At 45.9% G+C, this 70,673-nt stretch overlaps 4 protein-coding genes across 25 annotated transcripts; 3 read left to right on the top strand and 1 right to left on the bottom strand.

Moving 5' to 3' along the window:
• Positions 1-14,109: 14,109 nt before the first annotated feature.
• LOC125552506 (microtubule-destabilizing protein 60) lies at positions 14,110-17,806 on the top strand. The gene is made up of 8 exons (XM_048716090.2): positions 14,110-15,141; positions 15,221-15,266; positions 15,363-15,440; positions 15,583-15,702; positions 16,592-16,690; positions 16,808-16,962; positions 17,119-17,184; positions 17,374-17,806. Exons 1-8 carry the CDS (start codon positions 14,198-14,200, stop codon positions 17,396-17,398), a joined length of 1,533 nt encoding a protein of 510 aa, XP_048572047.2. The 5' UTR covers positions 14,110-14,197; the 3' UTR covers positions 17,399-17,806.
• Positions 17,807-18,397: 591 nt separating this feature from the next.
• On the top strand, positions 18,398-22,750 carry MPPBETA (Insulinase (Peptidase family M16) protein). The gene is made up of 9 exons (XM_048716091.2): positions 18,398-19,177; positions 20,116-20,280; positions 20,404-20,541; positions 20,608-20,759; positions 20,895-21,003; positions 21,202-21,300; positions 21,543-21,608; positions 21,688-21,795; positions 22,334-22,750. The coding sequence occupies exons 1-9, from the start codon at positions 18,518-18,520 to the stop codon at positions 22,418-22,420; spliced, it is 1,584 nt and encodes a 527-aa protein (XP_048572048.2). The 5' UTR covers positions 18,398-18,517; the 3' UTR covers positions 22,421-22,750.
• Positions 22,751-37,551: 14,801 nt separating this feature from the next.
• LOC125552508 (uncharacterized) lies at positions 37,552-45,148 on the top strand. Of its 22 annotated transcripts, XR_015601496.1 has the most exons (12): positions 37,569-38,047; positions 38,291-39,507; positions 39,576-39,702; positions 40,955-41,101; positions 41,293-41,336; positions 41,416-41,482; positions 41,580-41,627; positions 41,721-41,834; positions 41,979-42,581; positions 42,659-42,706; positions 44,288-44,332; positions 44,763-45,148. XR_015601496.1 is itself a non-coding variant. In XM_087518774.1 (11 exons), the coding sequence occupies exons 1-4, from the start codon at positions 37,976-37,978 to the stop codon at positions 41,303-41,305; spliced, it is 474 nt and encodes a 157-aa protein (XP_087374900.1). In that variant the 5' UTR covers positions 37,552-37,975; the 3' UTR covers positions 41,306-41,336; positions 41,416-41,482; positions 41,580-41,627; positions 41,721-41,834; positions 41,979-42,581; positions 42,659-42,706; positions 44,288-44,332; positions 44,763-45,148. The 22 variants fall into 22 exon arrangements, 4 of the variants coding, with proteins under 4 accessions (XP_087374900.1, XP_087374901.1, XP_087374898.1 ...); XM_087518774.1 differs by lacking the exons at positions 39,576-39,702; positions 40,955-41,101 and having other exon boundaries at positions 37,552-38,003; positions 38,291-38,424; positions 39,209-39,507; XR_015601498.1 differs by lacking the exon at positions 40,955-41,101 and having other exon boundaries at positions 37,568-38,047; positions 41,416-41,627; positions 41,726-41,834; positions 41,979-42,082; positions 42,490-42,581.
• Positions 45,149-45,928: 780 nt separating this feature from the next.
• LOC125552510 (beta-glucosidase 6) lies at positions 45,929-62,519 on the bottom strand. Its single transcript, XM_048716094.2, has 12 exons — positions 62,211-62,519; positions 61,393-61,459; positions 50,391-50,449; positions 50,219-50,294; positions 50,060-50,131; positions 49,763-49,850; positions 49,401-49,656; positions 48,974-49,313; positions 46,822-46,853; positions 46,621-46,723; positions 46,434-46,542; positions 45,929-46,296 (listed from the first exon to the last, which is right to left on the bottom strand). The coding sequence occupies exons 1-12, from the start codon at positions 62,388-62,390 to the stop codon at positions 46,122-46,124; spliced, it is 1,557 nt and encodes a 518-aa protein (XP_048572051.1). The 5' UTR covers positions 62,391-62,519; the 3' UTR covers positions 45,929-46,121.
• Between the last annotated feature and the right edge of the window lie 8,154 nt (positions 62,520-70,673).

Genomic DNA, 70,673 nt, shown 5'->3' with positions numbered 1-70,673 from the left:
ATGCAACAATATGAACATGCTACAGCACTCAAACATGGCAACAAAATACATGGCAGGAATCCATTCATGATGCTTAACAAAAGTCTAGCACTAAGCTACGGCCAATTCATCCATTAATAGGTTCAAACAAGCATGGCAAAAATGCATATGGTAAACAGATTTCAGACTTAGTGAAATTAACACTTGTCTGGAATTTCAGATCAGATAGCACTCTTCGGAGCAACAAAACTACATGCTACAGGACCTGAACATGGCAAAGTAAAGCATGGCATGGAGCTACTCAAAGAGCTTAACAAAAGTACCTTAGTGACCTTGAGCCAAAAGGGATCAGAAAATACAATTGCAAGCATGTGAACATGGCAAAAACATAATCAGTTCTTAGACTTAGTGAAAACTGGAGCATGCTGAAAACAGATATCAAGTAGGCATGTTTACGAGCTCGATGCACTCACTACAGAGCAAGGCATGACAATATAAGCATACATCCATCAATAATACACAAAATACAAGTTAGACATGGCAAGAACAATAACATAGCATGCAAGGATCAACTACAACATCATCGGCAAAATCGCTAACAAGTAGACAATTTGCCCAGATTCACGAAATGACAAAAGTAGAGCTCGATTGACTCGGGCTAGGGTGCTCCATAATTGCAAAAAAAGACATGGATGGATAGATCACTACAAGATTAACAAAACATCCTTACTGATCATCCTCAAAAGAGGCACGGATCACTAGGAAATAACATGAACATATGGCATAATGAGATAAACAGACCAAGGACTTAGTGGAAATGCTAAGTCCCTGAAATCAGCACTAACAAGTGCCTCACTTGGCAAGCTTGTGCTAGTCACCACACACATCATAAAAATACATGGGTTGCACATCTGGAAAGATGGCAAAACCCTTAACAAAACATATGTAGAGCTCCAGGGCATATCATGCACACAATAATCATGACAAAAATGGCAAATATCTAAATGGAGTAGCAGATCTGACAATTAACTCAAGTAGCACTCTTCTAACAGCATTTCGGGCATCAAGAAGAACTCAAATGAAAATGATGCAATGGAATGAAATGATGTACTCTCTGAGATGAACATTTTGATATGCTATATGCATGAATCGGAGCTACGGATGCAAAGTTACGGTACGATGAACATGGGCATATGAAACATGGAAATCTTCGGGAAAAGTCAATGGGCGGACGAGGAGATCCGGGACGGGGTGGTTCTGGATCGGGACGAAGCCGTTTGGATCGGGGGAGTGGTGGATCTCATCCCACTCCCCGATCGGATCTGACCGAAACGGAGGACAACGCCAGCGAGGTCGGCGCGCGGTGGCCGGATCCTTCCGCGGCGAGACGAGGTGGCGGCGCGGGTCGCCGGCCGGTGGGAGGTGCAGGACGGAGGCGGCGGCCGGAGAAGGCGCAGGCGGCGGCGCTCGGCGATGGCTGGTGGCGGCAGGGCGCGGCGAGCGAAGTCTGGCGCGGTCGGCGGCGATGGCCGATGGAGGAGGCGGCGGCGAGGCGCTGCGGCGCGGAGGCGGCGCCTCGGGCATGGCGGCGGGGACGACAGGTGCGGCGCAGCGGCAGTTGGGCCCCGCGAGCCCGCGATGGGCCTGGCGGGCCGCGGCGGCGGGGGTGCCGGCTGGGACAGGTGGCGGCGGCGGGTTGGAGGAGAGCGGCGGCGGGGCTGAGGTGGCGGCGCGCGATTGGTCCGGGTGAAGTGGCGGCTGGGTGGACGCGTCTGACGGCGGAGTGGACATGTCCGGTGGTGCTGAGGGAGGAGTTTTAGGGTTTCGGGCAAAGATCCGAAAACGAAAATGAAGGGGTCTATTTATAGAGGTAGAGGGAGCTAGGAGAGTCCAAATGAGGTGCGGTTTGCGGCCACATGATCGTGATCGAACGACCGACATGATGGAGAGGGTTTTGGTGGGTTTTGGGCCACTTTGGAGGGGTGTTGGGCTGCAACACACACGAGGCCTTCTTGGTCCCTCGGTTAACCGTTGGAGTATCAAACGAAGTTCAGATGGTACGAAACTTGACAGGCGGTCTACCAGTAGTAAACCAAGGCCGCTTGGCAAGTCTCGGTCCAATACGAAAACGTTTAACCCCCACACACGAGAAGAAGGTAGAAATGGCCACCGGAGGAGAACGGAGCGCCGGAATGCAAAACGGACAACGGGGAAAATGCTCGGATGCATGAGACGAACATGTATGCAAATGAAATGCACGTGATGACATGATATGCAATGCATGACACGCAAGCAACGACAAGGCAAACAGCAGCGAATAACTAGACGACACTTGGCACATCGGTCTCGGGGCGTTACAGCTGCCATGAATCTGACAGGGCCGATCTAGTATCCTGTCTAAGCTGGATGGACCGTCTCTGTTTGCCTTGAATGGCTTCTTCCATTGACCGGATTTGAGGCCACTGAATCTGGCGTTGACCGCCGTGTCTTGGGTTCTTGCGTTATTGTTTCGACGCTTGTTTTTATCGCGTTGTGGCTTTCCATTGTCGTCCCTGGCTTCGGAGGTGCCAGGATCACTCGTGCTATTGCTTCTACGAGCAAGCCAACTATCTTCTCCCACGCAAAAGCGGGTCATTAGTGAGGTAAGGGCTGCCATGGACTTAGGTTTTTCTTGGCCGAGGTGACGGGCAAGCCACTCATCTCGGACGCTATGTTTAAAGGCCACGGGGGCTTCGGCGTTCGGACAGTCAATGATTTGGTTCTTCTTAATTAAGAACCTAGTCCAGACTTTCCTGGCTGACTCTCCGGTCTGCTGGATGACTGGGGTCATCAGCATCCGGAGGCCGGACATATGTACCTTGGAAATTGTCACGAAAGGAGTCTTCCCAGTTGCCAATGGAGTTCTCTGGGAGGCTGTTTAGCCAGTGTCGGGCTGGTCCCTTTAATTTTAGTGGGAGGTATTTGATGGCATGGAGATCATCACCGCGGTCCATGTGGATATGGAGAAGGAAATCCTCAATCCATACTGCGGGGTCGGTTGTTCCATCATATGATTCGATAAACCCTTCTGGGAATTCGTGCTCCATTACTTCCTCGGTGAAGCATAGGGGGTGTGCGGCGCCTCTATAACGGGCGACGTTACGACGGAGTTTGGCGGACGTCCCTATGCGGTTTTCGCCCCGAGTGGGGTTGTTTTGATCACGTCGGGCCTGATAGTTGTCCTCTCATGTTGGGGCACATCCCCTTGACCCATATATTGATCTGGCTAGGCCTGCCCTAGTGTCCAGGTCCTGCTGTAGGTCATAGGTGTAATCCTGGGCCACTGTCTCCCTGCCTTTACAGCGGGGTAATGTGGGCTGGTGTTCGGCTTGGGTAGCCGCTCTGTCTTGACCATGCGGTGGCCGGTCTGGTTTATCGGCTGCGTTACGTGTTGATGTTAGGGGCTCCCGCGCCTCGACATTGAGTTGGGGTAACAACTTGCGCTTCGGGTAGCTTTTAGTTAGACGTGTGAGGCCGTATTCTTCGGCTGTCACGACATTACTCCATCTGTCATTTAGTGTATCCCGTTCGACTTGAAGCCGCCGCTGCTTCCTTTTGAGGCTCCTCGCGGTTGCGATGAGCTGTTGCTTAAAGCGTTCTTGCGCGAGAGGTTCCTCTGGCACGATGAAGTCTTTGTCGTTGAGGCTTATTTCATCTTCGGAGGGTGGCACATAATTGTTGTCCTCCGAGTCCTCGTCTCCGACTGGCTCGCCAAGGTTACCCTGCCCCTCCTTCCAATCATCATGTTCGGATGTTGTTTCGACGGGGGCTTCTGGGTCTTCGGCATTCTCCAGAATGTTATCGTCTCCATTTCTGGTATTACTGTCTTTTCCACGGCGTGATTTAGAGCGGTGCCGCTGACGTCAGTGCTTTGGTTGTATCTCAGGAGGTGTATCCTCAACTGGATTTTTCTCGTTATCGTCGTTACCCTCCTTGGGTGTATCCACCATGTACATGTCATACGAAGAGGTGGCCGTCCAGCGTCCGGTAAACGGCGGGTTTTGGGCCTGCTCTTCTCCGGCATCGTTGTCCATACCGTCGATGTCTTCGGAACCGTAAGCGAGCATGTCGGATAAATCTTCGACAGTGGCTATGAAGTGGGTGGTGGGTGGGACGTAAAATTCCCCGCTCTCAGCCCCTAGTCCGGGCTGGGCGTAGTTCGGACGTTGCCCCTCTGTAATGACAAGGGATCACATTAAGTCCAGAGCCTCGCTTAAAGGCGAGGTTCGGCCAGGGAGAAGGGAGTTCGTGGAGTACGGCGGGGAGGAAACTCCTTGGCCGAGCTCACACGATGCCGACTCCGAGGGTTCGGGGTCAGTGTTCGGAGAAGAGTTCGGCTTCATGATGATTGCCGGTGACACTGCTTCCTCCGGCTCTCTCGTACTAGGCTTAATAGCCACAGAGAGTCCGGCGGGCTCGGGAATCTCGTCTTCGGACCTGGAGACGCACTCCGAATTTAAGGCCAGAGCGGAGGTTGGGGTCGCGAACCCTTGGAAGATCAAGTCTCCTCGGATATCATCGACATAATCCAGATTTCCAAAACTAATCTAGTGACCTGGGGCGTAGCTATCGATCTGCTCTAGATGGCCAAGCGAGTTGGCCCGCAGTGCGAAGCCGCCGAACACAAAGATCTGGCCAGGGAGAAAGACCTCCCTCAGGGCGGCATTATTGTAGATGACTAATCGAGCCATCAAACCTTCTGGCGATGACACATCGAAACTCTCAATGAAAGCACCAATGTCGGTGTCAAAACCGGCAGATCTCGGGTAGGGGGTCCCGAACTGTGCGTCTAAGGATTGATGATAACAGGAGACAAGGGACACGATGTTTTACCCAGGTTCGGGCCCTCTTGATGGAGGTAATACCCTACATCCTGTTTGATTGACTTTGATGAGTATAGGGGTTACAAGAGTTGATCTACCACGAGATCATAATGGCTAAACCCTAATTGTCTAGCTTGTATGATTATGATTATGACCTCTGCTACGGGCTAAACCCTCCGGTTTATATAGACAGCGGAGGGACCTAGGGTTGTACATAGTCAGTTTACAGAGAAAGGAATCTTCACATCCGAACGCCAAGCTTGCCATCCACGCAAAGGAAAGTCCCATCCGGACACGGGAGGAAGTCTTCTGTCTTGTATCTTCATGGCCCATTAGTCCGGCCCACGTCACATAGCCCGGACGCCCGAGGACCCCTTAATCCAGGACCCCCTCACCAAGTTCTAGCAGAAAGGCATTCTGCAACTCGACTTCGACTTGAAGTCCTATCTCTAAGAAAGATTGCGGAGAACACCAATGAGAACCTCATTGCTAAACAGCTACACCTGGAAGCTATGACCGACATGCTAGGACGGTCTCACAGCCTTGCTCAGCAGCTTGCGTAGCAGTTCCCACACAAGGCTAACCTTTCTTGAACTGTCTTGGAAGTGGTCTCAGTTCAGTATTATTTTGTTACGCTGCAATGGTGCCCAGTTTTTGTAATATGCTTCTTCGTTGCGCTTTACGATCACTGGTGGCGAACTTTGATGCCCAGTGGATGTAATATACCATAAATCCTTTATTGTATAGTGTAGGTTTATTCTAAGTTACTATGCCATAATTTCTTTATTCTATAGAGTAGGTTTGTTCTTAATTCCTACTAGTTACTGCCATCATTCGCTATCTGGGAAAAAATCTGATGTAGTCGACCGGGCCGAAACATTCGCCTTTAATGGTCCTGGTTTTTAGCGGGCCACAATTGGGCTGGCCTGCATCTTTCTTGGGCCCGAATGGCCATTGGGGCCTTCACACTTTGCGCCAGGCCCAGAACTTACCCTGTCCTATATTCGGCCTAAATTTTAGTTGGGCCTTTTGTGGACCCAACGCTTAGTTTGGCCCATGTAGCGTTGGGGCCTGTTACGGCCCAGAAGAAACCATGGGCCTTTAGCAGACCGAAATTCATGTTGGGCCTAAATATTCACTAGTCGTCGACGGGCCTTCAGCAGGCTGAAAGGTAGACCGGGCCTTTTTAGGCCCAGTTATATGACGGGCCGTTACCAGGCCGAAACATATTTCGGGCCTGAGTTGGTCCACTAGTATCATGGGCCTTTAAGAGGCCGGGAGCTTAGTACATGCATCAACGGGCCGAATTATATGACAGTCCTTTAACAGGCCTAAAGTCACGTTGGTCTGAAGTGTTGCCACCTTTATCACGGGCCGTTAGTGGGTCGGATGTAGCGTCGGACCATATATGGCCCATGGGCAGCACGGGCCATTCCCAGGCCGAAAGACACACCGGGCTGAAATGGGCCCATGCCTACATCGGGCCTCTAACAGGCCGAAAGTCACTGGGCCGTAATTGGGTCCAAATATTCGGCGAACAATTAACGGGCCAGATCTGGCTTCGGGCCGTAAATGGGCCTTATTAAACAGGTCGTTATTGGGCTGGCCCACTAGTACTTGAGTAAGTATTACGGGCCTTTGACTGGGCCGGCCTTTTTAACCTATATGGGCCTTTGTTGGGCCGTGCCACGTGTCGACATATCATAGGCGCCTCCTATCCAATGAATGGATGACATCTGTCCCAACGGTGAGCCAACACGTGTTTCCTCCGGCCAATGACAATTTTACACGTGGAAAATCCTCATTGGTCTGGGCTGTTAACGGGTTATCGGATCCAAAACTGGACCTGATAGTGTAACGATGACCCATCACGGTGGATGCCACGTATCGGTCACCCTTGATGATAATTTTGGTAATGTCATGGAACACTTCTACGACAGCACAGGTATGACTATCTTGATTCTGTCATAAAATTGTCATGGATGTACATGCATGACAGAAAACATGACCTACTGTGACAAACACGTATCATCATGGAAGTGTCTTCTTTTTGTAGTGCATACACCCGCCAGCCACCTTTATGCAAAACTAGTTGCATGTCTGCCGATGGAACCAGTCTCATGAACGTGGTCATGCAAGGTTGGTCCGGGCCGCTTCATCCAACAATACCGCCGAATCGAAATAAGACATTGGTGGTAAGCAGTATGACGATAACCGCCCACAACTCTTTGTGTTCTACACGTGCATATCATCTACGCATAGACCTGGCTCGGATGCCACTGTTGGGGAACGTAGCATGCAATTTCAAAAAAATTCCTACGATTACGCAAGATCTATCTAGGAGATGCATAGCAACGAGAGGGGGAGAGTGTGTCCACGTACCCTCGTAGACCGAAAGCGGAAGCGTTTGGTTAACACGGTTGATGTAGTCGAACGTCTTCGCGATCCAACCGACCAAGTACCGAACGTACGGCACCTCCGAGTTCAGCACACATTCAGCTCGATGACGTCCCTCGAACTCTTGATCCAGTAAAGTGTCAAGGGAGAGTTTCTTCAGCACGACGGCGTGGTGACGGTGATGGTGATGTAATCCGCGCAGGGCTTCGCCTAAGCACTACAACAATATGACCCGAGGAGTAAACTGTGGAGGGGGGCACCGCACACGGCTAAGAAACAACTATTGTGTTTTGGGGTACCCCCTGCCCCTGTATATAAAGGGGGAGAGGGAGGAGGCCGGCCAAGGGGCACGCCATAGGGGGGAACCGACTAGGACTCTTAGTCCAAGTCGGCCCCCTTTCCTTTCTTTCGGAGGGGGAAATGGGAAAGAGAGGAGAGGGGGATGGAAATGGGGGCCGTGCCCCCTTCTCCTTGTCCAATTCGGACATCCCATGGGGGGCGCCTCCCCTTGTGGGCTTCCCTCTCTCTCCCCTATGACCCATGTTATCCCATTACTTCCCCCGGGGGGTCCGGTAACCTCCCGGTACTCCAAAAAATACCCGAACCACTCTGAAACCATTCCGGTGTCTGAATACCATCGTCCAATATATCAATCTTTACCTCTCGGCCATTTCGAGACTCCTCGTCATGTCCGTGATCTCATCCGGGACTCCGAAAAAACTTCGGTCACCGAAACACACAACTCATAATACAGATCATCATCGAACGTTAAGCGTGTGGACCCTGCGGGTTCGAGAACTATGTAGACATGACCGAGACACATCTCCGATCAATAACCAATAGTGGAACCTGGATGCTCATATTGGTTCCTACATATTCTACGAAGATCTTTATCGGTCAAACCGCAATGACAACATACGTTATTCCCTTTGTCATCGGTATGTTACTTGCCCGAGATTCGATCGTCGGTATCTCCATACCTAGTTCAATCTCATTACTGGCAAGTCTCTTTACTCGTTCTGTAATGCATCATCCCGTAACTAACTCATTAGTCACATTTCTTGCAAGGCTTATCATGATGTGCATTACCGAGAGGGCCCAGAGATACCTCTCCGATACTCGGAGTGACAGATCCTAATCTCGATCTATGCCAACCCAACAAACACCTTCGGAGACACCTGTAGATCATCTTTATAATCACCCAGTTATGTTGTGATGTTTGATAGCACACAAGGTGTTCGTCCAGTATTCGGGAGTTGCATAATCTCATAGTCAAAGGAATATGTATAAGTCATGAAGAAAGCAATAGCAATAAAACTTAACGATCATTATGCTAAGCTAACGGATGGGTCTTGTCCATCACATCATTCTCCTAATGATGTGATCCCGTTCATCAAATGACAACACATGTCTATGGTGAGGAAACTTAACCATATTTGATTAACGAGCTAGTCTAGTAGAGGCTTACTAGGGACACAATGTTTTGTCTATGTATCCACACATGTATCAAGTTTCCTATTAATACAATTATAACATGAATAATAATCATTTATCATGATATAAGAAAATATAAAATAATAATTTTATTATTGCCTCTAGGGCATATTTCCTTCAGATACATCACCAAAGTTAACGGTAACAGTTTCTTTATTGCAATCAATCTTTGCATTAACTATATTCAAGAAATGTCTACCAAATATAGTGGGACAAAATTCATCTTGTGAAGAGCAAAGGACTAGAAAATCAGTAAGGTATTTTATCTTTCCGCACAAGACTTCAACATCTCTAACAATCCCAAGTGGTGAAATAGTATCTCTATTTGCAAGCTTAATGGTAACATCAATGCCCTCTATCTCAGAAGGTGCAATATCATTCATGATCTCTAGCAGAATAGCACTCACACCAGCACCCAAATCACATAAACCATGGTAACAATGATCTCCTATTTTAACAAAAACAACACGCATGCCAACAACATGCTTATTCTTGTCTTTAGGATCAGGCTTAGTAATTGTAGTAGCTTCACTGCAGAAATAAATAACATGTCCATAAATATTATCGACCAAGAGATCTTTAACCATAGCTACATTAGGTTCAACTTTAATTTGTTCAGAGGGTCTAGGTGTTCTAACATAACTTTTATTAACCACAGTTGAGACTTTAGCATGTTCCTTTATCCTAACAGGAAAGGGAGGTTTCTCAATATAAGCAGCAGGAACAACCGGGTCAACATTGTAAATGATAGTTTCATCTTTAACTACAATTGGTTCCTCAATCTTTTCTTTAATAGGGGGGTGATATTTAAACCACTTCTCCTTAGGGAGATCAACATGAGTAGAAAATGATTCACAAAAAGAGGCTACTATTTTAGAGTCAAGTCCATATATAGTTCTAAAGTTATGAAAAGCATCGGTATCCATAAAAGATTTAACACAATCAAACTCAAGTTTTATACCTGACTCTTTACCTTTATCGAGTTCCCAATCTTCATAGTTGCGTTTTATTCTTTCCAGAAGATCCCATCTGAATTTAATAGTTTTCTTCATAAAGGCATAAAGGAGCCAGTAGAAGAATAATCGAGCATGGTTTGATCATTATGAGAAAGCCAAGCATAAATTTTTTGTAAGATAATTTCTCTTGAGCCCATGATTGGGGCATGTGTACATCATGTACTTAAGCCCCCCCCCCCAATCTTGAGCGATACTTTCTCCTTCATGAGGCCAAAAATTATATATATAATTCCGATCACGATGAATTAGATGCGTAGGATAAAACTTCTGATGAAATTCCAATTTGAATCGGTTACAAGCCCATCCAATATGATCACATAGCCTATACCATGTTAATGCCTTTCCCCCCAAAGATAAAGGGAAAACCTTCTTCTTAACTCCACCTTCGGATAAACCTGTGATGTCCTTGGAACTGCATCGGTAATTCCCCAAAGAGGAAGGGATGATGCAGTGCAACTATGGTAGGTATTTCAATCAGTTGTGAAACCAAGGTATCAATCCAGTAGGAGAACCAAGCAACACTATGTAAGCAGTACCTGCACACAAACAACAAATACTTGCAACCCGACGTGTAAGAGGGGTTGTCAATCCCTCCACGGTAAAAAGATAGATAAATTTGTGCTAGATTGGATAAATAGCTCTCGATAAAATGCGAAATAAAATAAGTAATAAAAAAGTGCAACAAGGTATTCTTGAGTTTTTGGAATAATAGATCTGAAAATAAAAGCGAATGAAAATAGATCTCAACACAAATATGATAAAGAATAGACCCGGGGGCCGTAGATTTCACTAGTGGCTTCTCTCGAGAAAATAGCACACGGTGGGAAAACAAATTAATGTTGGGCAATTGATAGAATATTGAATAATTATGATGATATCCAAGGCAATGATCAATATATAGGCATCACGTCCAAGATTAGTAGACCGACTCCTGCATGCATCTACTACTATAACTGCACACATCGACCGCTATCCAGCATGCATCTAGTGTATTAAGTTCATGGAGAAACAGAGTAATGCAATAAGAACGATGACATGATGTAGACGAGATCTATTCATGTAGGAATAGCCCCCATCTTGTTATCCTTAATAGCAGCGATACATGCGTGTCTTGCTGCCCCTTCTGTCACTGGGAAAGAACACTGCAAGATCAAACCCATCATAGAGCACCTCTTCCCAGGGCAAGAAAAAACGATCTAGTTAGCCTAACTAAACCAAAGATTCGAAGAATAAATAAGAGGCTATAAATAATCATGCATATAAGAGATCAAATAAGACTCAAATAATATTCATGGGTATAGATTTGATCATAAACTCAAAGTTCATCGGATCCCAACAAACACACCGCAAAAAGAGTTACATCAAATATATCTCCAAGAGACCATTGTATTGAGAATAAAAAAGAGAGAAAAGGCCATCTAGCAATTGCCTACGGACCCTTAGGTCTATGGTGAACTACTCACGCATCATCGGAGAGGCACTAATGAGGATGATGAACCCCTCCGTGATGGTGTCTAGATTGGATCTCATGGTCCTGGAACTTGTGGCGGCTGGAATTGTGTTTTGTCGACTCCCCTAGGGTTTCTGAAATATTTGGAATTTATAGGGCGAAGAGGCGGTGCAGGGGGGCTACGTGGGGGGCACAACCCCCTTGGGCGCGCCTGGGCTCCTCGACGCGCCTTGGTGGGTTGTGCTCCCCACGGGCCTCCCCTCTGGTACTTCTTTGGCCCACTGGGTGTCTTCTGGTCCAGAAAAAATCTCCAAAAAGTTTCGTTGCGTTTGGACTCCGTTCGGTACTGATATTCTGCAAAGTAAAAAATAAGCAAAAAAACTACAACTCGCACTGGGCACTATTGATACGTCCATTTTGCATCATGTTTTTCTACTGTTATTTATAATATTTTTATGCATAATAATGCTTTTTGGAGTAATTCTAATATCTTTTCGCTCATAATATGCATGGTTTACACAAAGAGGGGGAATGCTAGCAGCTGGAATTCTGGACCTGAAAAAGCTACGTCAGAGTTACCTATTCTGCACATCTCCAAATGAGTTGAAAACCTACGGAGAATTATTTTGGAATATATAAAAATACTAGAGCAAATAACTACCGGAGGGGGCCCACCTGATGAGCACAAGACACCAGGGCGCGCCTGGGCCCCCACACGCACCCTAGTGGGTTGTGCCCAACATGGCCCGCCCTCGTGGGTTGTGCCCAGCACGGCTCGCCTCCGGTGCCCATCTTCTGGTATATAGGTCATTTTGACCTAGAAAAAATAAAGGGGTGACTTTCGGGACGAAGCGCCGCCGTTTCGAGGCGGAACTTGGGCAGGAGCACTTTTTCCCTCTAGCGGAGCGATTCCATCGGGGGGACTTCCCTCTCTTCTTTGGGAGGACAATCTCCATCAACATCTTCAACAACACCATCTTCTCTCAAACCTTAGTTCTTCTCTTGTGTTCAATCTTTGTGCCGGAACCTCAGATTGGTACCTGTGGGTGACTAGTAGTGTTGATTACATCTTTGTAGTTGATTACTATATGGTTTATTTGGTTAAAGATTATATATTCAGAACCATTATGTTATTTAATACCCCTCTGATCTTGAGCATGATTATTATTTGTGAGTAGTTACTTTTGTTCTTGAGGTCACGTGAGAAGTCATGTTACAAGCAATCATGTGAACTTGATATGTGTTCGATATTTTGATAATATGTAGGTTGTGATTCCCTTAGTGGTGTCATGTGAACTTCGACTACATGGCACTTCATCATACTTTGGTCTAAGGGAATGGATTGTGGAGTAGTTATTAGATGATGGGTTGCTAGAGTGACACAAGCTTAAACCCTAATTTATGCGCTACTTTGTAAGAGACCGATTTGGATCCAAAAGTTTAATGCTATGGTTAGATTTTATCTTAATACTTTTCTTATAGTTGCAGATTCTTGCGAGGGGGTTAATCATAAGTAGAAGGTTTGTTCAAGTAAGAACAACACCTAAGCACCAGTCCACTCACATATTAAATTATCAAAGTAGCGAACACGAATCAAACCAACATGATAAAAGTGACATGATGAAATTCCAGTGTACTCTCAAGAACGCTTTGCTTATTATAAGAGACCGTTTTGGCTTGTACTTTGCCACAAAAGGATTGGGTTATCTTGCTGCACTTTATTTATTATTGCCGTTACTTGTCCGTTTATTTGGGGAAAGTCGGACAACAGATCTGAGGCACCATGCGTGCGTCATGAAATTGACGACAAGATTGGTGCCATAGTGAATCGGGGTGGCACCGGAGAAGTTGTTGATGTCTGAGTAGCATCAGGGAGGACCTGCGAGCGTGAGGAGGAAGCTCAGTTTTAAAGGTCATAGGTTGGCCAGAGAAGGAGAGGGATTGGGTAGAGACAGTTTGAGAGGTAAGAAAAACGAGAACATGCGAAGACAAAGACAATGCCTCGTCTCAGTTCATGTTTGGGTGTTAGAGAAGGCACAATTGAAGGAATATGTGATGGTTTAAAAAGTGATGTGAGAACATGTCAATGTTGGTTAGGTTGTGGTCTTAAACTGCAAGAGGTTTTGCACTTGTCATAGAGCTTATTGCATTTACAAATTATTTTGAATCGTGGCAGCGCACACACATCTAATTAGTAATTTTATATGTTGCATAAGAAACACACAAAATTGTTGCTGAAATGTCGTGCAATCAGAGTAATGGAGCATTCTACATTCGACAAGATGTATGTCGGGAGTTCATCAGTGCCACCGGTTTTGCTTTGCCTTTGTATATTTCGATTTGTTTTTCATATCTTATACTCACTCATTAGTATTGGGCGCTCCTCAAGCACATCATAGCAAGAGTCTCATCTACATAACACACATGCGCATGCACACACACAGTATATTCGGTGCATCGGTGCATTTATAGCCGGACTCACCAAACCCCCTCCCCCTACATGCCCAGCCGGACGGTCTGACTGGTAAAAAAAAGAAACAATCGACCTAGACGAATGCATCATACCGGCCGCAAATGTCTGGCACCGGCACGCATCATCTGCTGGAAGCAGCCTCCGTGCTGAACATTTTTTTTACGGGCCTACGTGTTGAACTAATCGTGACAGCCCCGTTGGAATTGATGCGGGCCACCCCCACGCCTCCACTCGAGCCCCTCCCCACCAACCTCCCGCTTACCGAATTTACATCTGCCCCCTCACTGACACCAGGCCCCACCACTCTGGCCCGTCACTGCCACGGGAGCAAGCCGGGCCGGGATCGAGTGCGAAATCGCGGAGCGTGTTTGGAAGGAAAACTAGCCGTTAGGCTCCTCGGCCCCCAACGCTCCCCTTTTCCTTCTCCGCCCCGTTCCCCGTTCCCTCCCACCCCCGATCTCCCATCCCCCCACCCAATCGAAACCACTCCCAAGCAAAACACCCTGCGCGATCCCAAACCCTAGCCATGGCGACCGGGGCGGCGGCGAAGACTCCGACCAAGCCATCGGCCCCCGCGGCGCCCAAGACCCCGGCCAAGCCCGCCCCCTCCACCACCGCGGCGGCGGCGGCGAAGACTCCGGCCAAGCCCGCCCCCTCCACCACCGCGGCGGCGGCGGCGAAGACTCCGGCCAAGCCCCCGCCCACGGCGGCGACAGCGAAGACCCCGGCCAGGTCCGTCTCCCGCGCGCGGTTCGCGCACGCCTCCGAGAACTCCGACCCCAACATCCTCGCCTCCCCTCCCCGGACCACGTCCAAGACCCCCGCCAAGCCCGCCGCCGCCCCCACCGTCTCCGCCTCCGTCAGGAGGAAGCGCGGCACGCCCGCCCCGCCGCCGCCGGTCCCGCAGCGCCGGTTCCTCGTGGCGAAGAAGGGCGCGCATCGGCGGAGGCAAGCCGGCGCGAGCGGGGGAGGCGGCGAGTTCGACTTCGACAAGTGCCGCGAGGCCGCACGCGAGGCGCTGCGCGCGTCGCACGAGGAGTTCTTCCTCAAGGAGCGCGCGGTGTCCGCGGCCAGCGAGGAGCAGGAGTCCCAGAAGGAGGGAGCGGCCGACGAGGAAGCAAGCAGTGCCGCCGTTATCGAGGATGGGGAGGAGGGGTCTGTGGCGGATTTGGAGGGGAGCGGCAAAGTCAGAGCGATTCGGAGCAGAGTCATGGCCAAGGCGATGAACAGCGTGCCAGATACTGGGGCCGGCCGTGTCAAGCACCTGGTGCATGCTTTCGAGAGCCTGCTCTCCATCTCCGGCGCCACCGCTGATGCCGAACGGGCCGGCGAGGAGGCCTGGGTGCTGCCTGGATTGCATCCGTGGAACGAGGGGAGTGAGGGCTCACCGGTGGCAGTGTTCTCCTCGTCCGATTTCATGAACATGGGGCCGACCAGGCTTTGCAGTTCACTTGATGGCAAGAGCAACAGGTTGGTTGATACCAGCAAACAAACGAGATAAGTAATTGCATCTAGGTTGTTGCTGATCAAAGTTTGTTCCTCTTCTCAGATCTAGCTGGGACAGCCAGACCGGAGGACGCAGGAGCCGGCGGAACGTGAGGATGCGATAACCTTTTTTTTCTGCTCTACTGTTAGCCATGCTTGTTCTGTACTCTCTAAATTCAATGTCTATTTGCTCTTTGATCTGACAGTCATCTGAATCACTAAGGAGCAGCTGGAATAAAAAGCTCAAGGTCACTAGCCAGCATCCCTTCAAGCTGAGAACAGAGGTGAATAACAAAATCTTTGGCTATAGTTCTGTTTGTTAGTGGGCAAGTCAGTAGTAGTAGATTGAGCATTAAGCATTCAGCAGTCAAAATAATCTACTGTATTGCTATATTGCCTGATGCGCGAATTGTTTTTCTCTAACAGCAAAGGGGAAGAGCCAAAGAACAACAGTTTATTCAGAAAGTCCAGGAAATGTTAATTGAGGATGAGAAGAAGCGCATACATATTGCTCAAGGACTTCCGTGGACAACAGATGAGCCTGAGGTTTGTCATTCTGTATAGCCTAACTTTCTATAACACAGCCTTGCACTTGCATTTTGTCTGGTATAACATACTAGTTCTTGGACTTGAATAGCAAAAATGACATAATGTCAAAACTGATATATGACACATTTGGAGAATGCTGATTTCCTTTGGAATATAACAATGAATGAAGGAATCAACAAGTGTTTCCACGACTCTACCGCCCGGCCAATCCTGTTCCACTGAATGCCCTCCCTTTTTTCATTAGCGACATATATTCGTTTGGTTCAGTATACCTTAGAAGGAAGATAAATGTGTGCTACTTCCAGATTGAAGCTTGTTGTTTGAGCATGCTGTGACTGTTCTTATGACAACATACTAATTCCTGGAGTTGAATAGCAAAATTGACATGATGTTAAAATTAATACTCCTGTGGTATAACATATTTGAAGAATGCTTATTTTCTTTGGAATATTATTGATTAGGAAGATAAATGAGAACATACTAGTTCTTGGAGATGAATAGCAAAAATGACTTAATGTCAAATTACATATAACATATTTGAAGAATCCTGATTTTCTTTGGAATATAATTGATGAGGAAGATAAATGTGTGTTACTTCCAGATCGAAGCTTGTTGTTTGTGAATGCTGTGACTGTGTTCTTATGGCATCTTACTAGTTCTTGGAGTTGAATATAAAAAATGACATAATGTCAAAATTATATAAAATATTTGAAGAATGCTGATTTTCTTTGGTGCATGCTGAAAACTATCAGGTTGTTCTCCTGATTGTTATTGAATTTATTTGCATAACTTTTGTACCTGGTTCTCTTAGGAATCACTATGATGGTTGATAAGTTTTCAGTTAACAAGTGATATTGTTTTAACTTTGAACCTCTATTTTCACTAGTGCTTGATCAAGCCACCAGTCAAGGAAAGGACTGAGCCAGTCGACCTTGTTCTCCATAGTGATGTGCGCGCAGTTGAACGTGCTGAATTTGATCAATATGTAAGCCTCCTTACATGTTCATTGTACATTGCACATGGTTTGAAGCCTTATTTCAGTGGTACTAGCGCGAGTCTTTTACACTCTATTAGGTATTAACTACAGCTGTTTGAGATTTAGGTATCAGAGAGGATCAAGTTTGGTGAGGAATTAAGATTGGAGCGGGAGCGTCAACAGAAGTTACAGGAGGAAGAAATGATAAGGCAGTTGAGGAAAGAGCTTGTTCCTAAAGCACAGCCAATGCCGTATTTTGATCGGCCATTCATCCCCAAAAAGTGAACACCTGCTCTGCAATGGCACTTGTATAGATGATATTTCAATTTCAATAACTCATTGCAATAATGATTCGACATTACCTGTTTAGTTTTCACTAGTTGAAAGTTGTCCATTTAAAAGTAACTAACATTTCTTTCTATTGTGCTTCTTTTAAGGTCATCAAAGACAATAACAATTCCGAAGGAGCCAAACTTTCATCTCCGGCCTGAAAGGTTATCATGGTGAGTTGCGGTTCGAGACTGACTGAACATACACTATAATCTGTGGCAATTAACTACCAATAAATTCATCTTTCACCATCGACAGCTGATTGGCATCAAATACATGTTGTGTTATATTGTTGTTCTCTATTCAAAGCATGCTCACCATGCTGGGTTATGTGAATGATGGCTGACAGTTACTATTGACAGCGATGCATGGTCACTGGAAAGCTGAAGACATGGCCCCGCAAGCAACGTGTATGTCGACTGCATGTATCAAGAGCCGCAGAGCATCATCAACACGCATGATTTAGATGCTCCCCATTCTTTCAAGTGCCTAGCTTCTTAACGTCTCCATGTGCAACGAGACTCGGTCTTTGTAGCTTGGGTGGTCTCCAGCTTTTCTTCTGTGTACATGCGTTTATGCATATCGATAGCTCTGTGCTTCAGATGCATCCTCCACCTCCAGGGTTAAACCAGCTTGTTGTACGAGACACCGCAGATGGGAAATTCAAGGATGAATTTCTGTGGTCTTGTATTCCTAAGTTGATTGTCGAAAAACCCGAAATACCAATGTGTTGATATATATGTGGATTTTGGAAAAAAATCTCTATATTTTAGCTGTCGCTGAATTTTACTGTCAGTAGCGACCGAACTGAAAATAGTTTTGTGGCAAACTGAAGTGCGTATGGAATGAATATGGATCAAGCTTATCTGTATGCTAAAGGACACACCGGATCACTGAGAAACTGAGATGAGATAACAGTTATCACGCCGAAGTTAAAAATTAGTCAGAAAACTCTTCGATTACATCAACTATGTATGTGTATCATGTTGCAAAATGGTCATTTTACGAAGTTCTGAAACCAGGGAAATATGACTTCTGTCTCCGCGGGATTGAGATGAGATATGTACAACGAGATTTTTCCTTTTTTCTGTAAGGCAGAGAAAGTCGCTTTAAACACGACGAAAAATACATTTTTTTTGAGACGACGAAAAATACATTTATTTTTTCTGGGTCAGATTCGGCCCAAACCAAGTCTCTGGGCTAGAATGCAAAATGCTTGTGCTGTGAACATTTCGGTGGCAACCCACGAAGACCCAGTAATCCCACGCCCAACCACTTTCTTTGAAACTACTGTAGCACATTCCCTCACCGACGTGTGGGTCCTCCGCAAGCTAAGCTACGGGCACCCAGCGCTTCTCCCCCACTTGGCAGGCTCCCTCCACGCCACTTCTCTATTTCTCCCCCCATCTCTTCCTCCTCCCCGATCCACCCGACCGCAACAAACCCTAGCACCGCCAGATCTCCACCTCCGCCGCCGCCGGAGAGGCCACCCAACAGATCTCCCCGATGGCGTTCCGCCGACTCCTCTCGGCCGCAGTGCGCCGCCGCTCCGCCGCGGCGGCCGGGAACGCGCGCGAGGCCTCCACGGCCGTCGCCGCGGGCCCCGGCGCCATCGCCCCCGACGCGCCCGCCGTCCGCGCCCCGGTGATGGCGTACGACCGGATCGCCGACGCCGTCAACGCGCGCGTCCGCCGCCTCGAGCACCCAGACCCCCGCTTCCTCCGCTACGCCAGCCCCGTGCCCGCGCACGTCGACCACACCGCCATCCTCGAGGCGCCGGAGACCAGGGTCACCACGCTCGACAACGGCCTGCGCGTCGCCACCGAGTCCTCGCTCTCCTCGCGCACGGCCACCGTCGGCGTCTGGATCGACGCCGGGAGCAGGTACGAGACGGAGGAGGCGGCCGGGGTCGCCCATTTCGTGGAGCACATGCTGTTCAAGGGCACGGGGACGCGCAGCGCCGGGCAGCTCGAGCAGGAGATCGAGGACATGGGCGGCCACCTCAACGCCTACACCTCGCGGGAGCAGACCACCTACTACGCCAAGGTGCTCGACAAGGACGTGCCACGTGCGATGAGTGTTCTCGCCGACATTTTGCAGGACTCTAAGCTTGAAGACAACCGCATTGAACGCGAGCGCGGTGTGATTCTCCGAGAGATGGAGGAGGTTAGTTTCCTGATGCGTATATGTTTGCTTGAGTTTATCACTCCTTTCCACTGCAATAAGGATCTGTTTAGGTGATTTTACCTACAATTTCTTATGCTGCCTTAGATTGATTGCATCATGCCTTCTCTAGTGTTTCATTAATATGTATTTCTTGTTTATTCTGTTGTTTTTAACCAATCCATATAGAGCTCTGAGATAGAAAGAACTAATTTACGGAGACTTGATTTCTTAGTATTAGGAATTGTTATGAACTGCTATATGTAAGAAGACAGATGTAAAATGGGATTTGCTATCAAACTGTTTGGAACCAATACAGATATCAATTTAAGAAAAAAGAACATGTATCGGGTGCTTGTGTTTTCTCGAACTTACATTCGCCAAATAGGTCCTTGCAGAAAGTAAGAACTGATCAAAGGCCTAATTTCTTAGTACGAGGCGTTCTAGTTGTATCAAGCTGCCGCAGACTTAGATCATAGATGGGAAGGCAACATTGGCATTTGATATCAAACTGTCCCAAATCAAACTGGTTAACAGTTCGGAGCAAAAATGAATATTGTATGCCCGTGAAAAAAATCTTTTGAATTTGCTGAGAATATTATTCAAGTAGAGTAGAATGTTGCACGGCCATAATGAGTTTAAATGGACCAACCTGCAAGGTTCATCATGCATCCAACAGCTAAACGCTCTTATATTTCTTTACAGAGGGAGTACCTAATATGGATGCAAATAACTTAACTCAATCCTTGGGTTTTATGAGCATACAAGTTTCATGTTCTGCTCTATTATTTACAGACTTCATTTTTGGTTCAGTAAGTTGTTGTTAGTCGCGTCAGACTGCAACCCATACGTGCAACATTTCTGAGATGCTACTAATATTTATGTCTTGCTGTGCTTTCTTGAAGCCCACAATTTTTTTCTGACTCTCCTATGTTATGTAGGTTCAGGGACAGTCGGAGGAAGTTATATTCGATCATCTCCATGCAACTGCATTCCAGTATACTTCTCTTGGCAGGCCAATCTTGGGTTCTGCTGATAACGTCAAGTCTATCACCAAAAAGAATCTCATAGACTACATTCAAAAGCATTACACGGCTTCTAGAATGGTACTTGAGATTAAAAATATGTGTCTAATACATTTGGATACTATCATTTTGTCGTATTGCTATTACCTCAACAGGGTGGAGTATCTCCTAGTCGTAAATAACATGTGTTTTGTGTGTTTTCAGGTCATTACTGCTGCTGGTGCTGTTAAGCATGATGATATTGTACAGCAGGCAAAAGAGCTGTTCAAATCGCTGCCAACTGACCCTACAACAACTAACATGTTGGTTGCTGAACAGCCAGCCATTTTTACTGGTTCTGAGGTATGTATTTTACTGTAAGTTTACCTGTGCTGTTCAAATCATTGATTATTTTATGCTACTCAATAGGTACGAATCATTGATGATGACATGCCCCTGGCCCAATTTGCTGTTGCCTTCAATGGAGCATCCTGGACAGATCCTGATTCTATTGCATTAATGGTTATGCAAACTATGCTTGGTTCGTGGAACAAGAGTGCTGGAGGAGGGAAGCACATGGGGTGGGTTCCTTCCCTATTATACACCCTTTCATCTTGTTGTCATTTCCTTGTGTATAACCAAGTCCCTTCGTCGAAGTGACTTGAAAACAATCCACTGATCATATTTCACTTTGTTATCCTGATTTTTTGATATAGTTCGGAGCTTGTACAGAGAGTAGCAATCAATGAAATAGCTGAGAGTATAATGGCATTCAATACAAACTACAAGGACACTGGCCTGTTTGGTGTCTATGCTGTCGCTAAGGTCAGTCGTATTTTTTTTCTTTTGTATCAAAGGTTGAAGAAAGTACTTCTTTCTGTATGTTATGTAGGCTGATTGCTTGGATGTAGGCTGATTGCTTGGATGTGTATCAGCCATTATATGTGAACATGTTCTGGTGGTATAAAATGATGTGTTGTTCATGTATTTTGCCTGATGATGTTCCTTGGCCTTGTTTTGTAGGCTGATTGCTTGGATGATTTGGCTTTTGCAATTATGCAAGAGATGAGCAAATTATCATACAGGGTTACCGAAGAGGATGTTATTCGTGCACGCAATCAGGTATTTCTTTCAATGAGGGTGGTATTTCTTTCAATGCCAGTTCAATGTGTAGTAGTGTTTCCTATGGATTATTGACGCTGAATAGTATGAAGCATATTTTTTCTTGTGTACTTGTTAGGAATCATGGTTCTGATATTCTGTTGCTCGATAATTGTTGGCTTTTGCACTGGAACATATGTATCTGCCATTGAACTTCTGTCTATCTTTCTGACATTGTCATTGCTTTGACTTGATACTTTCAGCTGAAATCCTCCATCCAACTCCACCTTGATGGCTCCACTGCTGTTGTTGAGGATATTGGACGCCAGGTATATGGACGCTATTATGTAATGTCACATGATATTCCAATACGCATCCTCTGGAACTTATCTTCTTCTGTGTTGTCAGCAACTCATCTATGGCCGTAGAATTCCTATTCCTGAGCTTTTTGCAAGAATAGATGCAGTTGATCCGAGCACTATCAGGCGTGTTGCAAACCGCTTCATCTTTGACCAGGTAATTATTGTTTTGCCAACTTGCCTTGTTTTATGTAGAATTTTGGATATCCCATGGCGTCGGGTAATGCCAGAAAGTGTGGTCGAAAACTAAAAGTTGCTAAAGTTTTGGTCACTTGCTCATAGATTACATCCTGCTTATGAGGTGCCTGCCAATTGCTATTGATAGACCTCTAATGATAAGAGTATTGTTTCCTTTTATTGGAATATGAATAAGAAGGTCCATTGATATCTGGGTGATATGCTTTTGTTTTGTTGTGAATAATGTAGCTTGCTGTATTAACTTATGAAGTTTTAGTGTGCATTTACCTTTTAGTTGTGGCATTGGTATCTCGTGGAAAATTTAGTTGGAACAGTAGCCTAACTTGATATTATGATAAGACTGCATTCTGTATATATTTTTTGTTGCCTGAATAGATGAGCCATATGGGAAATATTACTGTTATACTGTATGATACATAATTATTAAGCTTGCATGAAGTTCAAAAGTCTTGGAGATACATATATATTTACTGTCTGAATGCCGTTTTTTCTTTCAGGATATTGCCATCGCTGCCATGGGACCAATTAAGTCTCTTCCAGACTACAACTGGTTCAGACGCAGGACCTACATGCTCCGTTACTAGATGATTCGACCAGCGGTGTACCATGTTTACAGTCTGCAAAGGCAAGATGATTGCTTGTTTTGGCATCAGTATATTAAGGCCACATCCACGCACATATTATGTGCCGAAGTGGAGGAATTTTTTGAGTCTTCGTTTTCCTTGCCCTTCTCTTCCTTTTGCAAACCCACAAAGCTGTCAATAATGGTAGGCAAATTCGACTGACGTGGCTTACTTGGGTGGCCGTCCGTTGTTTTACGATGATGATGAATCGTCATGATACTTTTCCATCTTGTGTTCGGATATTGTTGTCTTTCGGCCAATAATTTTAATGAAGCTGCTTATGTAAAGTAAGATGGTGGCTGTTAGCTTCGATATGATCTTTTGGGAACTTTGCATCGTTGTAATTGTTGTGATGAGTTGTCTCTGTTTGCGTTGCACATTTCGTCATCACGTGTTAACTGGGGACAAATGGCCGATCATACGAGGGAACCACCTCGTGTTGTGCGTTGTTTGTATTGCTCGATCCTGACCGAGTAGGCTATTTTGCAGTCCGCCTTGATGTTGTCAGCTGTTGCTTCGTGGCGTGCGGGACCGTAACATGCTTTGTCTGTCGCTTAGAGGCGTGTGGTTGGCTGTATCATCCTATTGGGTGCAAGAAACTCGTTTCGTATCGTATGCGGAGGCCTGACTTGTGTGCGCATGAACCTTAATGCGGAGGCCTGGCGTAGTTGAGCGTAAAAGTGGGCACGACGCAGAAAGGAGTGAGCGTGAAGATGGCTGGACACTGAACTCTAGCATCACCCCCTCCCTCATTTATTCGCCCACCACTATGCTACGACAAACTCAACACCACTTCTCAGCATCAGGGGCGGCGACTTAGATCTGCAGAAGCAGCGGCACCGATAACTTCCTCTATGGGCACGATGTAAGCGGCGGTGCAGAAAGGAATGAGCGCGGAGCGGGACACTCAACTCCGGCATCACCCCCTTCCTCATTTACTCGCCCACCTCTATGCTCTTCCCTATATGAAGCCATTTGCCCTAAAAAAAATAAAAAGAAAACTTTCAGGACCTTTTGCCACCGTCTCGAGGCGGAAACACCGGCGGAGCACTTTTGCTCTCCGGCAGAGCAATTCTGTCGCAGAAACTTTCCTCTGGGAGGAGAAAATCGAAGCCATCATCATCACCAATGCTCCTCTCATCGTGGGAGGCATCATCTTCATCAATATCTTCACTAGCACCAACTCATCTATAAACCCTAGTTCATCTCTTGTGTTCAACCTTTGTATCAAACCTCAGATTGGTACCTCGGGCTGCTAGCAGTGTTGATTACATCTTGTAGTTGACGCTAGTTGGTTTACTTGGTAGAAGATCATTATGTTCAGATTGTTGATTGCATATTTATACCCACCGAACATGTTCAATATGATGAGTTGTGAGTAGTTCTATTTGTTCTTGAGGACATGAGGGAAGTCTTGTTATTAGTAATCATGTGAAGTTGATCAGGGTCCAAAAAAACTATGTGAAGTTGATCATCGTTCAACGTTTGATATTATATTGTGTTGTTCTTCCTCTAGTGGTGTTATGTGAATGTCGATTACATGACACTTCAACATCTTTGTGCCTAGGGGAAGGCATTATGGAATTTGTTTGTAGATGATAGGTTGCGGGAGTGATAGAAGCCTAAATCCGAGTTTACAAATTGTTCCATGAGGGGTTGTTTTGGATCTACATGTTTAATGCTATGGTTAGATTTATCTTAATTACTTCTCTTGTATTTGTGATGCTTGCATGAAAGATGTAATCATAAGTAGGTGTTTGTTCAAGTAAGAACATTACCTTAGCTTTGGTCCACCCACGTAACACTTATCAAGGCAATGAACGCGAAGTCGATGAATCCTGGTAAAAGTAACTCGACGATATTCCCGTGTGTCCTCAAGAGCGTTTTAATCACTATAAGAAGTATCACCAGCTTGTCCTTAGAATAATTAAGGATTGGGGCACTTGATGCAACTTTCTACTTTTGTTACTTGTTACTTGTTATCAATTATCCCGCTAGCGAACTATCTATCAAAACTATCTTACAACACTTGCAGAGAAAACCTTACTGAAAACCGCCTATCAATTCCTTCTGCTCCTCGTTGGGTTCGACACTCTTACTTATGGAAAGTACTACGGTTGATCCCCTATACTTGTGGGCCATCCTCCCGCTAAGGGCGTAGGCTTCAGGGGCGCAATATATGCCATTGTTGATGCTTCCAAGACGGTGCCATTCTCAAGTCCAGCCGAGTCCTTCCGTCATCTTTGCTCCGAACATCGGGGGAAACCCTAGGTCCCACTGCCATGCTAGAGAGTGGCGATGCCGTGTCATCATCTTCTCGTTGGATGTGTTGCCTAGGTTGCTTGTGGAGTCCCATAGGTGTGAGTTAGAAATGGTGTTGGCTGCCTACTAAGGTTTAACGCCCAGGATGCGGCTATATCTCCCACGTGTCGGGGCATATGACTTAGAGGCATAACCGCATTTTGGTATTGTCGCAAGAAGAGTCATCTTCACACAATCCCATGTACAAGAACAAGGAAAATAAATAGTTGGCTTACAATCGCCACGTCACACAATGATCAAATTATTCATACATCATTCAGAGTACACACAAAGTCCGACTACAGACGAATCCAAATGAAAAGAAGACAACCCCAAATGCTAAATCCCGATCGTCCGAACTGGGCACCATTACTGATCATCCGGAAAGGAAACATAGTAACGACCAAGGTCTTCGTTGAACTCCCACTTGAGTTCGGTGGCATCACCTGCACTGGTATCATCGGCACCTGCAACTGTTTTGGTAGTATCTGTGAGTCACGAGGACTCAGCAATCTCAAAACCCGCGAGATCAAGACTATTTAAGCTTATAGGTAGGATGTGGTTATGAGGTGGAGTTGCAGCAAGCGCTAAGCAAATATGGTGGCTAACATACAAGTACAACATTGATGTCTACTACACAACCTTCTTCTTGTAGACGTTGTTGGGCCTCCAAGTGCAGAGGTTTGTAGGACAGTAGCAAATTTCCCTCAAGTGGATGACCTAAGGTTTATCAATCCGTAGGAGGCGTAGGATGAAGATGGTCTCTCTCAAGCAACCCTGCAACCAAATAGCAAAGAGTCTCTTGTGTCCCCAACACACCCAATACAATGGTAAATTATATAGGTGCACTAGTTCGGCGAAGAGATGGTGATACAAGTGGTATATGGATAGTAGATAAAGGTATTTGTAATCTGAAATATAAAAACAGCAAGGTAACAAGTGATAAAAGTGAGCATAAACGGTATCGCAATGATAGGAAATAAGGCCTAGGGTTCATACTTTCACTAGTGCAAGTCCTCTCAACAATAATATCATAATTGCATCACATAACTATCCCTCAACATGCAACAAAGAGTCACTCCAAAGTCACTAATAGCGGAGAACAAACGAAGAGATTATGGTAGGGTACGAAACCACCTCAAAGTTATTCTTTCCAATCAATCTGTTGGGCTATTCCTATAAGTGTCACAAACAGCCCTAGAGTTCGTACTAGAATAACACCTTAAGACACAAATCAACCAAAACCCTAATGTCACCTAGATACTCCAATGTCACCTCAAGTATCCGTGGGTATGATTATACGATATGCATCACACAATCTCAGATCCATCTATTCAACCAACACATAGAACCTCAAAGAGTGCCCCAAAGTTTCTACCGGAGAATTATGACGAAAACGTGTGCCAACCCCTATGCATAGGTTCATGGGCGGAACCCGCAAGTTGATCACCAAAACATACATCAAGTGAATCACGTGGTATCCCATTGTCACCACAGATACGCACGACAAGACATGCATCAAGTGTTCTCAAATCTTTAAAGACTCAATCCGATAAGATTACTTCAAAGGGGAAACTCAATTCATTACAAGAGAGAAGAGGGGGAGGAGAAACATAAGATCCAACTATAATAGCAAAGCTCGCGATACATCAAGATCGTATCACCTCAAGAACACGAGAGAGAGAGAGATCAAACACATAGCTACTGGTACATACCCTCAGCCCCGAGGGAAAACTACTCCCTCCTCGTCATGGAGAGCGCCGGGATGATGAAGATGGCCACCGGAGAAGGATTGCCCCCTCTGGCAGGGTGCCGGAACGGGTCTAGATTGGTTTTCGGTGGCTACGGAGGCTTCTGGCGGCGGAACTCCCGATCTATTCTCTGTTCTGGAAGTTTTAGGATACGTAGGTATATATGGGTGAAAGAAGTACGTCGGTGGACCGAAGGGGGGGCCACGAGGCAGGGGGGCGCGCCCTAGGGGGGTGGGCGCGCCCCCCACCCTCGTGGGCACCTCCCTTCTTTCCTGACGTGCACTCCAAGCTTTTCCGATAGCTTTCCTTCCAAAAATAACTTCTCCAGTTGATTTCGTTCCGTTTTGACTCCATTTGATATTCCTTTTCTTCGAAACACTGAAATAGGCAAAAAAATAGCAATTCTAGGCTGGGCCTCCGGTTAATAGGTTAGTCCCAAAAATAATATAAAATTGGATAATAGAGCCCAATATTGTTCAAAACAGTAGATAACATAGCATGGAGCAATCAAAAATTATAGATACGTTGGAGACGTATCAAAGAGTAAGATGAGAAACTACGCAACGGACGCAAAACTAGAAGTGATCCTGAACTAGCTACGTTCAAACATAACCCAACTATGTTCACTTCCCGAACCTCGTCGAAAAGAGACCATCACGGTTACACAGGCGGTTGGTGTATTTCAATTAAGTCAAGTGTGAAGTTCTCTACAATCAGATATTAATAAATTCCCATCTGCCACATAACTGCAGGCACGGCTCTCGAAAGTTTATACCCTGCAGGGGTGTCCCAACTTAGCCCATCACAAGCTCTCACGATCAACGAAGGATATTCCTTCTCCCGGAATAACCCGATCAGTCTCGGAATCCCAGTTACAAGACATTTCGACAATGGTAAAACAAGACCAGCAAGACCGCCCTAATGTGCCGACAAATCCCGATAGGAGCTGCACATATCTCGTTCTCAGGGCACACCAGATGGGACAAGCTACGAGTAAAACCAACCCTCGAGTTTCCCCGAGGTGGCCTCGCAGGCTGCCCGGTTCAGACCAACACTCAGAGGAGCACTGACCCTATGGGCGGGGGGTTGATTAAGAATTCCTCGGGTTAATTACTCCCTAGGCAAATTTTAGTTGTTATTAGGTAAATGGTAAAACCAAGGTTGGGCCTTGCTGGAGGAGTTTTATTCAAAGCGAACTGTCAAGGGGGTCTGAAAGAACATGCGGTGCCCCCATGTTTGGTTTTGGTAATTGATGACAATCTCTATGGACTAATGGTTGCCTTGAGTTATATTTGAAGGTTTTGTCCATGGGCTTTTCTTGGAGTACATGTGTTGGTTTCAAGGAGAGTTTGTGTCGACCAAGGTGCTATTCAAGGAATTACCTAAAGATTGGTCTTGTAAGAGGTTGATCAAGACTAAGTTAAAGAGTGAATCAAGTTGATCAACCCACAAAGCATAGAAGATGTACCGAGAGGGATCAAGTGATCCCATGGTATGGTAAGCATTGTCAATTACGCTTTGTGTACTAACCCATGGTCTTCGTGAGGGTTCTTTGTGGGGTTAGGTTGCGGTGTGCAAGTTCAAGTGAAGCACCACGAAGAGATCAAATGCTTGAAACTTGCTATCCTTTGTGGTGACAATGGACCTGTGAAGATGTGCGGAAGAGTAGCTCACCCATAGTAGAGTATGGGGGAGCAATCAACTAGTCTTCATCGAGTCAACACAATCAAGAAAGGTTGCGGTGTGCAAGTTCAAGTGGAGCATCACGAAGAGATCAAATGCTTGAAGCGTGCCATCCTTTGTGGTGACAATGGACTTGTGAAGATATGCGGAAGAAAGGCTCACCCATAGTGGAGTATGGGGGAGCAATCAACTAGTCTTCATTGAGCCAACACAATCAAGAAAGGTGGTCCAACTTGAGGGAGTCAAGATCGTCATCATCTAGCTCAAGTGGACCATGTGCCAGGCAAAGGTTTGCCCTTGATAGGTTTTCTATTTTACCGGTCTCATGTTGGTAGTTGGGAGACCGGGTTATAGGATCGATTGCCATACTATCAAGGGGGGGGTCTCGATGAGTAGCTTGATCGTATTGTTCGTTGAGAGCTCAAACCATTGCATCCTTGCATCATCTTTCTTGGTTATTGTTTGGTTCTCTTTGTGAGTCTTAGAGCTTACGGTCATCTTGTTGACAAGCTTGAGTTCATCGAAAACGGAGTTCGCTTGCATCTTCTATGATGTTTTCGATGTTGGAGGTTTTGCCGGTTCTTCTCGGTTGGAGGTTTCGCTCCTCTTTTTGTTAGGCATAACTCCCCTGCCTCTTCTTAATATAACCAGTCGCTGTTTTGATGCTACTCGTCGTCTTGTTTCCAACAATCTTGAGTTTGCTCAATTCGGAGCTCATATGCAGAAGTTATGGCAGTTCTTGTTTTCTTGAGTGTGGTTTTTGTCAGGGTCCCAGCGGTAGTACCGTGGTACCCAGCGGTAGTACCGCTGAGGGGTCTCAAGCGGCAGTACCGCTTCGCTGCGGTAGTACCGGCGGTGACTCCGCAGCAGTACTACCGCTGGCTTACCAGGTCCCTACCGCGTCGATTCGAGGGGTCTTTTTCTGTGTCGGATTGTGCGGTACCTCGCTGCGGCAGTACCGCTCCTTAGCGGCAGTACCGCCCTTCCTCCGTGGTAGTACCGCCCGGTTCCCTCTTTTCCTTTCCCTTTCGTTCTGCGCGGCAGTACCGCCGAAGGGAGCGGTAGTACCGCTTAACCCAGCGGTAGTACCGTTGTCTCCTGCGGTACTACCGCCCTAAGGTTCATGTTTGTTGCTCCTTTTCCCTGTTTCCTCTGCCTGAGCGGTAGTACCGCTCGTGTGCGGGCTGAGCACATAACAGTTGGATTTTCCCCTCCTATAAAAGGGGGTCTTCTTCCCCAATGAACCTTATCCTTTGAGCTCGTGTTCTTCCCCCATTGTTGACCTTCTTTGAGCTTGCTAACTCTCAATCCCTCCATGGATTCTTGCTAGTTTTTGAGGGAAAAGAGAGAGGAGATCTAGATCCACATTTCCACCAATCACTTTCTCCTCTATGTGAGGGGAACCCCTGGATCTAGATCTTGGAGTTCTTGGTGTTCTCCTTCTTGTTCTTCCTCTCAATTTCCTCCCTAGCATTAGTTGCTTCGCTGGGATTTGAGAGAGAAGGACTTGGGCACTCCGTGTGCCCTTGCCATTGCATTTGGTGCATCGGTTTGAGTTCTCCACGGTGATACGTGGAAGTGAAGTTTGAGAAGCTTATTACTCTTGGGTGTTTGGGCACTCTAGAGCTTGTTACTCTTGGGTGCCTTGGCGCCCTAGACGGTTGGTGTTGTTCGGAGCTCAATCATTGTGGTGTAAAGCTCCGGGCAAGCGTCGGGGTCTCCAATTAGGTTGTGGAGATCGCCCCGAGCAATTTGACGGGTACCGGTGACCGCCCCCAAGGGTTGCCAAAGTGTACGGGTTCGGTGACCGCCCCCAAGGGTTGCCATTTGTACGGGTTCGATGACCGCCCTCAAGGGTCCCTTAGTGGAATCACGGCATCTTGCATTGTGCGAGGGCGTGAGGAGATTACGGTGGCCCTAGTGGCTTCTTGGGGAGCATTGTGCCTCCACACCGCTCCAAACGGAGATTAGCATCCGCAAGGGTGTGAACTTCGGGATACATCGTCGTCTCCGCGTGCCTCGGTTATCTCTTATCCGAGCTCTTTGCTTATGCACTTTACTTTGTGATAGCCATATTGTTTCTTGTCATATTTCCTGCTATCACATAGTTGCTTATCTTTCTTAGCATAAGTTGTTGGTGCACATAGGTGAGCCTAGTTGTTTTAGGTTTTGTGCTTGACAAATTAACCGCTAGGTTTATTCCGCATTTGTTCAAGCCTAAACCGTAATTATTTTAAAACGCCTATTCACCCCCCTCTAGGCGACATCCACGATCTTTCAGGGTCCTATAACCCCAACCGCATAAGGAACACAAAATCAAGGAACATAACACCGGTATGACGGAAACTAGGGCGGCAAGAGTGGAACAAAACACCGAGCAAAAGGCCAAGTCTTCCACCCTTTGCCAAGTATATAGATGCATTAATTAAATAAGAGATATTATGATATCCCAACATATCCATGTTCCAATAAACATGGAACAACCTGCAAGGCACGTGCAACTAGCAACACTATAAGAGGAGCTGAGCAAAAGCGGTAACATAGCCAAACAACGGTTTGCTAGGAAGGTGGGTTAGAGGCTTGACATGGAAATATGGGAGGTACGATAAAAAAGTGGTAGGTAGTACGACATAGCGATAGAACGGACAACTAGCAAGCAAAGATAGAAGTGATATCGGGGGTAATGATCATCTTGCATGCAAAGTTCTCAGGGTTGTCGAAAGCTTGTTCCTCGTAAACGTGCTCGATAGGATGCTCATTCACGAACTTGTCTCCCGGCTCTACCCAAAGCAAGGGAACAACAATCAAACACGGTGCAATGCAAGCAACATGATGCAAGACATGGCATGGGATGCAAGATATGATGTGCAATGCATATGGGTACTCCGAAAGGGGAAATATGATCATGGCATCAACTTGGCAAACCAAGCATGCCACTGGATAGGTTGGGAGATTTCGAATGAAATCGATATGAAGATCACCGAAAACGGATGCACGGTTTGCAAATGACAAGCAAAACAAGATATGATGCAATCTGCTTAAAACAACAACATGGCCACTTAGATGCAAGGTTTAAATATACTACAACACTCCAACATAAAAACAAAACACATGGCAGCGCAATACAGGTGAAGCTCTACAAATTATGAACACTGAGCTACTGCTAGAACTCACTAGAACAAGTCTAAAACAACATGGCAAAAATGCAAATGACAACAGTTTAACAGACTTAGCAGAAATTCATTGATCATGACAGAACATCATCAGGTTGCAATGTTTATGCCTATTAAACTAGATGCTACAGGAACATATTACATTACACAAGATCATGGCATGATAGTACTAAATGCACTTAACAAAACTCCCTTACTGAACTTGTTCCAAAGACCCACAGAAAAGATGGTAGCATCAATGCAAACATGACAAATGATGTGAAACAGGTTTCAGACTTAGAGGAAATCATGGCATGGCATAAACAGATTCATGATAGCAACTTTGCAAGCTTGTGGCACTCATCACAGTGCACTAAATGGCATGGAATAAAATCTAGCATGAAGTAGACATAAAAAGAAAGCTACACATGTGCCAAAATAGCACATAGCATGTTTGAATTTAATCACACAAAAATGACAAAACAGTAACATGATGTAAAATGACATGGTCATGAACTTGCTCAAATGCAAAAACTAATGCCACCACTGGATTGGTGGGATTTTTCTAGCCCCAAAACATATATAATATGTTGGGGTCACCATAGAAAAATCACCACAAATGTTAGAAACGCAAAACTGCCTGAAATGGAATATGACAGAATAGGCATTTTCCTAAAGGGAAATGTCCAGAAATGGACTAGCCAGGAAAGGACAGATGCTACATGCCAGAAATGGAAATTCGCTGGGATAAGGGAAAAAATAAAAGGAGGAGGGCGCTGAGAGGCTGACTGGTGGGACCCTGCTGGGATGTGAGTATGACAGCTGGGTCCGGCCTGTCAGTGACCCATCTAAATGAGAAAAAGGGGGGGGGTTACCAGCGCCCACAAGTCAGCCTGTGCATTCGGGTTTTTTCGGTTTGATTCGGTTCAGTTGGTTTTTATACTTCGGTTTATACGGTTTTATACATAGATATGGTTCGGTTTCGGTAATAACCGTTTGCTTTCGGTTTGGTTTCGGTAATAACCAAAGTTAACGTGAATTTTTAATCAACACATGGTTCGGCGCGTGGGAGGGCGGAGGTCAACGACGCGAAGGGGTAGAGGGCGGAGGTCGGAGGTCAGCGACGGAGGGCGGAAGCCTGCGGGGAGCGACGGAGCAGATGGATGCGCGCGGAAGTCTGACCTAGAGCGCCGCCGCCATCCTCTGTTCTCCGCCTCCCTCCGTCCACTCTGCTCTGCGTGTGCGTGCGCGAGGGTGGGTTAGGCCGTGAGGCCGTGAGGGAACAAGGGTGAGGCCGTGGTGGACTAAGGTTGAGGAATAAAGGGAAGGGCCCGCGCGTGAGGTTGGGCTGGGCCTTTGAAATATCTATGCTGCTGGGCTTCGGTTTTGTTCGGTTTAACCAAATTATTTCGGTTTAAAACCGAAAAGACCGAATTTGATATGGTTTGCTTTTTTGCAAACTGAAACCATAACCAGAACCTGAAAAAACTGGAATTTTGGTTCAGTTTGGTTTTTTCGGTTCGGTTTTTGGTTTTCGGTTCGGTTTTGCACAAGGTGACCCGCAGGGGATCAAACCCGAGTCGCCTGGGTGGTACGGCAAGGCTCGAGCCACTGGGCTACGCGGGGGTGCTCATTAGAGAGGGGGAGGTGTTGGTTTTTGAACCAACCCAGCCGAGCTCTGCCGGCGACGAGCGTGACGCGGCGGAGGAGGTCACTGGAGAAGGCTACAGTGGGTTTAGCGGGGTGGCTGTTTGGAAGCGCGAGTTTATACCGCGCTTGCGCTTGGTACGCACGACGCCCAGCGGCGACGGGAACGCTGCCGGCGACAAGGTCCAGAGATGGCGGCGGCGAGCTCGAACACGACGAGCCGCGGGGTTAAACAAGCGGCAGTGGGCACGGATCTAGCCTACGCGTCGAGGCGAACAAGATGGACAAGCGCAAGCGATCTACGGGGGACGGAGCACTCGTCTGTGACGAGGTCCGACGGCGACGCGCGCGGGTGCTCGAGGTAAACGACGACAGAACGATCTAGCGAAGTGGAAAAAGGGATGGGGGGACGCGTGTGCTCACGAGGAGCTCGGAGGAGAGCTCCGTTGGTCGGGAGGCGGACGGAGATGGCGACGGAAGCGGTCGAACACGATGGCGGCCGAAGACGATGAGGAAGAAGAAGACGTCGCAGCGACTCGTTCCGGCTCCACGTAGACGACGTAGTGGACGTAGTCGACTTCGTGGAAGGCGGCAGACACGATCTGAGGGGCTGAGGATGACGGGTCTCACGCCGATGATGACGACGCGCTCCTGGATGCGTTCGGGGCGGTGGATCTGGTGGCAAAGGTGGCCTGGCGGCCGCTAGAGGTAGAGGGAAACCCTAGGGAGGTGTGGACAAGGAGATGGGTCTTGAAGGGGCTAGGGCGAGCGGGGCGAGCTCGCGGTGGCGTGGCCGTGGCCATGTGCGTGCGCGGGAGAGGGGGACCGAGGTAGGGGAAAGGTGGGTGCGGGCGCAACGACAGTCGCTGTCGGCTGGGGCCGGCTAGGCCACATGGGCGCGAGGTAGAGGGGGTGTGCGGGCGAGCGTGTGAGAAAAAGGAGCGAGGGAGAGGCGCAGGCAGGCTGAGCGGGCTAGGGTTGGAACTGCTGCTGGGCCGGCCTGGAGGCCGAGGGCCAGGTAAGCTGCTGCTGGCTTGCGCTCTTCTCTTTTTCTTTTTTTCAGACAGGAAAATAAAGAGAAATGCACAGGGGGAAAGGAGAGGTGTATGAGAGATATGAGAATATCCTCATGACCCTGGAATTATGCCCTATTTGATAAAATTAAGTTGGGCATTTTTAGAGGTAGAAAAATAAAACAAGTCTGAATAAAATTCAAACTTGAGACATTTTTGAACCTAACCAAATCAACTCCAAAATAGGTGAAACTTGGCAAGGAGGTTTTGGACATGGTGCAAGATTCATAGGGAGAAAATGAACATTAATGGAGTAGTGCAATATGGGACTTGCAAAAAGAAGATAGGGGTAGGAGGAGAAGTGATGGTGCATGGATCACCCATGGAGCATGCAACAATACAACATGCATGAAAACAAACACACAATGCACATGATGCTCATGGCAACAACATGAATGACCAAACACAAAGCTATACTTGATATGACCATGATGCAACATATGATGGCATAGAGAAATATAACAAGACAGTGCAAAAGTAAAACAACAACTAAAAACAAAAGATGAAACCCAAAAGGAATTGGAATAAGATCAAGTGAATATATTACTCAAAAAGGAAAGTTTTACATCTGGGATGTTAAATAAGGGCATGGGCTTCAACAATGCAATTTATGCCAGTTGCCGATGCTTCCAAGATGGTGTCGTTCTCAGGTCCAGCCGGGTCCTACCGTCGGCTTGTCGACTCCTCTAAGCACACGGGTGGCGGTGACCCGGTTTGTTCTGAAGTCATGCTTGCTGGCCAGAGGTGTCCAATATCGGTTTAGTAGCACTCTTGATGCCCCGTATCCTGCCTCCAAGCCATTCTAGACTTCAGATTAGATAAGACATATCATTTATCCTTGTAGTTGTAGCGGGAGTGTTTGCTAGTCCATGAGATTAACGTTGTGTGCAGAAATATGTTGCTTTGACTTCCCTTCTACTCTCTCCGTTCGAAAATACTTGTTCTAGAAATGATTGTATCAAGTCTAGATACAACCATTTTTAGGACAAGTATTTCTGAACGGAAGGAGTATGAAATATGATGCACACCTCTATTGTGTATTCTAGAAATGAAAAAGGAATTATAGCATGGTAGGATTGTCTGTGTGTGCATACATAAATGTATATGCTGGTATAAGTCTGGCTTTTGTGTATATATATGAAGGAAACGTTCAAGGAACAAGTAGAAGCTATTCATCCAATCCAGAAAGACAACAACTTCTGTCTCTAAAACCCTAGACATCTATCTATATCTATATCTATACCTACTAATAAAGTAAGGTGCGTTTTTCTAAATTTTTCATCCGTTCATTATCAAATTTTTTAATTCGAGACAGAACTAATTTTTTTCTTCTATCCGTTCCTCTATTAAAAAAGAAAAAATGCTAGAATTTCGTACATGGCCACCCGCAGTGTGGCCCAACAAAGCCAACCCTGTTATTATCGTGCCCATGCAGCTGGGAAAACCCTATTTATCACACAGAGCATCAAATAGTAGAAAATTCGCACCGCGCGCCTAACTTGGCCTGAACCGTTTTTTTGTGTTATGTTTCTAATTTCCTTTTTCCGTTTCTTTCTCCTTTTCTTTCCTGTTTATTTTGTATTTTCTCCTTTCAAGTTTATTTTTCTTTCTCCCTTTTTTCATAAATTCAAAATTTTCAATAAAGTTAATATATCATAAAAATCGAACTTTAGAAAAATGTTTAGAATTTTAAAATATATTCCATTTTTAAAAAAAATTCAGAACATTGAATCTTTGTTCTCATTTCAAAATAGTTGTAAATTCGCGCAGGGCACCCAAGCTGGGTTGAACCGTTTTTATTTGTTCCGTGTTATGTTTTCATTTCCCTTTTTCCATTTCTTTCTATTGTTCTTTCCTGTTTCTTTTGTCTTTTTTGAGCTGGCCATTGGTTGGTAATACTCGTTTCTTCGAGTAGCTACCAACACTTAGTCGGGTCTTTGAGGGCATGATTATGACCATTCAACTCATTATTCTTTGGATTTTTTCGCATTACAAACACATGTTGTCTTGGAGCCTACCACTGTGCTGGTCATACATGAACTGATGTGTGTCCCACGTGCTATTTTACACAACTAGCATCATATAGTAGCCCCCACGCAATTGGCCCAAGAAAAAAAATGCTCCGTCGCACATGCAGTATTGGACCTCAGCCGCACTCCCCTACTGGTTACTCCGAGGGAGCATTTTTTCTTGGGCCAATCAAAGAGAATATGTTGTTTTACCTCGAACAAAAAAATTATGGACACGTGAGCGCTACAATAATCAAAGAGAATAAATCCTAATAAAGAAGGAACATTGATGTCTGGTTGTGGAATATGCTAATAAAGTGAGACTTATGCGCTACAATTGGTAATCCATTCGGTTACGTCATCTTAAGTGAGACTGGTCGAAGCAATCATGCCCCGAAGGTCGCCGCATGGCTACCAAATGAGGAGGCGGACACAACCCCGAGAAAGAGACGGACCCGGAGGAAAAAAAAAGCACGAGTTGGATGGTTGCCACCACACTGACTAACCCCACTACTATCAAGATCTCGCAGGACAAACAGGACCGCTTTGGAGATCGTTTTTGATGGACAGATCAATTACCTCTCCGATTGCTTTTTGCAAAGAAATATCTTTCCCGTTGCAACGCACGGGCATATGGACTAGTATCTTCTAATTCACTAAGCTCCCTGGGGTAAAAATGAAAAATAATTATATGAGACCAGGTCTCATGGGTTAGCATGTGAGACCCATCCTGATGGATGACACGTGACATTTACAAATCACAAAGCATATACCCCACCCCCACTTGAAATCAGGAGAGGAGAGAGATTAGATGCTTTATGATTTGTGAATGGCACGTGTCATCCATCAAGATGGATCTCACCTGCTAGCCCGTGAGACCTGGTCTCATATAATTTTTTTCGATAAAAACGCCCAGGAGCGATCCACGCTAGCGATTGCGTTGGTTGCCTCGATTTTGACTTGGTCAAGCGCTGGGTGGGTTTTGCTCCCTACTCCTCATCCATGATGTGCCCTAATAATAAGTGGGAGTCAAGGTGGCAACGCAGACGGGGATGACTCCACCATCCCCGCCTCGATCCCCGCCAATCCCCATACCCGCGATCCCCGTGAAGCTTCGCGGGGACAAAACACCCCTCATCCCTGTTAATATCGGGTATCCGGTACCCGTCGGGTATCCAGGGGGATTTCAAAGCTGACTGGGATAGGTAAGATTGGAGAAGAAATGGTTGTTGGGAGAGGTGAAGAAAAATAATTGTGTAAAATATCGAGGTATTAATATATATATTCTGCATTTGTAGTACAAATGGCATAGTTTTCATGTATCCATGAAGTCCTCACGGAGAATTTCATACACATCCCCGTTCTGCGAGACTAACGGGTACCGTCAAACAATACCTATGAAGTTAATTTGTTCCCCATTCCCGCTCCATAACGATAAATTCCCCATGGGTACCCATCCACACGAGGAATATTGCCATCCTGAAGTGGGAGGAGTCGGCCTAATAGACCAGACAGGGCCTGGACTGGTCGAGTCCCACGCTCCCTTTCCTGCGAGCTCTTCTTCCTCGTGGTCTTCCATCCTGCCGCCAGCCGCCGCCTACTGCTTCTCCCGCTGGCCGCTGCCGGATCTCCTCTCGCCCCACTACTACCTTCTTTTCCCCCATCATCGGCCGTCTCCAGGTCTCCTTCACCACCGGCACCTCCTTCTCCCCATGGCCCACTGCCCCGCCAACTCCTCCGCCGCCGGTCCACCTTCTACGCGTGCTGCGCCGCAGGCTTCACCGATTCTCCACTCCCTCGTGAGATTGATGCCTCTGCCCTCTGCCTTCTCACCCCTCCTCCACCCTAAAGCTATGCCTACTGCAGCAAGGCAGAGAGGTCCATCCCCCAAACCAGCAAAATGTGGGGGCTGATGAGATTTGCTACTGGTACGTAGATCGGGACGGCTGATCAATGGTCGAGATTCATAATTGTAAGAAGGCAAATGCGTAATTTCTATTCTCTTTAATAATTCATTTATGCTCTTAGCAAATCACGATGCTGATGTAACACATGCTATCTATGTGATTTCTAGAAAAATATAGAACTAGCTGGCCTTGAACCAGCTTCAATAGTAGGGAATGTTTCTTTGTAAAACTTTAGTTGGCTCCCATATCTTCCATACTGCATTTGGGTGCATGCTTTATGCAATTAACATTAGTTTTTTTGTATTCAGGGTGCCATGCCAACAGAGATATTTGCAGCATGAGGATGGATATTGATCAGTCCTACCATACCCCTGCAAATGAGGCTTTGCATGCTGGGGGTTCTTGTTGGACATCCACCAAGAGAACCGACAATTTGGAAAAAGTAAGGAGCTCTGTTCGGTCTCAGGATGGTTTGCGTGCATGAGGTCTTGGAACAGTGGCATCAGACAATGATTAATAGCAGTGAGATTTTTGAACCATTGCCGAAGCTGAGGGTGTTGTCTTATTGTGTAATGGATAACCCTCATTTAGATCTGGAGTGAGGTGATAGGAATAGTAAGCAACAGTAGGAAACCAACGCAATCTCTTACTATATAGTTGTGTGAAGATGCTCATCTATCCTTCAGCAACTGCAAATTTCTTAATCCGATGCAAGAACCAGGTCATAAGCATTAGTGACACCATTTAATTAAGCAAATGATCATGTTTGTACCTTTCAGCTGAGCCAAAGATTCTAATATATTTCTGTTTAGAATAGGAAATGATTTTTATGCGAGAAACTGCTTTTTGTAGAAAAAAACTTCTGTTAGCAACTAAATCGATTTTTTTTGCTCGAACATAATAAATCGTATTAAGATTGCATTGTAGACCATATGCTCCATTGCCTATTGTTAGTGCTTTCAGAAGTACCCACAGTCTCATGCTTTTATGTAGTACATTGGCTCCACAATCTACACTGGCTCACTAGCGAGCTGGAAATGTTTTGTGTAAATATAATGTAGCCTTTGGCTATTTCTCAAGCATCAGAAGTGCCATAGGATAGATGGATTGATAGCCGAAGTTTACTGACGATGTAGTCCTGGATCATGGTGAACTTGTGCTGCCATTTTGGCTGGATGTTATGTGTGCGCACCTGCATATCCAAAACATTAACGTGTGCATCAAAGGCGCTCGCTCGCGCGTGCCATGTCATCAGGTCGATCGGGTGTGAGGGTTGGCGAGGAGAAAAAACAGATCGAAAAAAAGAAGATGGTCGATTGGGCAGCGGCCAGATAACGCCTCCACTGCTTTCTCTTCCCCACAAAGCAAACCCTCACCTCCCAGGTTCACACGCAACCTCCGCTCGTCTCCTCCGCCTCTTCCTCCGGGTGTACTTGCGGCTGCAGCGGGATGGGAGTAAAGGGGGCGAGCAGGATGGGTGGCCAGCTGATTTCTTCGAAGGATCTGGAGCCCAGGGGCGACGCCGGTGAGTAATCAACCAGTTTCTCAATCCTTCTTCCCATCCACTTCTGATTTGTCATTATGCCCATCTAGCGGAGGACCGGGAGTGGGGGCGATGGCCAGGCCTGGTGGTGACGGGACGATTTAGTGCAACGACGCCGTGCTCGTCGCCGCCGTCGACTCCAGCGCCAGTGTGCCCCTTGGCACCTCCCGCGCCAAGGTCTATTTCCTTCCTTCCCCTTGCTCCCCTCGCTCCCACCCTCCCTCCCTCCATTGTTCTGTGTTGGATTCATTCATCATGGTTGCTGCTCGCTCCTGTTCATATTGATTGGATCGGGTCGATGGCTGCCGCAAATCATTGGCGTTAGCGTTGACATCAATTGGATCGGTTCTTGCATGCAATGCAGGATCAGATTTTGCCTTCCGGCTTGTGAAGCATCTATCTCTAGGATCTGTGCCATGTTACAAAACCTGAACTTGAGTTGTTTTTCAGTTAACTGAAACACACCAGAGAGGTTTCAGACTTTCAGTTGACTCAAGTAAAGTTAAATTGATTGACTATTTGTACAGGTACTCGTTGTGATTAGGGTAAATCGTAACAACAGTTTAGCTTTCCAATTTTCATCCTTATAGCTGCATGAATTAGCGAAGTAACTGATTGTTCCTATTAACCTGAACTGAAGGTTCTTTATGTGGCACACGCCTGAACTCACTCAAGTTGATTCGCTGAAAGAAACCTAACTTGTCGGAACAGATACTGATTTAGGAATTCTAGCATTAGTTTACCTCTATCCCCTTACCACCGTGGTCGAGTTACATTGCGGATTTGAGCTTCAACTGTTCCGAGCTTATTGAACTCTCATGCGATTGATGCTTGTACGTTCACTGCATTTCCCCCTTCCTCTCCATCCGCTCTTGCCTGCCCGTCGTCTCCTTCATGTCCCAGCCTCTACATTTTCCCCTTCCTCTCCATCTGCTCTTGCCTGCCTGTTGTCTCCTTCATCTCCCAGCCTCTACATTTTCCCCCTCCTCTCCATCCGCTCTTGCCTGCCTGTCATCTCCTTCATGTCCCAGCCTCTACATTTTCCCCTTCCTCTCCATCTGCTCTTGCTTGCCTGTCGTCTCCTTCATGTCCCAGCCTCTACCATGTCATCCTTGCCGACGAGCTCGGCCTCTGTGGCAGCAGCCCCATGGCCGCCGGTATGTGGAATGAGAATGTCCAGTTGTTCTTCAACACTAACAGAGGTCCCCTTTCCTATAGATGAATGTTTCATTCATTGATAATTTGCAGTGCATGTCTATCATAATTCTGTAATTTATTTGTTCTTTGGACTAATGCATTGGTATAAAAATTAACTATTGAAGTCACATCTTGGAGACTACTCTGTTCTAGAATGCATGATGGAAGGTACATGAGATCGTTAGTTTATTATCTGGTCTTTCACACCCATTGACAGTGATCTCATTTGAAGGTTGGAGGGCCGGGTCTCCTCAGAATCATTTGAGATCGTCACACCAGTTTCTTCTAAAGCTGTATTTGAAGCTAAAAGGATGGTGCTTCTGTTCTTTGATTGATATTTTATCCCAGCATCATCGGAAACTAACTACTTGATATTTTGGTCTGCTATCTTACCTGTACTTGTCCCTTCAGATATATGGCACTCATTTTATTTTAAAAACAAAGTTGATTTATTGAGGAGCTGCAGACTATCTCAGTTTGCATATGCTTTTAGTGTTGAAAATAATTTAGCCATGTTTGAAACTGTAGTTAATAGCTTCATCTAAATATTGATCTGTTGTGTTATTGCAGGGAAGAGATGTGAAATGCTCAACTTAGGAGGGAGCATAGACAAGGTATTCCACACTTCCCATCCTCCTCCTATAGCAAAGGAACATCCAACATGTCATGTGTCGCTCACTAACTAATAAACAGGAATCTGAAGTTGGAAAGAAACAACTGGATATCAAAGCAAAAGGATCACGTCTCCTCTTAGAAATCAGCTAACTATTCTAATTCTGGAGACTCTTATGGCCCTAGATCTGCCAGGCAGTTGCAATTGTTGTTTTAGTCAAACTAAAAAATTGTTAACTTTGCAGTGTAAGCGGACCCTTTAGCAGGAGAGCAACACAACTGCTAGCTTCCCTGTAAGTTCAGTGTGTTTCTTAACTGTAAAGATCATTTCCTTATCAAGTCATTCTCAATGTGTGTTATTTCATTCTGGTGCCTGCATGCGGCAGTACAGGAGATGGATACGAAGTCCGTGGAGGGTCAGAATACAAAGCTCTACTAGGTGATGGAGCTGGAGAAGTTGAGTACTTCCAGTCTCTTGACGAACGAATCATTAAATGAAGGTGTTTTGCTGATACTCTTCAGTTTGGTTGCTCCATGATTAAAGCTAATTGACTTCCTTTTTTAATTCTCATGGAGAAATACATATACGTTACTTTCAGTGATTCCATGTAGAGTATTAAGAAGCTGAACATCTTTCTTTGCAGGGAGTTTCTGATCCTATTAAATGTCATTGCGGACTGGAGTACAATGTAGAACTAGGCAGGGATGCCATGGGTGCAAGATGAACTCATTATATAGATGACCACAGGTCCAGTGTGTTTAAAGTATGCATATGTGCGGCTGCCGTATGTACAGCTTGACAACTCCATATAGAGAAACTGGATAAAGTGCCAGTGCCGCAGGAGCAAAACAGCGCCCCAGATGAAACCAACACGGATGACGATTAACTTCTCTGACCTTAATCACATTAATGAGTGAACTTTCTTGTAATCCTTTTTCCTGACACTATAAGGCAATGGCTTAGCCTGATATTTTGGTAGTTGTGTAAGTTGAAACATGATGCTAAGCTGAACAATTTATTGTCCTTTTTTCGCATGATATCACATTTTGGTAGTTGTGAAGCCTAAACCATGATGCTTTTGCTACTGCTGTAGTCCCTAATGAAATTGTGAGATAATGTAGTTAAGCTAAGTTTCTTTTGTTTCAATAAAACAGATGCTGGTAGTTGCATAAGTTGAACCATGATGCTGGTTAAGCTAATCTCATTGATTGCACTCCCAAAAATCACAGGAGCCATTCAGAAAAAGGTATGGTAGTATTAGAAATTGATCGTGTAATGTACTGATTCAGACAGCTGACTAAAATTTTAATTGGGACACTACAGATTAGTAGAGTTCTTTACTGTTGAAATTTCTGAGGGGATTTATGGAAGGTTTGTTTATCTCTCCTCCCATTCCAAATTTCAGTTTAACATTTCTAGCACTTTCATTTTTCCTCAAAGTATTTTTGTCTGCTTTCGTGGTAAGCATACTATAGGTAGTATTCCATTATCACTGATATTTTATAGTTATAGTTGTACTTCTAATACAGTTTGTACAGAAATATGGTTGTTGAGTAGCATATTTTCTTAGGGTGTGTCTAGGGCACATCTAGATGTGCTCTAGTTATTGCACATCTAAGTGAGTGAATCAAGCATAAAGAGAAAAAGAAAAAAGAGAAAGAAAATATTCATACGAATCTTAATGTAAGATCAATGACATATGACTTAGATGTGCAATACTTATGGCACATCTAGATGTGCTTTAGCAAAACTGATTTTGTTACTAGAAGGTACTTGTGTTCCCATTGAATGAACTCAATGCTTATTTTTTGTTCACAAGCTCCAATATGGAAACAAAGTATGTTGTGGGGAGTGGGATGTACTACAAACTGATCTAAAATAAAGAAAGAGCAATCTTTGGGTGACAATTAGATTCATGATGCAGACTCAATGCAGATTGTCTTTCCTTTCCATTTGTTTCTTATTCTTGTCATCTGACGTTATATGCTTTTGTCTTGAATTACATGGAAGGTCAAGATGACCTCACACATACATGTTTCTTTTGTTATGTTTATTAATGTATGGATGCCTACTGACCCTAAATATAATTGGTTAAAATGTTTCCCAATGAAGTTTCTATGCTATATAAGAAAGTTGGTCTGAAATATTTGAAGTCATATTCTATTTTACAGGTTACTCGTATAGTTTCATAGCTGATTCAGTTGCATTAGTTCAGAACAAGTGTTTGTATCTAAAGCAAAGATAGCATATTTGTCTATATTTAGATAACTGTATATAAGTGTCATTAAGGATTATAAGCAAGATAAGTGCGCCCGGGATCGCCTCAAGAGACGCGCCCTGGGCGCGTCCCAACCACTAGTATTTACTATATGTGCCTGAGTCGGGAAACATTTGCTGGCCACTGGTCAGATATTTTTCTACCACATGTAACAATGGACACGATGATTGAACCCTCTTAGACGCACCTTGCAGTAGGATATATGGTTGATGAGAACCGTCGGGATGTCATTTTCAAACTCCCAGAGTTTTTTTGGTGACATGGGTACAGGCCCTCTGTATGTCTTCAGGGATCTGTCCCGCAAGGTAGTGATCAAGATAGTTGTGGAGATCCTAGGATGCTTTGGCTGGTTATGTACACGATAGCGTTGATTCCTTTTGTGAAATACGCATCTATAGGGCAGAAAGCTAATGATAATGGTGAAGGTAAAATTTGCAAAGCTGCATCCGTAAGAGATAGACACATAGCCAAAACTGCTTCCGTAAATAATGGTTTTAGTTCCAAAGTATGCAAATGATTTTGCTACATTGGAACTGCAACACACTGCTGATATGCTATGTTTCTATCTCTTGGGAGAGGCAGTGAAATATATTAGTTGACTACTCTGTTAATTTACAAGTATGTTGCTTGAGGTAACCATGGCACTATTCAGACTGAAATTCATTTTATTTCAGATCACAGGACGATATTTCGGGAGTCTAATGATCACGGTGCATTTGGTACAGCAGAGGACCATATTTTTGACTGATTTCATATGTTCTACAAAATTATATATTGGTTATTCCTTATTATTGCGAATTTATCTTATACTATGTTAGAGACGATGCTTATAACTTTATCAACAAATAAACCCTTGCGCAGACTGTTCTTCAGGTTCAGTGTTCAAATTGTTGAAAAGTAAGGTCTAGATCTGCAGAGTTTGGGTGTTTCTCCTCATGTGTACATTCCATAAAATGCATTCGCATAAAGCATAACTCATATAATTCATCCTGTACAGGAAAGGGAAAGTTGGATGATTTAGAGTTGTGTGAAAATTATTTCTCTGTTTCACCATTTTGTTTCTTTCTTAACTCTCACTTGCTCTATTTTCCAATCGTATACTTTTCTTTTGTATTATTGTACTAAACGCAGGTTGTTTGTCTATCACAGATATTGATGGCTTGGGAAATCATATGGCGATAGGGTCTGATGATGTCTGATGAAGGAATAGTCACAAGCAGAGATGGCCTAAAGGCATCTTGGATACAACTGTTCTTTTAGTATGCCATTGACGGACATAAGTCGATGTTTTCAGTCAGGATGAGCTTTGATTCTAAATGATATTAGATATGCACTCATGTACTTTCCACATGATTTTTCTTTGGTTTATTCAGTCTCTTGGGGTGCTCATAGAAGTAGGGTTGCGTATGTTCATACGCTTGTTGTGAGGGTCTTCGTCTGTATAAGTGTTTCTAAATAGACTTAAGTTTATTAAATTCCATATAGGTAATCCTTATTATTGAATAATAGTATTATTTGAAAGGGTTCATTTTCTACTCTTTCTGGAAGGATATACCAACGACAAGGACTAAGTGGCGCGGCAAAGCGTGCGTGCCCTTCTAGTCTATGTTACTAAGCTCCCTAGGATTGAAGGTCTCTTATTCAGTTAAGGACTTTGATTTTGATTAGATGTCCAATTTTGACTTGGTCTTAGGCATGGCCTTCTCTCGATGGATGGGTCCCCATGGTGTAAATCGATGATGGTGCGGGCCTTTTGTGTGTGTGTGTGTGCGCGCGCCTATATTTTTACTGCATCTTCGACATTTACAGCTGGTAGGGAATCAAAATATGTCAAGCTTCGATTTATTCGTTTTGACCGCACTGCCTCCATCGACCTCTTCATAAGGATCATGTTCCCGTGCTCCTCGACGCAAGTACGAACTATAGCACACGTGCACTGACGCAACATGCTATTGCTCTACTTTTATTGATTGGAGTCTTCAGGTCGATCGCTCCACTTAAAAACAATCAGAACACCATTAGCTAAACAAATGAAAAACGAGCAACTACCAGAGACTCTAGGAGGCAAATGGCGCGACAAAGTGCACATAATCTTCTAGTTATCCTACTATTTATAAAGAAAATTATTTATATCTACGATGCCAACCATATACAATATGAAAGTACGTTATCTGATGATATGTACTCTTTCCGTCCGGAAATACTTGTCCCTGAAATGGTTGTATCTAGACTTATTTTAATTATAGATACATCCATTTACAACCATTTTGAAGACAAGTATTTCCGGACGGAGGGAGTATTTGGTATTCTACATGTAGATGTTTTTCTCTATAAATTGATCAAAATTTATAAGTTTAACTTTAAAAAAAATCAGTAGACATTGTATTATGGAATCGGAGATTGTATTATACTGGCATGAACAGACACGATGACAATACATGCAGTCAGAACATGCACATGAACACAAGTCACAAACCAATGACCTAGCAAAGCGCTCGTAGCTCGATCTCAACTGGAGTGGAGGAGGCTCTTGAACCACTGCACCGAGCTCTTGGGGTATCTCTTGAGCTTATCGTTGTAGTCCACGAAGTAGAGCCCGAACCTGGACGTGTACCCGGCCGCCCACTCCCAGTTGTCCAGCAGCGACCACGCGAAGTACCCACGCACGTCGCACCCGTCCTCCCTGCGTTAAATCACCACATCATTTAGGGGCTCATACGGAAGCAGTACGTACACACTTTGCTGCAAAATGCAGCCATGGCAATGCGAAAACTAGAGTAGCACAGATTCAGAGATGATAGTGGTAGCACGGCGCAATACTTGATGGAAGCGGCCAGATTGGCGAGGTAGTCGTTGTGGTACTTGATCCTCTTGGTGTCCTGGAGGGCGTCCTTGCGTAAAATGAAGGGGCTGTTGCTGTCATCCATTCCTGCATCAGCATCAGGGATCACACACTGTCAAGCTCTGAAAGAGCTCTATTTAGGAGGATAATTCTCCAGGCCCGTACCGTTTTCGGTGATGTACACCGGCGGGCGGTTGTACCTGTCCTTGACATACTTCATCACGCTCCTCATCCCTCTGGGCACGATGTACAGCCATATCGAATTCGCCTGCGTAACAGCATTACACTTCAGTTCAATCACATGCAGTTTTACGTTTTACTAGCAGCACTGTCATCTTGGAAAGAATGTGTGGGCCCCAAACTCACCCTATCCCCAATCGGTTTGCCGTTCTTGAAGGCTGCAAATTGCAAAAGCATACTGTATCAACTATACATGCAGCAAGTACTAAGATAAGAAGCTAACTCGTGAAACTGTATTACAGATCAGATATATGACCGGTATGTTTAGTGTACTGCTAGGAGTAGCATAGCACGTCTGAGGAAGAGTGAAGCATGAAGGACCGTCATTGACTCGAATGTCGAGAGAAAATAAATAATCCCACCTGGGGTCCCGCTAGTATTACATGATTAGTTAACAAAAGTCCAAGCCAGGTCTAAGGTGGTCGACCAAAGTCTAAGCTAGTCAACAAGGTTCAAGGCAGTCAACAGAAGTCTACAAATTTGTCGTGATTAACAAGTCAAAGGAGAAGGCAAATAAATGACAAAAGTCAATAATGAAGGCAAGAAGAAAAGGGCAAAGTCTAAATGAGAACCAATTAGCCAAAGGTCCATTCATGCATGCTGAAGGGGAGTGGTGCACTGTGAACTATAGACAGTGTCGATGTTTCGTAACTGATGATGACGTATTTGTTCGGCGGGGCATGCGAGTGGTGGATTGAGATAGTAAGGCATGAGACATGGAGTTTACCTAGTTTCGGGCCTTTCGTGAGGAGGTAAGACCCTACTTGTGCCTTTGGTGATTATATTGCTCGAGTGTTCGCCGACGATAGGGAGAACCACCGAAGAGATCTGTTTCTTGGGTTACAAGATCTCGGCTCGTCGGTGAAGAGTAGGAAGATGGTGGTCAGTGAGAATCCTAGCTCTAGGATGATCTAGAATGTGTTGGATCCTCCCGAGATGGTCCCTAGCTCGCCTTATATACCAGATGAGCTAGGGTTACATGGCTTAGGCCGGTGTGTCGGTGGGCTCGCGCCTCATGGTCCTGCCGGACCTTGTTGCTGCTGGACGTCCTCTGGCTGCTGTGCCCTCCAAGTAGATGCTCCAGGGGTTGACTCTTGGGCCCGAGTGGCTGATTCGGTGCCACGTATCCGCGTGAGGCAAGTGCCTCATCTATCACTTCATCGACGTTCCATATCCTCCACAATAGCTCTCACTTTAATTGGTCCTCACTTCTCATGGATTTGTGGATCTAAACTTACCATACAACCCCTCCTACCTACCACCATCATGGATAGTCTATGGCATTTGTCGAGGCACCCTCCTCTGTATAAGGTCTCCAATGCACATGCTACTCATTCACTCTTACTTGAATAAACTCAAGAGGAGAGCACTATTTCTCTCGGGCCTTAGTATCAAGTTGCATTAGAGCCGAGTTTGAGGAATTGCGTCAGGACTCAGATCAACCTCAGCTAGGACTTCAAGAGAGACTTCAAAGGAGTTGTGTATGTCTCGGAGGCTGCGATCATCCAGCCCCACCCGAGGCCTTTTTAACAGAGGACTAGGCCGGGCTTAGAGGCGACTAAACCTATTCAAATAACATTGTTGTCACCGTACATCTATAAGGTTGTTGCACGCACCCTCGCTAACTTATCTGCGATCACTCTACTAAGGTTATGGCTCTTGTTCACAGGCGTGAGATATCTGCTTTAAGCTCTCTTTGGTCTTTGATGCCGCCAGGTTCTGTTACCTTTCTCTCTGATGCTGCAATTTTCTTCGAGCTGGGCAAGTGCGATGCTAGTGTGTGGGATTGAATCATGTTTGCCGGTTCGTGGTGGCCTGCAGCGAGTCCATTGCTGGCATTCTTGCACCTAAGCTAGCAGAAGCTCTTGTTCTCCGCTGCGATGTTTACTTGGCACGCAAGGGGAATATTAACTCGTCCGTCTTCGCCTCGGACTACCTTTCCTTGGTGTAACACCTATCGATGGTTGGTGGGATCTGTGGTGGCTGAAATCAAGTTTGTAGCGTCTGGCTTCACTTTTGTGGTCGGCAGAATAGTGTACCTTCTCATGTTTTAGCTAAATCATTTTTGAGCCCTAGTGGTCTTTCTATTTTTTTTATTCTACTCCAGATTGCATCTCGGAGACGCTTTGTAATATTGTTGCTTAATCAATAAAGTCTCGGCCTTCTCTTTAAAAAAAGATACTCCTAGTCGAAAGTTGTTTCAGTAACAATGATAAAAAAAATATCTTTTCTAACACAAATTAGAAAAAAACTGCTGAGATTCAGATAGCTGACTCACGTAGGCTGATGGTCCCGGTGTCTGCCAAGGTGTTGTTGAGAAGCAGGGCGATGATGTTCGTGTCGTTCTGCTTGGTGTAGTAGGTGGTGTAGTGGTTGATACCCACGAAGTCGAGGGTCCCCTTAACGAGCGCGGACTCCTCCGTCGTGAACCTCGGCAGCCTCTCCCCTACTCGCTTCCTCATGGTGGTCGGGTAGTCGCCGAAGAAGAAGGGGTCCGCGAACCACCCCAACTGGAACTCCTGCGCCCTCTTGGCCGCCTCCACATCAACAGCGGCATCTGACATCGGCTCATACCACACCACGTCGAACGCCATCCCGAGCTGCCCATTCTGCGCCGCCTGCATCAAGCTCGACATAGACATGGATATAATTGTCAGGATATGGCATGGATATAGCTAAAGTGAGGTGTGTGGGTGTGCGATCACCTTGTACTTCCTCCTGTACAATTGGGAGACGGCGGCGTGGGCCAGGATGAAGTTGTGGGCGACGATGTAGGGCTCGGTGCCGGAGTTGCCGGATTTGCAGTAGAGGTGGAGCAGCAGGGAGCAGCGACCAGGAGCCTGGATCCCGACATCGTAGCCATTGACGGCCACATTGTGCGGCTCGTTCACCGTGATCCAATGCTTCACCCTGTCGCCGAACGCCGCGAAGCATGTCTCGGCGTAAGCCACGAAGTCGTTGCTGCATTTTGAGATATTTTTTTTATCATTTAGACCATGCACTATAAGCCATGAATGAATCTGCATTAAGTTGCAAAAATTGCAGGTTAAGGGTGGTGTGTGCTCACACTATCTGCCTGTCCAGCCACCCGTTGTACTTGTCCTCTAGGGCCTGGGGGAGGTCCCAGTGGAACAGGGTCACATATGGTTGAATTCCTGTAAGATTAAGAATTTCACATGTCAGTGTTGATTCGAGGACCTTATCAACCCAGATTTTAGCTTTTCTTTATATATGGTTCCTCCCAAATTCATTTAATGAAGACCAACTCTACAAGGGGTTTTCACTTTTCACCAAAACGCAGTCACCACCTAGGCAAACAAAAGGAAACCAGCACCTCACAAATTCATGTTGTGATTCCATTCACCTTTAGCAAGAAGGGCATTGATCAGTTTGTTGTAATGGTCGATGCTAGCCTGATTAACCTGACCAACACCATCTACAAAAAAGCCAAAACATTTGCATATATCAGAATAGAAAGCAACCCAACTGACATCATGGACAAATCTGCTAGTGACCTACGTACTTGGGAGGATTCTTGCCCACGCGATGGAGAACCGATATGCGTCCATTCCCATGTCCGCCATGAGCTGTATGTCCTCCTGAAAAAGAACAACCATCCCATAGTGTCACAAAGAATTGTGCAAGACCTGCTACGTATATTAAGTACCCGTAGTTCAGTAGAGCATACTGCTTACCTCGAAACGATGGTATTGATCTACTGTGATGTCGGCATTGCTGAAGTCGCTGATCTTTCCTGCACATAGAGAAAGAGGAGATTTTCAAATATAAAAAAACATAGGAGGAAACAGGCAACACCTCTGTGTTATGGTTGTGTCTTGTGGAACCGGTCAGAGTTTCTAAGGGCTAAGGGCATCTCCAAAGCGGACCCTCAAACCATCTGCATCCGTTCGGACTGACCTGTCCGGACATAATTTGTCATCCAATGCGGTATTGTGTCGGTTTGGACGTTCGTTTTCCCGTAAACCAGAAGCAAACTAGAAAAGCTTTGCAGAAGTCCGAACATCCACATGACGAGCCAAAAGCCACCACGTGTCCTTCTTCCCTCTCCATATACATGGGATTTGGCTAAATGTGAATGATTAGCGGCATGTATTCGTCGGAAGGCGATTATTACCATGCTTCCTTTGACGGAAGGCGAGCTGCATGCTTGTTTTTTCCCTAATGTTCATTAGTTGCATAATCTAGCAATAATACTAATGGATGCATGTTTTGATGGAAGGTGCGTGTATGTTTTGGTGGAAGCTACTGATCCTCATTAGCATACTATTATGGCTACTTAGAGCATCTCCAACAGCCTTTGTATATTTGGCTAGGATTGCTAAAAAGTGGAAATATAGCAACTTGGCCCAAAAATGTTGCTCCAACAATCTTTGTATAAGTGGTCCCCTCACAAATTGTTTTGAAAAGCTTGCTATATTTGCACCCACACTTGGTATATATTTGCAAACTGGAGAGGCACTTGCTATAATTTTTAGCAGCCCAGTTTTTGTGGTCCCCTACATCCCTTTGTTCCATTGACAAGTGGACCCCACCGCCCCTAGATTCCCGCTGCCCTGGGCATGGCACATGTCCCCACGTGTCATTGAGAGGCTTGCTAAATTTTATAGCAATGTTTTTGGAGCAAAAAACTATTGGGGTTGCTAAATCTTCTCTTTCCTCTTGCTATACCTAGTTTTTAGCAAGTCGGAATAGCAATGCCGTTAGAGATGCTCTTAGTGTTTGGTGGAAGCAAACTAGTCTAGCTACTGTGTGTTGGAATTTGGTCTATATTGGACCAGCCCAATAATCATTTTCAGAATTCCTAATAAAACATAGAGTCCACTCAACCAATTCATGTAAGGCAAGAGGTGGGACCAAAGTTTAGTCCCATACTGCTCACCTAGTAGGAGTTGGACCTCCTTATAAGGGAGATTGTTTCCCCACATGTATGAGTTTGAGGACAAGAGAGACATTCACGTGTGCTCCTCCTCCGCCGCCCGCCTCGCCGCGTCGTGGGTTGTTGGAATGAGTTGAGTCGTTGTCTAAAATTTTAGAACGCATGCTTTTTCCTGTGCCTATAAAAGAGAGGTCACTCCTCTCCAGAGAGACACATCAGGAGCGCTCTGCGTGCCTGCTGACCTCTTCATCACGAACGCCGAAGATGGGCAACAACGTCAGCGCCAACCCCAATGCTACTGCCACAGCTCAGTACGTGTTCGTGTTCTTTCTGTTTGAGATCCTACCATAGTTTCTTGTTCTAGCTTCTGTTCTAGATATGTTCCGTTCATACTCACTATTTCATGTGCTATTTGCATACTGTCTATCAGAGTGCATGGCTTTTGTCACACCCTAGCTAGTTCAAGCATTAGAGTGTGCATCATGTTTAAATTTCTCTTAAATTTGAAATGGGGAAGGCAGAAACCCCCAACACCCCCTGGAAACAACTAGGGTTTCCTAAAATTATTTTCAATGAACCTGAAATGCCCTTCTAAAAAGTTCACCCTCTTTGTCTTGGGTTAAAACCTCTGGAAAAATTGGTGCACATTTTTCTAGGTCAACAGAAGGTCATTGAATTAAATCATAAGTATTTGAATTTGGGCATTTAAATGCTATAAAATAATTTAAATGCCCAAATAATTCTGAAAATAAATGTTTGCTGTTGGAAATAATCTAAACAGAGCCCACAATTATTTTCAGGATTTTTGGAAACGTTTTAGTATTTTAATTAAAGCCCAACAGTTGCAGTTAAATAGAAAAACTTAAACAAATTAGAAAAAAAGAGAGAGAGGGAAGCTACTTGGGCCTTACCTGTGCTGGCCCAGCCCACCTGGCTCGGCCCAGCCGACTGGCCCTGCCAGTCGTCGTCCTCCTCACGCCAGAAGGACGCGGAGCGCGTGGCCGGCGCCCGCGGCCACATGCCGGCCACCTCCTGCTTCCGCCGACGCTTGGAGACGCCTAGGGGTGCCACGCGACCCCCACGTCCCCCTCTCATCCTCTCGCACTTTCCCCCTCGTCTCTCTCACTCTCCCCCGTGATGGCCGAGCGCGAACCTCGCCGCCGATCGCCGTAGTTGCCACCAGAGCCACCCCCTCGCCCCTCCGACGAGCCCAATAGCTCCGCCTCGTCGCCCTGCACCTCCCCGCCGACCCACGCGACTCCAACCGCCGCCGAACGCCGTCTTCGCCCTCGTCTTCAACCTCGGGCACCCGAGCCATCTCCGGTCGATTCACCGCCGCCAGGACCTCCCCGAGCTCGCTGACCCCCTCTCTGACTCCGCTGTGAGCTCCTCTTCCTTTTCCCGTAGCTCCCGTGCTCGTTTAGCCCCTGTAGCCGCCACCTCCACCGCACCCGAGAGCTCCTCGCCGCCGGCAATGGCGCCGTCGTGGCCAGAGCCACAGTGGCTCGAAGCCAAGCCCACCGTTGAGCTCAGCGCAGCACCAGGAACCCGTAGCCACCACCAGCTCCTTCTCCCGTGCACCGTAGCCTCGAAACCAACCCCGCCCGAACTCCGGCCGCCGCCACGAGCTCGATTCCGGCGAGCTCGCTCCACCCCAGCTCCTCCCACTTGCCCCACTAGATGCGGGCGAGCCCCAGCTACGCGTAGCACGTCTCCGCCGTCGATTTGGTCACCAGGGGACCAAATCCGAAGCCCTTCGCAGTCTCGGCCTCGCCGGCGGCTCAACGCCGGCGGGATTAGCCCCGCTGACCAGGGGTTTGACCCCAGTTTGACTCCCCTGAGTCAATGACAAGTGGGCCCCCTCTGTTAACTAAATCAGATTAGTTTTAACTAAAGATAATTAGCTTAATTAACTACTGACACGCGGGACCCACCAGTCAGGTTTGACCTGGACGTCCCCGTTGACCACTGACGTCACTCTGACGTAATGCTGACGCAGTAATTAAATTACTAGAATTATTCTTATACAGGAAATTCCAGAAAATAGTCAAAACTTCTAAAAATCATAGAAACTCAACCATAGCTCCAAATGCAAATATTTATATATGAAAAATGATCAGAAAAATTCAATCTATCCATCTGTAATGGTTTCATGCATGACAAAACAAGTTTACCTTGCTGTTTAAGTAGAATAAGGAAATGCACTATTAAGGCCATGTTTAATGAGCTAATATTTGAATCTTTGATTCAAATGAGTTCATTCCTTTCTATTATAACTTGCATTAGGCCAAGACACATTCATATTGCCATGTCATAGCATGCATCATATTGTTGCATACCGTCATGTGTTGATTGTGTTCCGATGTGTTCTTCGTGGTAGGTTCTGCCTCCGAGGATATTCACGAGTATCCAACTGAAGGGCAGTATCCCACTACCACTCCATCAGGCAAGCAACCCATTGATCATTCCGATACAAACCCATGTTCTCGCTTCTGCTCTTGTTTACTGCATTAAGACAACGCGTTTCAATCTGCTGTGTGCTACGATAGTTGAACCCTTATCGTCTGCATGACCTGTCATTGCCACAGTAACTAGATGAAACCCACTAGCATGTGTAGGAGTTGATTGAGCCATGTATGTGATTCCTACCTTGCTATGCCTGCTATGCTTAGAGTTGTGTCAGGTCTGGTTCATCTGGGTGATGGGCTAGAGTGAAATGCTTATGTCGGTAATGTGAGGGATGTGTTGAACATGTTTTGGTAAAGGTATCGATGAGAGGCCATGTAGGAGTACATGGTGGGTTGTTTCATTGAGGCCGTCCCTAAGAACTGAGATCTGTATGTGTGATTTAAGATGCAGTTACTACCGTACATTGGGCCCGAAACCAATGGACCCTCTCGGCTTCTTAATCACCTTAGTACTCTGTCCAGGAGTTGCAAATAGTTTCTGGTGTTTGTAGGTTATGTGTTGGCGGCCGTGCGTAGCGCTGACCCTAGGGGTGGGCTATGTTGCGGTAGATACACCGTGGCCGGGTATGCCGAGCGCCCGTTTGGCGTCTCGGGACCCTGTTCACATCGTTCGGGGCCGTATGTGGAAACCTCGGCCGGACTCCCTGCGGATGGAACCTGGATAGGCGATAAACCTGGACTAGAGACTTAAGTGTTTAGGTAGGCCGTGGCCGACACCCTCGCTGGGCTTTCGCTTGAAGGTTGCCGAGTACATGTCGTGTAAGCGGCGGTAAGTGGTGAAAGCGTGTATGAAGAAGTACACCCCTGCAGGGTATAAAACTATTCGAATAGCCGCGTCCGTGGTAAAGGACTACTTGGTTGCCTATACAGTTCATAGACAAGTTAATGGATACTGCTAAAAGACTCAAGATAAGTGTGAGTACCGAGGATGGCCCGCTCGTAGGATGACGAGGGAGGATCCCCGGTGGAGTATTGTGTTGGTGAGTAGTGGACTCGTGTGCGAAAACTATTTTACTGGTGGAGTTCCGTAGGATAGCTTAGCCAAGAGTCAAAGCTGTCTTGCTGCATTAACCCACCACCTTCTTGAGAATAAGCATGTATAGTAGGATCTGATGTAAGACTTGCTGAGTACCTTGTACTCATGTTTGCCCATTTATTGTTTTCAGAAGACTACACTGCCCCCTCCGATGGGTTTTATGTAGACCTTGACGTCAACGAGTGACTAGCCATCCAGGTGGTGATCCTGGCCATGGAGGGCCCTATGTAGATAGACAGGCTTCGAGAAGCCTTCTTTCTTTCTAGAGTCTGTACTCAGACTAGTTGCTTCCGCATGTGCTTGTATGATTGTATGACTTGAGTGTCGGGTCATGTGACCCCTATCTGTATGAACATGTTATGTATGGCTCTTTGGAGCCTTTAAATAAAGTACTTGAATTGTAGAGTTTTGTTGTGATGCCATGTTGTATGTACTCATATCGGGCATATTGTGTGTATGATTGAAATGCCTGGTATGAGTGGGATCTGACAATCTAGTTGTTTATCCTTGGCAGCCTTTCTTATGGGGAAATGTAGTCTAGTGTTCCTCGAGCTATAGTAGTCCGCTACAGCCCGGTTCACCGGAGTCCTGCTAGCCCAGCACTACTGCTCAGGACACTTGACTGGCCGGCATGTGTTTCACTTCGTTCCTATGTCTGTCCCTTCGGGGAAATGTCACGTGGTGATATCCGGAGTCCTGCCTAGCCTGCTACAGCCCGGGTTCCCCGGAGTCCTGTTAGCCCAGTGCTACAGCCCGGAATCACTCGCTGATGACCGACATGCTCGATGTGATTCATGTATGCCTGTCTCCATAGGTCTGTGCCGCTTTGGGTTCACGACTAGCCATGTCGGCCCGGGTTCTCTGTCATATGGATGCTAGCGACACTATCATATACGTGAGCCAAAAGGCACAAACGGTCCCGGGCCATGGTAAGGCGACACCCGTGGGATACCGTGCGTGAGGCCGCAAAGTGATATGAGGTGTTACCGGCTAGATTGATGTGACTTGGAATCGGGGTCCTGACAGCTTTTCTTATCTCTACTATAATAGTCATGTTTTATCTACTATTTCTATTAATAAAATCGCATGGTAAATCGCTCATATTTCCAAAATTGTGTTTGGCGGAAGCTAGCTATATGTTGTATGTTTTTTTGCGGGGTTAGCTATATGTAGCATGTTGTTAGTGCTGAAAATCCTTGTCAGCGGGAGTAGTTCAGCTAGAAGAATAGTTAGTTGTGTACTAGTTAGCCTTATATGCATTTTCATTTAGAAGAATGCTACTTTTTAAAGTTATATAGTATTGGATGACTGCTACCATATCACTATCAGTGGACTACTGGTCTCCACTGGTCAGCGAATGAATGCGATGTTTGGTTTGAGGGTTAGCTTTGGAGATGCCCTAAGTCTCAGCATGCTTTGACTAATTTTAGGTCTCTTTTGGTTCATAGGATAGGAATATCATATGAATAGGAAAATCATAAGAAGTGAGATGCCCTACACCTTAATTCCTATAGGAAAAGGGATGTCTCCCCGCCCGGAGCCTCTCACTTTAATCTGGGCAATTAAACTTCCCCTGAACATTCAAATCTTCCTGTGGCAATGGATCTCGGGCCAGGTACCTATAGGGGAAGAGGTACTCAAGAGGAATGGCCCAAGAGATTGGATTTCCCCCCTGTGTGGGACGGCAGAGGACTCGAATCACATCTTCTTCACTTCCGTGTCTGCACAATTCCTTTGGAGTTGCTTCCGAGAGGTGGTTGGCAGACGCTGGTGCAACAACAATTTCCCAGACCTCTTCAAGGAAATCCAGGCCTCTCCACAGCGTTCCCACCACATTAGGTGGCTGGGTATTGGGGTGCTCGCATGGATGCTATGGATAGTCCAGAATAAGCTTGTGATCCAGCGTGCGCCTCTTCGATGAGCTACTGACGCGGTTTTCAAAATGTGTGGCTATTTGCAGCTCTGGCGGTAGCCGCCCACAGGACCGAGACGCCATCAACATCTTCATTGCAGATCTTCGTGCGATGGCCCTTCGCTTGGCGCCTTCGCTTCCTCCACCACCACCGGAGCCGGATTAGCCACTTGTTGTCATTGTGGCATGGCAAAGCCACTTGGGGAGCCTCCCTTGGCCTGGGCTACCTTTTTCGTTTTATTTAGGACTTGTTGAGTTGTGCCCTCAGTAAAACCCTCTTGTACTTTGTTTGTGTGGTTCTTGTGTGTATGTGGTGTGAATCTTTATGTTGGATCTTTATGGCTCTGGTGGTTTTATTTTTATATAAAGCGGCGTGAAAGCCTTTTTTGGTAAAGACATGTCATTTGATGCATAGGATATAAATTTTTTCCATTTAGTTTAGGCTAATACTTTTCCTTTTGAAATATAAAGGATTGATTCCTATCATACATAGGAATATGAATCCATTACTACAAACCAAAGGGCTTCAAAGAAAAAATTTCTACAAAATTCCTATCCTATAGAATTCCTCCAAACCAAAGATGGTTGCCCAATACATTAAGTTCAGTTAATTCTTACCCACTATCAGCTTATCAAATACATGAGCAAACTAGACCAAAACCCTATATGACTAGATCAGCACAGCCTTGTTGATGCCTTCCCAATACTTGGAGTCCATATCTATGGTGGAAGTTGTCCCACCAACCTGCTAGTGCATTTTTGGACCCGCGGATGCAACTATTGAATGATCTGCCTTCAAGATGCTGATTGGAAAACCACTTCATGTTCGTGGTGAACACTATTTTCCAGTACTTATTGGTCAGGCTCAATAGCGATGAACTTGCGTCGTTAGGCTTCCCTGGTTAATATCAACACGTTCAAAGTGATTCCCATCTTTGTAACATTGATGTAATCTACCAATGTTTGTGCTTCACAGCATAGCCATCACTTCTAGAGATGCCGAATCAGTTACACCTTCAGTTACTCACACAGTGAGGAAGCAAGATAATTACCATTATCGTCCCAGGCTATTGCCCTAGTTTCTCCATTCACTGAGTTCTTTGCTACCGTGACCTCAGCATTTATCTTGACGATCCTCAATAGCAGTGGTACCTATTTCACTGATGTTTGAGTTGTTCCTTATCATGCTTTCAACAACTTATGTTCAGTGCATGAGAGATCAGAAATGTAGCTCTGAACATATCCAATGATCGAGCCTGTACTTTGATATATGCTCACATGTAGTACCTTCCACCGTGCTTCCTCGATCACCCACAATGTGATCAGATGAAGTCGTCTAGGTTAATACTTTCACTCAAATGAAAGAGCCATTCTTTTGAGTAGAGAGAGATTGACACACACATATGCTATGTCAACGATTCATCTTCTAATTCCCAAACACAACCAGAGTCGAGCATACAAGAGAGCATGTCTTCAGGAACCTCCTGTTGAGTTGCATATGCCGCAAACTTCAGTCCAGACAATGTTTCTATGCTTGAACAGTGCCGTTGCAGGTACAAAATTTTAAGACAGACGCCACGCAAAAACCTAGATTTTAGAAGGTACATTTACCTTCCATAGCTCCAGGAATCTTCGGTTTTGCCACTGCTCGACCTCGATGTTCCTTCTAACCAACCCTCTTTCTTTCTTCATTCTGATTAATATTTTGTATGCGGATCATACAATGAAAATTCTCATTATCTCAGGGTACAATGCCCAAAAGTCCCCATGTGCTCTATTCTTAGCGATATTAACCTGATAACATCTCCATCTAAGGAAAGAAATTGCTCGGTTGAACCTATGTTTTTACTTGTTCACATATTATGTGTAAGATCTTGAAGCGTAATTTATTTTTCTTTTGCATAATACAATCATCACAACTAAAATCATTTGAGATGTGAGAGAATTACATGTGTATTAAATTCATATTACCGTATGTGCTTCAAATTAGTACTGCTCAATTGTAAACTAGAGAGTTTTCATTATCTTCATGTTTTGTATATATACTAGTGGTGACTTTATGTTGTAGAACAACTTGAATGTTGCAATGACGAGCTTCCTTAAATTCTCTAGGTCTTCATGAGCAATAAATTTGGGTGCATCACTGCCTAGTTCATTAGGAGAGCTTTCAATAGACTTAATTATAGCACTATGTGCATCCAGCTGTATGGCACTCCCTACTCCTCGCATTAACATTGATTATAAGACCTTAGCAATGTTGAATGACCAAGGTGCATTGATGCAAGAGTATCTTTATTTTTGACTTGTTCCAACACCCATTATTATTCTCTTTTTCATGTAAGTGTTAAGGTCTAGACTTGCGCTTAGGTAATGCATGAGAATGCTGCATGAATAATGCAGAAAGATTATGCAGTAATTTTACTTGGCCAACCTTTGGTTGGGTTATGACCAGATTGCCATTAAAGCATAAAGACGTCGAACAATGATCAAAGCTTAATTCTCAACATATTATATTGACATTCTTTCTAATACATCCTAGTTAAAAGGATTGATAGACTACTCACATAAAAAAGGAACTCTTTCTTTTCCAAGAGCCATCGTATAAGGTACCTCAAAGTTTAGCATGCTTGGCTTGAAGAAATTTGAATATGGAGTTGGCTGCACAAATGAACAGCCGCCGAAGAACCTCGAAAAGAATGAAGAGCATTGTCGATAAGGGTCACCCTGCATGAGGCCTTTCCGGTTGTACAGTGGTGCGCCAACAATTTCATGTGTTGTGTGCTTATTTGTACCATGTATTGTATCCTCATTTGTACTCGTAACTTATACATATTCATTCTATCAATGCACCGATACGCAAGCTTTACATATTCGCGAAAAAAGTTTCCATCTAGCTATCTCATGTTAGTGATGTGTGTACTAGTGTGGTGGTGCCACTGGTTCTTATTTGCGACTATCTTGCCCTTATAATTGTTGAGAATGTACGTGACTACAGGGCATTGAGGGGACGTACTAGCTTTGGGTTATGAATGTTCTTTTTTACATGGTATGTGTCTTATTTATTTATAGAATAAAGATCAAGTTACAAGGCACTTATACACCAATCTTACATGACTGAAATGATAGCACAATCATATGCAAAATAGCAGCGGCTGTCCCTCTCCTTCGGCACCACCGCGGTCACCAAAGGGAAAGAAGAGAGATCACCTCTTCACCCAAACTCGGCGCGGCTCCATCGCTGATTTGCAACTTTATAGACCTTCAAAGTAGTTTGCCAAAAGCAAAACCATTACCATTGAAAAAATCAGACCGGAGAAACATGTCCCCGGACACGCTAGCGAACTCCAGATCCGACACCCCTGCACGACGGCGATGTCGGAGGAGGAAACTACAACTGTCAGCCTCCAACCACAAACCCAGCAGAAGATGCACCATCCTCCAGTTGTCACTTGCGTAGGCAACCGTCTGCGCGTATTTCTAGATGACAAAACCTCCCTGCTTCACCATGACATTGGAGACAACACCGCAGCAACGGGGACAAAGCAGAAAGAGAGATACACCTGACGGAGTCGCCGCCGCCGCCTCACCGACACCATCCATGAACCCTAACACCGCTGATATGAACGATGGGCAAACACACGATGCCATCAACTCTGAACACCATCAAGAAGGGCACCGTCGGTGTGGGAGTGGAATTGAGGCAGATTTATTCGTCCGGACGCCGCTCCCATCACCCCAGCGGCGCACCACGATCTACAAATCCAAACCCTAACTACACAGCGGCGGAACGGGGACGCCCCTCCCTCCTGCCGTCGGAGCAGCAGATGGAGGGAGAGAGGACCAGCCCCCTGGATGGTTGAGATCAGTGGAAGAAGATCGTCTCCCTAGTCGCGTGGCTCGTCGCATAGGCTAGGGTAGGTGTTGGAGTATAAGTGAATTGTTCATCTTTTCTCATCAGCTTAAGCTTTTGAGTTGAACTGGTTGATGCATGCAACTCAATATGGTATCAGAGCCAGAGATCTCGAGTTCGAATCCTGGCGGGCGCGTTAATTAAAATAATTACAGCCCACTCTAATATCCACGTATGCGGTCTGAGGAGCCTGCACGTGAGAGGGAGTGTTGGAGTATAAGTGCATGCAACTCAATAGTAGGGAAAACACGATTACGCATGTGACCGATCAACAATAGCATCAGCAGGGAAGGTCAACTACTATATACTCGTGGCTGAGAGTCGGGCCAGATTAGTGACTTGCCAAAAGGATTGTAAACATTACTTAATCAATGGAACTATCCTTTCCGTGAAAAAAAAGTATCCCTGGTAGTAAATACAAGAGAATTGTATATAAGTATATTGTATGTATGTGTATATATTTTGTATACGTACCGAAGGTGTGCGCGAAGGTGTCCCAGATGGTCTGCCCTCTCCCGTCCGCCTTCACCGCCCCCTCATACTGCACAAGACAATGCCGTATTATTTCACGTTCCAGCGGAAGATTTTATACGATCGAGCCATGTCAAGTGCGCAGTCTTATTAGGTGGAGTGGAGCTCGTTTCTGAATCAAATGTATACTATTGATCTCACCATGACATGGTTGGCACTCGGCACCACTATTTTATTTTATCTTGCATGATTGCCACTCGGTACCATGTGCGTCCACAGTCCACACAAGCCAAACGCACAACACGAGCACGGCGGCATGTGCCCGCGGTGGTCGTCTCCTCCGCCCCTGAAGCGGCGGGATCGATCGGGGTCGAACCGAGCATGTGGACGCACGCGCCGACTACGCCAGCTCCATCCTACGCTACGCGGCAGCGGCATGTTTTCGGCAGGTTTGCCGATCGAGGTCAACCCGCTAGCCACCGCGGCGCCGGCCAGGAGAATGGCATCCGAGGGATCGGGACAGGTCGCGGTAGAGCATGCATGCCTGCTCCTTGACTATGAAGATCGATCCGTTCTACTGTAGCAGTACATTGTAGTCTTGGCATGGCGACGAATGGTGATGAGTCGTTTAGTCGGTGACACAAAATTTGACTAGGGCTACTCAGTAATGGCAGTAACAACGCATGCATGATCATTTCCACACATGTATGGATGCATCCTACGGAGTCCAGACAATCAATGGCGCCGTCAGATTTGCCGGAAACTAGCTAGGGAGGGGCGGCGGATCGGAGCAGGGAATGGAGGAACCAACAGCAACAAACCTGGTACGCGGAGGATGCTGTGCCGAAGACGAACCCGTCGGGGAAGCTCCCCCTCGTGAGCACTCCGCCGCTCTGCGCGACGCATCCCCGCGGCGGCGCGGCGAGGAGGAGAAGCAGAGCCAGCGACGCCGCCGCCGCGAAGCTTTCGCGGCCGCACTGCCGCGGCATCTTTATCCCCATACCGCGAGCGAGAGAGAAAAGGCGGGAGGGAGGCGCACGACGTGGGGCCTGGGCTCCGGAGAGCGCCGATAGAGAAAGAGACGAAGCTATAGTGTGCGCGTGCCTATGTGTGTTTGCCGGCGTGTTGGCGGGGAAGTATTTATAATGGCGAGGGAAATTGAGGCATGCACGCCTTCCACTGAAAATCCATCGGACCGTACTGGACTGGGCGATCGCTTTAAGCGAATGAAGGCTAAAGCGATGGTTAGAGCAACTCCAACGGGCCGACCTAAACGAACGGCGATTTCGTCCATCTTTTGTTTGTTTGGATCGGCCGCCTATCCGGCATCCGCCCTATTTTTGATATGGGTCAGCAGAGCGCCCAACGCGTCGACTCATATGTGCAGGCATGGTCGGTTGATTGTCCAATTTTACATTGATTTGCATTCAAACATATTGTTGAATGAAAATGTTAAAACAAGTCAAATAGTCTGGCCGTCCAAAAAAATAATATAGTTTTACAAGCTAAATACAAATAAAAATGTTTCACATAGTTTTTAAACGAATAAAAGAAGATACAATCTATTGGTTGCTAGTAACATGAGTCCACATATGCTCAACCAAATCATTTTGCAGTTGCACGTGAGTTTCCCAATCACGCATGTTTTCATCAACTGAGTGAACTGCTCAAATGTTGTCGCTACTCCATGCTCAGGCACAACATTCTCACCCTGAAACTGAAAGCTTTGATCGTACAGACGTTCCGGGCGCTCGTCTTGTACGATCATATTGTGCATGATCACACAAGCAGTCATCACCTCTCATAATTTCTGCGTACTTCAAGTATTAGCAGGATACCAAACGATGCCCCATCGAGATTGTAAAACACCAAAAGCACGCTCGACATCCTTCCTAGCACTCTCTTGCTCTTGGGCAAATCTTTTCCTTTTCTCTCCGACAGAGTTGGGTATTGTCTTGACAATAGTGGTCCACTGAGGATAGATACCGTCATCCAAATAGTACCCTTTGTCGTAGTTGTGGCCGTTGACAGTAAAGTTCACCGGTGGGCTGTTGCCTTCAGCAAGCCTAGCAAACACCGGCGAGCGCTGAAGCACGTTGATACCATTGTGTGATCCAGCCATGCCAAAGAAAGAGTGACAGATCCAGAGATCTTGAGACGCCACGACCTCTAGTATGACAGTGCAAGCCCTGACATGTCCCTTATACTGCCCTTATCAAGTAGAAGGACAGTTCTTCCACTCCCAGTGCATGCAGTCTATACTGCCAAGCATCCCCGGGAAGCCCCTGCTGGCATTCATCGCCAGCAAATGGGCCGTATCTTCAGCTGTCGGCTCTCTCAAGTACCCAGGGCCAAACACAGCAATCACAGCCTTGCAGAACTTATACAGGTACTCTAGGCATGTAGACTCGCTCATACGAACCTACTCGTCAATGAGATAACCGGGCACTCCGTATGCAAGCATTCGGATGACGGCAATGCATTTCTGATAAGAGGAGAAACCAATCTTGCCGACGGCATCCTCTTTGCACTCGAAGTAGTCATCATAGCCAACCACTCCCTCTCTAATACGGTTGAAAACATGCCTACTCATACGAAACCGGCGGCGAAATTTGTGATGTTTGAACAACGGGTTTGTTGTATCAAAGTAGTCCTTCCAGAGAAGGAAATGCCCGCTCTCTCGGTTGCGATTCAACGCCGAAAGGTGGCCCAGAATGGAGCCACGAAACGACGGCCGCTGGCTGTTGAGGTGGTGATGGACCAACACGACAGCCAATATCTCCTCCTCATTGTCGGATGACGAATCGTCGGAGTTGCAAAGTAAATTATGGAAAAAGAACTCGTCGGCGGAGTCCATCTCGTACCTTGGCAAACTGTCGAACAGCTTGCGGGCGTCGATGAAGGAGACGGCCGGCGAGGGAGTCGCGGCGCCCACAGACTAGCTAGCTGCCCTGCTGGCGTCCGGCGAGTGTGACGGCATGTGACGAGCATGCCGGTCGGATGTGGCAGGGGCGGCGAGGCGGCTACTTGGTCGCGGGCGGCTGTGCGGTGGGGGAAGTGGCAGTGAGAAGCAGTTTGCTCCCCGGCGGTAAAAGGCGGCAGAGGGCGACGGGGGGAGGGAAGGGGAGGGGGGAGGGGGCGGCGTTGCTGGGCGGATGTGGAGGCGGCGGCAGCTGGAAGAGTCGCCGGAAAAAATGGACGGCGGCGTTGGCGACGGAGGAGGCGGGAGGGTTGCTTTGTTGGTCGCAGGGTGAGACGGGAGGCCATTGTGCCACAGACCAGCGGGCCCGAGGATAGGAGTAGGCGAGCGCGCACGCGTCCGTCGCGTGTCCGCGCCGACACAAATCAGACTAAAAAATGGGTCGGGAATGGGTCGCCCACGGACGAAAAGCGGACGCGCATCCGTTTGGGTCGGCGCGTTGGGCCGTCTTTTCTGTCCGCGCTGACCCAAACATACGGCCGCGGACGAAATGGGTCGTCCCATTAGAGTTGCTCTTACAACATCTCCAGTAGCGAAAATGCTCAATGCATGAAATGATGAAAAATTCAAATTTACAATCTTCAATTTAATTTTTTGAATTTTTTTTACACATATACATAGAGAAAAAAATGCACAGATGTAAATTTTAAGGACGAAATAGTTAAAATAAGTGCTAAAAACACAAATCTGAAGCTTTTTAGAAGATGCACTGTTCATCCTCAAAGCCCATAAATTTGTCTTTTCTGCACAGATCACATTTCAAGGTTTTCTACACACATATCACACGCATCATTGTTTACTTGTATAATTTTTTCAGATTTTTTAAAACTGAAAATTTTGAATTTTGAATTTTTCAAAACTTTTGGCCTCCATGGAGGCCGAGCTCCAAAACACCCCACTCCTCCAGCAGTTCCTTTCTTCCTGATAATTATTTGCCATTAGGGGAGTTGAGCAAAAAGAAAAAGAAATGTTATTAGCCACCGTTCCTCGGAAGGAAATCCCTAGCGAACTCGATCTGACGGTGACAGTTTTCGGCTGGAAAAATCACTAAAATAAACGAAATGACATGCTTTCTGTTAGCCAAAATCCATCCCGGAACACAAAAACTGCCAACCACATCGTTCACAAATGCCATCCTGGCCAGCGAACGGTCACTCGCTATTGCATTCCAAAAAGAATGTGTTTCTGCAGCTTATCTTTTCCAATATTTTTCAACCATCCCAACTCACCCTTTATACTGTGTGAGGAACTACTGATCCCACGAGCCTCACTGTATTTGCTAATTGGCACAATCTCAAATTCAGGATACAAGTTTCAGAGATATGGGAAGAAGAAAGGGGAAAGGAGGCCAGATATAATTGGTCAACACCAACGCCAGATGCCTTGATGCCTTGATCTAAACAGATATCCCTACACACACACCACATGCCAAATGTCTTGAGTAAGTACAATAAACTTATGTAAGCGGGCTATAAAAATTAAAATATTATATTTCTACTGACATGGAGGGGATAGAAGAGAAGAGAGAAGATAAGCCGGCTACTACAGTATAAGGCTGGTCATAGTGGGGAGTAACTTATGCTAGTGTCATACATATGACACTAGTCTAAGTTATCACTTTCATAGTGCAAAGTAACATAGTACTAGTGTCATAGATGACTTTATTTATTAGCTTGTAGACTCATATTGTCTTGAAAAGCGCTATGTTACAATAACATATTATGTTACCACTTCCCATTAACTCTTTGCAACATAAGCAAAATTTTCTTGAAGTACTCTATGTTACTAGCTAAGTTACTCCCACTATGACTAGCCTAAGAGCCAGCTGCAACACGTGCTCCTACGCGCTATGTGAGAGTGAGGCGTGGGCCATGCGTTAATAAAGTAACACATATTTACATCTAACTACTGTACATGTCGGCTATAAATTTGACTATAGATGACATGGCAACATCATATAGCCATCAACTGGCTATACTATTAACCATACTCGAAGTAGTTGTTGTCCTTCCATTCACCCAGTCACTGTCGATGAAGTGTTGATTGGGCTTGCTTGTACGGCGCATAGGGGTGGATGGGTTGTGTAGGCCCGTGGCCTTCGGCCCAGCAGGTGAAGTAGTACTGGGGTTGCTAACACCCCCTTCATATGAACCAACCTGTGGTTGGATGGTTAAAGGGACAGTGGTATCCCCAGCCCACCAGAGTTCAAGTCCTGGTGCTTGCAATATTTCTGAATTTATTTCAGAGTTCTCGGCGATGTGCTTTCAGTGGGAGGAGACGTTCCCGTCGATGACGAGGCGCCTACGGTGACTTCGTAAATATCAAGATGATATATTGACTCAGTCTCTCGAAGGTGCTCATAGGGGTAGGGTGTGCGTGTGTGCGTTCATAGGAGTGAGTGTATGCGCGTATGTATGAGTGCTTGCGTTTGTAGTGTGTTCACAAAAAAACCCACCCCCTCTTTTCCTTGAAACACCCCTTGACCCCAAGCGGGTGATCTTGGAAATCTGGTGTGCAAGTCTGGTAGATCCTCCCAACTTGGTGAAGTCGCTAGACTTTCACACTGTCGTGAAGTTGTCATGGCAGATGTCCTAGCAAAAGGACTTAGTCGTGGAGCCATCACAACTAGCTTAGTTTAAAGGGGTTAAACGGGGCAAAGGACACAGGGAGTTTATACTGGTTCGGCCCCTTACGGTGAATGTAAAAGCCTAATCCAGTTGAGGTGGTATTACTTGGGTTTCGATTACCAGGGAACGAATACGCTTGACCTAGCTTGATCTCTCTTGTTTCTTGCCCTAAACCGCCGCCGGGTCGTCCCTTTATATATACAGGTTGACATCCCGCGGCTCACGGAGTCCCGGCCGGCTCATACACAACGTGTCCGGCTCGATGACTAACTATGCCTGCCTTACAATACAAGTCATACACATACGGCGGTTTATATCTATGGGCCATAAGCCGCCTTTGGGCTTTGGGTCCTTAATAAGCTTACTATTTGAACCGCCATCTTCAACATCTTCACGGGCCTTGTCTTGATGAACCGTCATCGGTATAACCCGGCCCCTCCTGGATGGGTCATACCCAATAGTCATATCCCCAACATTAGGCCCCAGGTTGATTTGAACTTGTTCATGTCAATCTTCAACACTTAGAGAAAACCCTTTTTATTTACTCTTCGCAAGACCTTGTAACCCGCCATGACGTCATCTCATGGGATTGTGGTAACCCACCATGACGTCCCTTGTCATTAACATTGCATAAGGCACAAATCTTAATAAATCTTCTTTTTAATAAACCTTCAAAAATCGAGGCGTTTGCGCCATCACATATCCATTGTTTGGTCTCCTCGATTCCCGCACATGTCACTTATCCATCTGGCCTTATAAATAGGGCCAAGGGTCCCTTTCACTTTCCCCCCTTGCATCTTCATATCTTTCTTCTTACTCGCGTCGTCTTAGCGCCCGAGCTCCACCGCCGCCATCCACCTTCACCACTGCATCAACCTTAAGCGATCAGAACTCATCCGTACTCCTCCGCTGTTCAACAGCTCCGGTAAGTTCTCCTCTTTTCCTTCACGCAGATCTCATTAGGGTTCCAGACGAGTTCATCGGAGTTCATCTCCATTCCTTGTTGTAGCTTGATCTTTTTAATCTGAACTTGGTACCTCTCCTGCGCGGTAGTAGCTGTAATATTCATTTTCGCTATCAGGGCATCTCCTTTTGCATACAAAATCCAATCTGGACATATGAACTGCTCAAGCACCATAACTTAGGTCTGAATATTTTTTATTGTCTGAAGTATCGTAGATCCAAAATCATAATATAAATATGAGAAACCTATTTTTCAACACTTAGCAATTTTCCCTTTCTCTGATCTGTATTTTAATGACTGTGTGGGAAGCTTAACTCAAAAAACCGTAACCCGCCAGGTACCATTAGTCCCCTCTTAAGCCGCCAGTAGTCCATGTTTATAACTTCAATGATGTCGTCCGGCTTAGACTTATGCATGCTTCATTGTTATTCACCAATTTAACTCGCCAGCCGTCTTAATTATATAATCTTAAACCGACAAATTTTCTTTCCTTTAGGCTTCTTCCCTTACGATGCCGAAGACAATTACCTCGTGTAATTGGGTTCCTTCCATTGTCACGGAAAACACACTTAAGGATTTTGTCAAAGTCGGCTTTTTACCAGCAAAAAACATCCTGCACTGGCACGCTCCCACACCAGGTGAAGAAAGACCTCAGCCACAAGATGGTGAGGTCATTATTTTTACTGATCACATGAATCGGGGCTTCTCACCGCCCGGATCGAAATTTTTCTGAGACGTTCTGCACTTCTTTCAACTTCATCCTCAAGACATCGGACCCAATTCCGTGTCAAACATCTGCAATTTCCAAGTTTTCTGTGAAGTATACCTTCAAGAAGAACCCAGCGTTGAACTCTTCAGGGAATATTTTTATTTGAACCGGTAGAATGAGTTTACGAATGGACCCAGCTTAGAACTTGGCGGGGTCTCGATTCAACGCAGAAGAGATGCTGTCTTCCCTTATGCTCGCTTGCCAAGTCACCCCAAGGATTGGAACCAAACATGGTTCTGTTGTAAAGATACCTATTCGCCTGATGAGAATCCACTGCCAGGTTATCGTGCTGAGCGGCTCAACCCCAAGCATCATCTTCCCGAGCGGCTTACTACTGCTGAACGGTCAAAGCTTGAATCTACCATTTCAAAGGTCAAGGCCCTGCTAGGAAATGGGTTAACCGGTATTGACCTGGTTTGGTGTTGGGTTTCTTGGAGAATCATACCGTTGAGCTACCGTTCCAGCTTAATGTGTATTTATACGGGTGATGCCAAAGATGCACTGCGCTACAACTCCGCGCGTTTAACTAATGACGCAATCAATAAGATGACAAAGACCCTCCTCAATGAGAACTCGGAAAGCCGCAGCAAAGTGGGACTGAACCCCTTCTGCACTCTTAACCCGCCACCAGCCGTGAGTCTCCAGTTTATTTATTTTACCTTATCATTCAAATACTCTATTAACTCAACCTTGATGACTTTCACAGGATGAGTCCGCTTTTTGGGAGGAGTATGATCATGAAGCTGCCAAGAAGGCCAAGGCCAAAACAAAAGCTGTCAAGAAAACCGCCAAGAAGAACAAAAAGAAACTAAGTGCCTCCGATTTGTTTGAATTGGACGACAACACTGAGTCGGAGGTAGCCCTTGACTCCCTTGGCTCCTTTTTCAATTATCTTATTGACACTAATTATCATCAGGATGACACGGGGGCCAGTCAAGCTGTCGAAGAAGAGGTAACTATTATTTCCTCCGACTCAGAGCCTTTGCCAAGACAGAAAATTCAACGAGTAATCCAGAAAGTAAGCTTTTCACACCCCTTAGCTTATTTGGATCCTCACTTTCTTTTGAAGCAACAACCGCACAAGAACCGGTGTCAGAATCGGACCAACGGAGGTGGAGAGTTATCCTCTGGTTTACCAAATACAACAGCTCCGCGGGAACGTCAAAGCGAGGTCCCTCCGATTATAAACTCTTTTTACCCTCTGGCGGGTCTTATTCGTCAGCCACTTAATTCTTCCGATTCAAATTATCAGGGTATATCTCACTCCTCTTCCGGCAACTCATCACAGACCCAGGTGCCGGCCTTCAAGACTGCCCCTGGGTAACAATTTTTGAATTCTACCACTTTGTATCCTTATACTTGTACTAACCTCCCACAACCCTTTGTAGTGGAAAGGCAAAGCCTAGCAAGAAGGCTAAGGTGACCAAACCGGCTGAAGACCCCAAAGTCCATGAGATGGAGCAACAAATTCCAGCTTCTTAAGCCTCCATGCAACAACCAGAAGAACCTGTCCATATTCCACCAGAAATTCCCGACCTCTCCAGTGATCATACAAACGTCAATCCTTTGAACCCTGAATCATCAAGCCCACTTAAACCATCAGAAACACACACTGAGGATGTCATGATCACTAGCACCGACTTTCAAGAGCCGGGAAAACCTACTGTCTTGGCCAAGCACTCCGCTAAAGAGGAGTTTATTGAAAGGCGGAAAGTGAGATTTGACATTGCCAATTATTCTCAACTAAGCGTTAGTGAAGTACTCTCTGGTTATCTCAACCAAGTTCATACCAGCCGCGATCTTGAGATTGACATGGTGAAACAGATGCACCAGAAATATGAGCTATGAACTCCGGCTTAATAAATTACGCATATCCTGGCAGCCCCCAAGTCTACTGTGTATAATAGAATAGAATATGATATAGACTTAGAATAGCTATGAGTA

This window comes from Triticum urartu, chromosome 4A (assembly GCF_056163025.1).
Source record: "Triticum urartu cultivar PI428250 chromosome 4A, HENAU_Tu73, whole genome shotgun sequence".
Classification (NCBI taxonomy): domain Eukaryota; kingdom Viridiplantae; phylum Streptophyta; class Magnoliopsida; order Poales; family Poaceae; genus Triticum; species Triticum urartu.
This window is presented reverse-complemented; position numbering and strand designations above follow the sequence as displayed.

Coding starts and splice junctions, on each gene's coding strand:
- LOC125552506 (XM_048716090.2), top strand. CDS start 14,198: ATGGCGACCGGGGCGGCGGCGAAGACTCCGACCAAGCCATCGGCCCCC. Junction 15,142..15,220: donor CTTGATGGCAAGAGCAACAG/GTTGGTTGATAC, acceptor TCCTCTTCTCAG/ATCTAGCTGGGACAGCCAGA. Junction 16,963..17,118: donor CGGCCATTCATCCCCAAAAA/GTGAACACCTGC, acceptor GCTTCTTTTAAG/GTCATCAAAGACAATAACAA.
- LOC125552508 (XM_087518775.1), top strand. CDS start 37,976: ATGTGGGGGCTGATGAGATTTGCTACTG. Junction 38,004..38,290: donor GCTGATGAGATTTGCTACTG/GTACGTAGATCG, acceptor TTTTGTATTCAG/GGTGCCATGCCAACAGAGAT. Junction 38,425..39,208: donor GAACCGACAATTTGGAAAAA/GTAAGGAGCTCT, acceptor TGTGCATCAAAG/GCGCTCGCTCGCGCGTGCCA.
- LOC125552510 (XM_048716094.2), bottom strand. CDS start 62,390: ATGGGGATAAAGATGCCGCGGCAGTGCGGCCGCGAAAGCTTCGCGGCG. Junction 50,295..50,390: donor ATCAATACCATCGTTTCGAG/GTAAGCAGTATG, acceptor GTTCTTTTTCAG/GAGGACATACAGCTCATGGC. Junction 49,851..50,059: donor CAATGCCCTTCTTGCTAAAG/GTGAATGGAATC, acceptor TTAATCTTACAG/GAATTCAACCATATGTGACC.
- MPPBETA (XM_048716091.2), top strand. CDS start 18,518: ATGGCGTTCCGCCGACTCCTCTCGGCCGCAGTGCGCCGCCGCTCCGCC. Junction 20,281..20,403: donor ATTACACGGCTTCTAGAATG/GTACTTGAGATT, acceptor GTGTGTTTTCAG/GTCATTACTGCTGCTGGTGC. Junction 21,609..21,687: donor TTGAGGATATTGGACGCCAG/GTATATGGACGC, acceptor CTGTGTTGTCAG/CAACTCATCTATGGCCGTAG.